The sequence below is a fragment of the Dendropsophus ebraccatus genome, chromosome 5 (genome assembly GCF_027789765.1).
Source record: "Dendropsophus ebraccatus isolate aDenEbr1 chromosome 5, aDenEbr1.pat, whole genome shotgun sequence".
Taxonomy (NCBI): domain Eukaryota; kingdom Metazoa; phylum Chordata; class Amphibia; order Anura; family Hylidae; genus Dendropsophus; species Dendropsophus ebraccatus.
The window spans coordinates 121,584,371-121,652,072 of NC_091458.1; the positions used below are offsets into that span (position 1 = coordinate 121,584,371).

Consider the following 67,702-nt stretch of genomic DNA (forward strand, 5'->3'; position numbering starts at 1 on the left):
TTAGATGCCAGTAGGACAAGAGGATACATGGGACCTTCCATATATCTGTCTGTGCTTCCAGAACATAGAAAATGCTTTTATTCTCTAGTTGAAAGTGTCAGATAGGTGTTCCTGATCTGGAAGGAGGGGAATGAGCATAACATCGAGGAGGAGGAGAAGGAAATGGAAGTGAAGGCGGATAACATCGAGGAGGAAAAGGAAAGTTGAAGTGAAGGAGGAAGTGAAGCCCCCCCCGTCATGTCCCTGGTAGCCTAGTTAACCCCCCCCCCCCCAGTCATGTCCTTTGTGGCCTAGCTAACACCCCCCCCCCCCCTCCAGTCATGTCCTTGGTAGCCTAGTTAACACCTGCCCCCCCCCCAGTCATGTCCCTGGTAGCCTAGTTAACCCCCCCCCCCCCAGTCATGTCCTTTGTGGCCTAGCTAACACCCCCCCCCCCTCCAGTCATGTCCTTGGTAGCCTAGTTAACCCCCCAGTCATGTCCCTTGTAGGCCTAGTTAACTATATGATAAAAGAGCCCTGATGTGGGTCAGGATGATGGAAGCCCAGTAAGTATATAGGATATAAGACTGAATTCACAATGCAGGAGCCCAGGGGGTCACATACTCTTGTGCATTAATCTCTGCCTTACTGAGTTTTCACATGACACAGGACAATTTCAATGTATAGAACCTTATGGACTAATCCTTAGATCATCGCATGAGGCTGTTCTTATATGTTTGTCTCATTTTTTTAGGAGACAACATCTTTGGTCCTGGTTACCAAGTTGTTGCAGGAGGCGCCGGGAGAGAAACATGTTAGTGATAATTTACCTGATCCTGTTACCACTAGAGGGAGCTCACTGCACAGGGATTATTGAGTTGTATAGTAGAGCAGTATGCGATGAGTCCCCTCTTCCCTCTAATGATAGCTATATCTATAACCCTATGGATAAAGTGTTGCCCTGACCACACATGGACTTTTGAAAATCGATAATTGTTATCTTTCCTCAACAGCAAAGAAGATGGACGACCATTGAGGTAAATACAAGATTCTGGTTGGCCCCATTTTCTCCTGCCCTATTAAACCAAATAAAAAGAGATTTAGGAACCATCTCTGTTATCACAGATAGAGATATTCTTATGTACACTTCTATAATGAACACTTGAAGAGTGTTCCCTGGAGAGTTCCCCACAATATTTTTATGCTAATGTTAATAAATTGTTGGTGGACCCCCATAATCCACGGGTGTCTCCAGGGCCTATAATGCCCCCCTGTCCTGCCCCAGTGAAGACCCTATTTCCCTGTCCTCATGGAAGCCTCACCCTGCTCATTTCACTTGTAGGTTCCTGAGACGGTTCCTATGCTGCATGCACAGCACACCACAAAGTAAAGGCCCTATTCCACGGAACGATTATCGTTCATAAACTCGCTCCAACAACCACTTTTTTTTTTTTTTTTAGCAAACAATAACACATAACACACAAGGTAACGTGAACGATAAATGTAGTGTAACGATTATTTTGCGGTCATTACATGGTCGCTTAAAACGTTCGCCGGGGTGATCATGACCATACGACACACCTACTTTTTTTAAACCTTTTTACGTACGACTGAAAGATTTTTACGAACCGATTAGCAAATTATCATTCAAAGACCAAGTTTTTTTTCGACATGCTGAAAAACAAATTTTGAACGACTCGCCAACGATTTTGCAGTTGTCGTTTGCTCGTTTACACCAATTCCACGGAACGATTATCGTTAACGAGCGGTCGTTGGAGCGAGTTTATGAACGATAATCGTTCCGTGGAATAGGGCCTTAAAGAAACTGCTAGGAGCAACATAACCCCCATACAGATCCAACCGGCCCCTTGGCCATCACTTACAAACCCTGAATAAAGCAGACATGAGGCACAAACTTTTTGTTGGGCAAAAGTCGGCCACAGCTTTATTAATATTTGTTATATAGCTTGACGTGACACTGTCAACCCCTTTTTGCATTCTGACTCCTCTACATAGATGCAAAGGGTGAATTTAGCAGTTTTCATATCTTATTTTACATCAGATGTCATGGTGCTTGTTGAAGTAAAAAGTCATCTTTTATCATCTGCAGATTGTGCTAAGTGGGCGGGGCTTCGTAGCAATTGCACCACTTAGCCCCGCCCACAGCACCACCGTAGGCCCCATCCCCTCTACATAGGCCCATTCCAATGGGCGTCGTGGGGGAGATGCCTATGTGTGATGACATCAAAAAGAAAACACTACAACAAAAGTGGGGGGGTGGGAGACAGCCTCGCTGTCTGGAGCAGAAAGAGGACTACTGGTATAAAGTCAGGGCATAAGGGGCAGCTCCTAAACCCAGATAGGCTGATGCCAAGGGGAATCCCTTTCCCGCTGAACCACCAATCCCAGCCGAGGGGGAGCGATACTGACAGCAAGGGGCGAGTTAACTCTTCACTACCCAGACCAAGCGCCCCAGCAGTCCCACCGCACTTAGTCATATTGGTTTACCCAAGGAAAAGCTGTGATGAAACACCTTTTACAGCGCAACAAAGCTTAAAAATGTAGTAAAAAAAAGTTTAATTAAATTAAAAAAAAACTATACCCCTCGCTGACAATTTTTTAAAGAGAATAAAATACACTCATCATTGACAAAATCCACATAGTCCACTATGTCCACATAATCCAACATAGTCCTCAAGATATCAGTATCATAACTGAACTCTTTTTTGAGACACTGGCAATGCTACATTGTATGCCTCCTGCTCAGCACAATACCCTACTGCTGCAAGGTTATTCTGGGGTCTGTATATTGCAGGGAGCCTGATACTGGGCTCTGTATACTGAAGGAGGCCTGATACTGGGCTTTGTATGTAGTGTGCCGGTACGGCTGGTCCACTAAGTCTTAATACCACCTGGGTAAAGTGCCTCTGTCAGGTATCATACTAAAGGGGATGAAGGAGATGTGATATGTGGTATTATGTAGGGGGCCTGATACTGGGGTCTCTATCATGTAGTGGGTCTGATACTAGGAGCTGTATTATGTAGGGGGCCTGATACTGGGGTCTGTATTATGTAGGGGGCCTGATACTGGGAGCTGTATTATGTAGTGGGTCTGATACTGGGAGCTGTATTATGTAGTGGGTCTGATACTGGAAGCTGTATTATGTAGTGGGCCTGATACTGGGAGCTGTATTATGTAGTGGGCCTGATACTGGGAGCTGTATTATGTAGGGGGCCTGATACTGGGAGCTGTATTATGTAGGGGGCCTGATACTGAGAGCTGTATTATGTAGGGAGCCTGATACTGGGAGCTGTATTATGTAGTGGACTGATACTGGGAACTGTATTATGTAGGGGGCCTGATAGTGGGGTCTGTATTATGTAGGGGGTCTGATACTAGGAGCTGTATTATGTAGGGGGCCTGATACTGGGAGCTGTATTATGTAGTGGGCCTGATACTGGGAGCTGTATTATGTAGTGGGCCTGATACTGGGAGCTGTATTATGTAGTGGGTCTGATACTGGGAGCTGTATTATGTAGTGGGCCTGATACTGGGAGCTGTATTATGTAGTGGGCCTGATACTGGGAGCTGTATTATGTAGGGGGCCTGATACTGGGAGCTGTATTATGTAGGGGGCCTGATACTGGGAGCTGTATTATGTAGGGGGCCTGATAGTGGGGTCTGTATTATGTAGGGGGCCTGATACTGGGAGCTGTATTATGTAGGGGGCCTGATACTGGGAGCTGTATTATGTAGGGGGCCTGATACTGGGAGCTGTATTATGTAGGGGGCCTGATACTGGGAGCTGTATTATGTAGGGGGCCTGATACTGGGAGCTGTATTATGTAGAGGGCCTGATACTGGGATCTGTATTATGTAGGGGGCCTGATACTGGGATCTGTATTATGTAGGGGGCCTGATACTGGGGTCTGTATCTTGTAGTGGGCCTGATACTGGGATCTGTATTATGTAGGGGGCCTGATACTGGGAGCTGTATTATGTAGGGGGCCTGTTACTGGTGTCTGTATTATGTAGGGGGCCTGATACTGGTATCTGTATTATGTTTGGAGCCTGATACTGGGAGCTGAATTATGGAGGGGGTCTGATACTGGGAGCTGAATTGTGGAGAGGGCCTGATACTGGGAGCTGTATTATGTAGTGGGCCTGATACTGGGAGCTGTATTATGTAGGGGGCCTGATACTGGGAGCTGTATTATGTAGTGGGCCTGATACTGGGAGCTGTATTATGTAGGGGGCCTGATACTGGGAGCTGAATTATGTAGGGGGTCTGATACTGGGAGCTGTATTATGTAGGGGGCCTGATACTGGGAGCTGTATTATGTAGGGGGCCTGATACTGGGAGCTGTATTATGTAGGGGGCCTGATACTGGGATCTGTATTATGTAGGGGGCCTGATACTGGGATCTGTATTATGTAGGGGGCCTGATACTGGGGTCTGTATCTTGTAGTGGGCCTGATACTGGGAGCTGTATTATGTAGGGGTCCTGATACTGGGGGCGGTGGGAATTTTACTTCCTATTTTCACATTTTTGTAAAAGTGCCGGGGAGGCTAAAAGAAATAATGTGCTCTCACTGCCAGCGCCGATGACGTGTACCTCTACTCTGGTCACCCAGGTCGTGATGTGTAAGCGCTGCTCGGCCAATCAGCGCTGACGTGGGTCCCCTCTTTAACCAGGAAGCGGCTCTGGGTGACCAGAGTCTGGGTATGTGGTCTCAGCGCTGGCCTGTTATTACTTTTAGCTTTCCCTTCCCAGCACCTTTTAAATAATCGCCCGAGTTGTCCTTTAAAGCAGTACTATCAGCAGGTTCGGGTCAGTGAACCTGCTGATATGTGTCAGCCGCTATTTAACTCCGGATTCCAGGACTGTAAGTCATATTTATTTTGGGTCCGGTATGGTGCTGTTTTCCGCTAATTGCTAATATGCTAAATAGCGGTCCCGGAGCATTTGTGGCGTTCCCCATGCTCCTGGAGCACCCACTCGGCCGCCCTAGCCTGCCTCCTCCGAGCCCTCCCACTATACATATTTATATATTCATAGCTAGGCCGCTTGTAATGGCGCATGTGCAGGAAGCAGCCCGTTACATACGGCCTAGCTATATGAATATATATGAATATGCATAGTGGGGCGGGCTGGGAGGAGGCAGGCTAGGGTGGCCGAGCGGGTGCTCCAGGAGCATGGGGAATGCCTCAAATGCTCCGGGATTGCTAATTGGCACATTAGCAATTAGCGGAAAACGGCACTATACCGGACCGCACAGAAATATGACTTACAGCCCTGAAATCCGGAGGTAAATAGCGGCTGGCTCATATCAGCAGGTTCACTGGCCCGGCTTTAAGGCTGGGTTCATACTATGTTTTTCCTATCTGGTCAACGTATCCGATTTTAATTGGTTACTTTTAACAGACAGAAAAACGTAGTCAACACTATTTTTGTGTACGTTAAGAAAACATATCCGTTTTGATCTGTTTCTTTTTATAATGGAAGTCACTGGAAAAAAAGCATCAAAACTGATGGCACACAATTGAATCATTTATTTTTTTTTTTAAAGTATACGTTAAATGGATAGAAAAACTTACCCAGCCTAAGACTAAGAAAAAAAAAGAGATTTTAATTCTTAGCATAAATATCCCCTTCTTGATGTTGACCTCAGAAACTATGTCAGGAAAGGAGGATATAGAAATAAACTTCAAATGAATTGAGAAATCAGGACAGCTCAGAAAGGCTCTTAGAAAACTATTTATTGGTTGGGGTGTAATACATTACATGCCATGGGTCTTGGTAAAATACAATTAAATTCAGTGATGAAAGTCAAAATTTTGGTGTAAAATGAAACTGGCTCAGTTGCCCCTAGCAACCAATCAGATTCCACCTTTCATTTTCCAAAGAGTCTTTGAGGAATGAAAGGTGGAATCTGATTGGTTGCTAGGGGCAACTGAGCCAGTTTCACTTTATACCATGTTTGATAAATCTCCCCCCTTAACCCAAAATATCCACAATGCTACTCCTTGCATTTAAAAGGATAATACCAGCTTGGATATTTTCAGCAGACATATTTATGGCATATAACAGCAGGTGCCATATTTCCAAATATCTGAGGATTTATATGCCCTAAATGTAGTAAAAAGATGGGAGATCAGAACATGATTTATCATATAGGCAAACCCCATGCAGTGTGTTTTACAAATAGAGCATTTTAGGACTTCTGTCAAAACAGTCTTTTCTAGTCCACATTCACTCGTATCTTGGCACTGAGTGTTCACTCCGGAGACCTCCCTAAAATATAAAATAGATTTGGGATCATATAATATGAATGCAGGGAGGTAATGAATCTACAATGGTGGATCTACTGAATCTCCTTTAAAACAGTTCATAGTTTCATAATCAACCCCCTCTATATTAATAAAAATAATATAATATATTTTATAATAATATAAAATAATACATCACAAAGTCACTTTCACACAGTAGTATTTTGGTCAGTATTTTGCATAGCTACTGGACATCATGTGCAGATGTGGTTTCGTACACACAGAATGACTGACTTAGGACCCTATTACACCAGCAGATTATCTGACAGAATTTTGAGCCAACAGGTAATAAAGGAAAGACTAAGATTTCTCCTCTTTTCGAATCCAATCCTGGCTCCGGCTTAAAAAAATTTGTCAGATAATCTGTTGGTGTAATAGGGCCCTTAAACCTGCCCCCTCACATCTTGTAAGATATACCTCTAAGATGTGGGAAGAGCAGATGTAGGTGCCATGGAGCAGAAGGCATCAGTCATTTCTGATTCAGGTACAACCCGAAATCCAAAAATTAAAACTTATTGTTTAGGAAACAGGCCAAGCAATCCAGGAGACTAAGTGTTTGTACAGTGGGTACACTGTGGTATACCTTTTTAAAGGCATTCCGACTTATATATATTTTACCAACACTAATACAACAAACTCCATTACCTAAGAATAATTTACCACGTTGGGTCTGACTCCTGTTTTATGTTACAGTCATCTTTTAGGTCTGTTAAAAAAAAACAAAAACAAACAACAACGTAAGCAAGTGAAATGCTCTGTAATGTATTGTAAGTCTTTTATAGTTTTCGTGGAAAATAAAATCTTTTATATTCTGCAAGTCACTACATTGTGTTGCCACATCCAGAATGACAGGAACACAGCTGCATGCGTCCCTCCCAAAAAATCACAGAACTGCAGGTGCACTCGGTAAGCCAGGCAAACTACTGGGGCTTCAACACTGCCCGAGGACCTAAAACAGTAGGTGACCAAAGACTCTGAACAGCATAGGGAACAAGTACAAGCGTGCACTGAACCTTGGTGCTGTATGTGCCTACATTGTCACTACAGGGATGTTACAATGCTGGTACAGAAAAGAGTGACGCCTGATCAGAACACCCAAGGATGTTTCTGTGGTTGTTTTTCAATGTCAAGCATGCTTTTTATGGGTTGCTGACATGCAGAACATTAGCGCCGTTCTGCCTTTAGGGTACTTGTTTTCTTCTGCTTCTGAAAACACCTGACTTAATTAGGCGGAACAAAAGCCATAGATAGATAATTCTGCAGGTACCCTCTAGGAGTCATCTGCTTTAAGGTGCCAGTGTATAGCTGGGAGGGTCCTCTGCTGTGAGGCTGCAGAGTGTGACTCTGGGGCTCCTATGATCTCGGATGCTTTAAAGGAGAAGTCCGGCAAAAATTTTTATTTAAGTATTGTATTGCCCCCCCCAAACTTATACAAATTACCAATATACACTTATTACGGGAAATGCACATAAAGTGTTTTTTTCCCTGCACTTACTACTGCATCAAGGCTTCACTTCCTGGATAAAATGGTAATGTCACTTCCTGGATAACATGGTGATGTCACTTCCTGGATAACATGATGATGTCACGACCCGACTCCCCGAGCTGTGCGGGCTGTGGCTGCTGGAGAGGATGATGGCAGAGGGATGCTCAGTGTCCCTCCAGTGCCCTGTGTCCCTCAGTGTCCCCCTGCCATCATCCTCTCCAGCAGCCACAGCCTGCACAGCTCTGGGAGTCAGGTCGTGACATCACCATTTTATCCAGGAAGTGAAGCCTTGATGCAATAGTAAATGCAGGGAAAATAGCACTTTGTGTGCATTTCCTGTAATAAGTGTATATTGGTGATTTGTATAACTTTGTAGGGACAATACAATACTTTAATAAAATTTTTCGCCGGACTTCTCCTTTAAATCGTCCTACAGCCTGGGGGCTCTAAGGCTCTGTATGTACCCTGGGGCTCTCATGGGCTGGTGGCGAGAGAGATTTTATATATATTATATATATAATGCCTCATAGCAGGTTTATTCAGAGAGAATAGTTAGAAACCGTGAATGCTTTTCCTATGATCTGGTAATGAAAAACTAAAGTAGATCTTTTACCGGATTCTGTATAAGGTCCAGACTCAGTTTCATCTGTTATTTCTGAAATGCAAACATGCCAATACAATAAATCAGACTAAATAATGTAAATTAATATAGAAATTAAAATTTACAAGTAGATGACTATTGATGATATGTATCAATATGTGAATAAGGTCATCTACTAGGGACTATTTCTACACTAAGTATAGGTACCTCCCTCCCCCGCCACTGTAGTGGAGCTCTGGCCCCCAATGCGCAGTATTTCCAAGATAGGACTTGGCTACTCAGCCAATCAGTGGCTGAGGCGGGTTGCTTTTGCGACCACTGGTTTGTGTCGTCCCTGTTTCTGCAAGTGCTGCACATCTGAGAACAGAGTTGGGATAAGTACATGTCTATTAATTTTTTCTTTCCACCTGCCTGAGCACAAATATAAAAAAATTTGCATGCCATATAACTCCTTTAAAATTCATAATTATGTTCGAAAATTTAAGTCTACACCAACTCCCAGTAAATCCGACCTGATGTTTGTGCAGATGTTTGTGCAAATATGTTGTGCACCATGATTTATGACTTGACTGGAGGTCTCAGGCTGTGACAGATGCTGTGTATGTTCAATTGCTTAGAATATTTGCATTTTCTTAATATATTAAAAATTGGTTTTATATGAACCTAAAGTGTTTACCACTACATCTTTAAATCCCCAAAACATACTTACGGCTGTTGAGCACCAGCCCAGGAAAAGGCCTATTAAAAAAATGTAATTTTAAATTAAACTCATTCAAATGTACACAAAGGACCAATAGAGAGATGAATCTGCTCTTGAACGCGATGGTTAGCGTAGGTATCAGTCTAAAAGTGGTCAACTTGTTGGGCAGATGGACTCAAACAATTTAATCAAACTGTGCGCTAAGATCCTCATATATATACACTATATATGGAAGTAATGTAATTTAAAATAATCCAAAGCAGGACACCAGTCATTGGCTGAACAGATGCTTCTTTTTGTCAAGATCAACACCAAAAAATACTGAACAGCGGGACTGAGCACTGGTGAAAATGTGGTGGCATGGCGAAGGTGAGTTTTAGTTTTCTTAGTTTTTTTAGCCACGTCTGAGCACATCTACATACAAAACATAGTCCCTGGACTGGACCATGCTTTTAATTTGTAAAAATACATTTTTACATTAGACATTAGTTTAATATCAGAATATTGTCAAGTAGCAGAAAATGGAAATAGTATTTAAGATTTGTGATAAGCTGATGGTCTAATGTTACAACTCACCTTATGACTGTAAATTTTATAAACTGTGCTGAATCCAGAATTCTACGCATTGAACTTAGTTCTAGATAACTGGGAGCTTTGAATAAAACCCCTGGTGGCATCCCATCTACTACAACACATCCCGGGTTGGCGGTTATTTTCCTGTAGGGGACTTTCACTGGAAAGTTCATACCAATTGCTTCTCCTATGAAACAGAATTGTTATGATAAGGCAAGAATAGCTGACTTTTATTATTATTATTATTATTCTTAGAAATATTAAAGTTAGTAAACTTGACACATGCATTCTCTAAAAGCCATCTCATGCAACCAATTATTATGGAATGATATCATATCATCCAGAAGTAGGAAAAAAAGGCAATGTAAGGTATGATTGATCCCTAAATCAATAATCCCCCTCCCCAAAAAAATTAAAATAGGTAAAGTGTACCTGTCGTCATAACTTTCAATATCTAAATCAACAGTATATCAATGTGATATAAACAAAGTTTGCAATTTACATTCACTATTTTCTTTTAGTTATCATGGAGAACACGGAACTTCCTGTTTTCAGACTTTTTTTTTTTCTCAAAGCGTCAGAAAACAGGAACTCCTGTGTATCCCAGATCATCTGAGCGCTCACAGAGAGAAGGCAGTCATGTAACTGATGGACACATTGAGCCATGACTCTCTGTACTGGTTGTAATTCCTGTATTTAGTCTGTTTTTTACAGAAAATCTGCCGTTTGGAGACTGGACCTGGATTTCTGGTAGGTTCAGCTTTGTTTTACAGCATGATAACAACAACATGTTTATTGCAAACTTGCATTTTTTCACATTTACTGTTGATTTAGATTTAGAAATTTATAACAACAGGTACACTTTAAAGTGTTAAATTGTAGTTAAAACTTTTAAAATCAAAATCAACAGTGGATGTGATATAAAACAAGTTTGCAATTTAAAATCAGTATTTTTTTTTATCATGCTGTAAATCAAAGCTATAACTTATTTTTATCCAGGTCTGGTCTCCTGAAGGCAACTTTTTAGTCTTGTGCTGATTGGAAAAAAAAGCAACTAAACACATGAAGTCCTGGCCAGTACATAGTGTCACAGCTTAATGTGTCTGTCAATCACATAATCACATGACTGCCTTCTTTGTGAGCACTCAGATGACCGGTACTTCCTGTATTTAGTCCCTTTTTTTTTCAATCAGCACAAGACTATAAAAAGCTGCCTTCAGGAGACTGGACCTGGATACAAGTAAGTATAACGGTGTTATCAAGCATGATAACTAACTAACTAACTAAATAAATAAATAAATAAATAAATAAATAAATGTAAATTGCAAACTTGCTTTATATCACATCCCCTGTTGATTTAAATTTTAAACATTTTAACAATGACAATTTAAATTTCCTTTTTTAACTCCATCTCTATTTTGTTATATATAAGCTAAAAGAAATAGATAAAAAAGTCTCTCTTTGTCCTAGAACAGCACTCCTCCTCACAATTCTGCATCTTGGTGTAAGGTAATAGGTTGCAGCAGGAGCCTTCCCCAATTGCAAAGCTAATAATATGTCTTTCAAAAAATAAACTAAAGTCATTTGAGAGACAGAAATTTTTAGCTTTAAAGTGGACCTTTCAAGTTAAGAGCAGCATAACATAGGGACACATTTTTCCAGCAGTCTATCCCTTACACCAGGATGTAGTGTATGGTCAGAGAACCAACAAGCAAAAGCAAGTAGTGAGCAACCGGAAAAGTATCATGTCTGTGGCGGCCTCTCCTGCCCTCCGATGACTGACAGATCTCTCACCGTCATTGCTTACCAAATTTCAGACTGAACAATTCATTAACCTGTTCCCTCAGCTGACGAGCTTTGTCAGTTCTTATCGTCTTCTCAGGGTCCGTATCTACAAAATAACATCAAATTAAGATCAACATGGGGAAGCGAGAGGCACAATGGTACAGATCTGGTGGGGACGCACAAAACTTTAGCCCTTCTGAAAGGAGGTGATGGCACTCATCCACTCTATTACAGGGGTCCTTCTGGATGGCGGTGCAAGGGGAGTTCAATATACACTTATTACAGGAAGTGCACAGAAAGCGCTTTTTTCCTTGCACTTACTACTGCATCAAGGCTTCCCTTCCTGGATAACATGGTGATGTCACGACCCGACTCCCAGAGCTGTGCGGGCTGTGGCTGCTGGAGAGGATGATGTCAGGGGGATGCTCAGTGTCCCTCAGTGTCCCCCTACCATCATCCTCTCCAGCAGCCATAGCCTGCACAGCTCTGGGAGTCGGGTTGTGACATCACTATTTTATCCAGGAAGTGAAGCCTTGATGCAGTAGTAAGTGCAGGGAAAAACCACTTTATAAGCATTTCCCGTGTATATTCGTGATTTGTATAACTTTTGGGGGGCAATACAATACTTTAATAAAAATGTTCGCCGGACTTCTCCCTTAAGCATTTTGCATATAAAATACTAAGAGTGTTTACATGCCACATACCTGGTACAGTTACTTGGATGATATTGAGATCCTCAACTCCAGATGCATTGATCAATTTATTATGTACCTGTATTCTTTCTTAAAATGAGAAAAATAACTTTTTTTAGGCAACTTGTGTAACTAACTTTCAGTATTTAGAAAAGGAAAATAACATTGTTTTAACCTGATCACATCCACCACTTTGCAAAGACCATCCAGGAGACATTTACCTCAAAGAGGATTGCCTATACTGACACATTGTAACAAACACAAGACAGGTATTCAGCCCCTGTATGTAAACAATCACAATAAAAGCTAAGGGCCCTATTATTAGGAGCGATATTCAGCCGAATCAGGCCAATTATCGCTCCCTGTAATACAGACAGCGATCAGCTGAAGAAACAATTATCTGCTTTTCGTGTCTTTAGATCTGGACCTAATCGTCCGAGGAGTGATAGGGATGCATGGCCAACAGCTAACAATTGAATACATTATCTGTCCACGCTCCCCATCTTCTCCTGCACTCTGCCACTTCCTGGTGGCTGGAGCTTCACAATGGCCTGTCTGCGCTGACAGCCCACTTATCCAAGCACTGGTCGCAGTGGTCCTGGCCAGTGATTGGCTGAGCAGCCTGTCAGCTCAGACAGGCTGCTCTAAAGCTCCAGGCACCAGGAAGCAAGCAGAGGGTAGGAGAAGACCTGGAGTGTAAAGAGGTAATGGATAACAGTTTACAGCAAGGCCTGCACGGACATTGCTAACGATGTCCGTGCAGCCCTTGCTAAACGATTGTCAAGCCGTTTAATAGGCTCTGTAAAAGAGCGCTGATCTAGCAGATTGGTGCTTGTTTACATTATTGATCAGGCCTTGATCAATTAGGGCCCTATTATACCAACAGACTATAAACCGAGAACTGGTCTTAAAGAAACCATTGAGATGTCTCCTCTTTTCAAATCTGTTCCTGGCTTTGGCTGCAGAAATCGGTCAGATAAATCTGTTGGTGCAATAGGGCCCTTAGACTGTGAAAGGCAAGTTGTTGTTTTTGACAGTGCCGTAACTTTTTATTATGCAATTTTTTGAAGCATTATTAACAATATAGGGCTATGTTCACATTCAGTAAGAGAACGATCGTTCCGTGACCCCGGCTGGGTCACGGAACGGCCGGTCTCTGCCCGGATCATTTTGGCCGGTACTTAAGTACCAGCCGGATGATCTTTCCAGCCGAAGGGTTCTGATGCGGGTGCATCAGCGCGCGCCCGCATCAGAACCTCCCAGAGCACACAGCCGGAGCCGCTCGCTTCATTGTGTGAACTGACATGTCAGTTATTTGCGGCCCCGTATGAGATCCCGGCCGGAGCGCATACGAAGTGTATATTCTCCGACCGGGATCCGACAGAAGATAAGCCTATGTCCACACCTCCCAAAGTACGGCCGTTGTTGCCGATGGCAACAATGACCGTACTTGTACGTAGTGTGAACATAGCCTGATAGTTATATAGTTCTGAAAACAATTCGATCAGCTAAAAAGAAAGCAAAGAAGAAGGTCCTGCTAGACACAACTGGTATTATACTGGTGGCGTACTTACTTTGTGGAAACTGAAAGGTTGTGCCTTTGGCGGCAGCCTCAAACAATTCAGGTCTGATAAAAGATGATTACAATTATAGCATAAACTCAGACATTCAGCTTTCTAAACAAGTGAATAAAGTAAAGACTGTCTCACTTTTTGACAATAAATTTAATCTTCGCCCGGTTTCTGAGAATTTTCTCCAGTCTTGGAATGCCAAAAGTGGAGGGTCTGCGAAAAGGAACTCCCTCGGGAAGGCCTTCCACATAGAAGTCTGCTGGGTAGGATTCAAACAGCACAAATGGTACCTTAATAGGCTCTTTCACACCCAGAGCCTCCCCTAAATGAAGAGAGATTGACACATGTAGAAGGGTTATTAGAGACGTTCTCGGGGCATTACACCTTCATAACTTATTGGCTCAGCTACATCTGCAATAATAATGGCACAAAGTGACAAACTTCAGACCAAAGCCTTGTATTTTGAGCCATTCTACTGAACGTAATAGTAAAATGGTTTGTTTGCGCACACGTTTTAGGTCTATGTTCACATACTGTCAAAATGACGGCCATTTTTATTAGGTGGCCATCTTTAATGGGAAAAGATGGCTGTTATTTTAAAACAACAGGCGTTATTCGCATAGTAACACCCAAAGTTATAAAATAATGGACGTTATTTGCCGTTAAATCATTTTGACAGTGTGTGAACACAGCCTTAGGTTGTAAAAAAAGTGTCTGGCACATTTTTGGGTCAGTTTATGGCCTGAAACATTCTACATAGTTTTAAAGCTTGATAAAAGTATCAAACACCATGATCTGCTGTGATAAAACCTGGCACACCTTAGAACCTTCAGTCTAAGTTTACAATAAGAGTTAAAAAGAAATTTGTCATCAGTAAATGACCCATTGTTTAAATTTATTTTTTATTTTAAATAAAAAATTTTAAGAATATTTGGTGTATTTTAATTTTCTATTTTTCTACATCTATTATAATACAATCAAAGATATCACACGTGAGATGTCATTAACATGTCCAGAATGTGGGAAATATTTTATTAAGAAATCATATCTTATAAACCAGGGGTCCCCAAACTTTTCACACAGGGGGCCAGTTCACTGTCCCTAAGACCGTCGGAGGGCCGGACTATAAAAAAAAAAAACTATAATCAAATCTCAGTGCAAAATGCCACAACACCCCCCCCCCACACACACACACAAAAAAAGTAAAAGCATCCCTCTCTTTCCACCCCTCACCCAGCCCACACTCAACCCCTCACTCCCCCCTCAACCAGCCTCCCCTAACTCCCCCTTCACACCCTCAACCAGCCCCCTCACCCCATTTACTAATAATGTATCCCTGCATTGTCCCCCATATAGTTATATTGTCCCCCTGCAATGACCCCCATATAGTTATAATGACCCCCATATAGTTATAATGACCCCCTGCAATGTCCCCCATATAGTAATAATGTCCCCCATATAGTTATAATGACCCCCTGCAATGTCCCCCATATAGTTATATTGTCCCCTGCAATGTCCCCTATATAGTTATAATGCCCCCCTGCAATGTCCCCCATATAGTTATATTGTCCCCTGCAATGTCCCCCATATAGTTATAATGCCCCCCTGCAATGTTCCCCATATAGTTATAATGACCCCCATATAGTTATAATGACCCCCTGCAATGTCCTCCATATAGTAATAATGTCCCCCATATAGTTATAATGACCCCCTGCAATGTCCCCCATATAGTAATATTGTCCCCCTGCAATGTCCCCCATATAGTTATATTGTCCCCCTGCAATGTCCCCCATATAGTTATTATGCCCCCCTGCATTGCTACAAAAAAAAATAATACTGCGTTAATCTCTTCTAGCCTCTTCAGCCGGTCAGTCGCCGGAGGGATCCCCCAGCAGGAGCAGCGACGTCATCACTGCCCCTGCCGGAGGATCCCTGAGAGATCATGTCCAGGTTACATCCCAGGCGGGGGGGTTGGTGGTCCGTGCGGCGCGGAGGAGGCTGGCGGCAGGAATAACATCTGACACTGCTCCAGGATCTGCGGTCCATTGCACCAGACCGCAGATCCTGGAGCAGGACCGCAGATCTCGGAGCAGTGTGAATTGTCAGCCCTGCCGCCAGCCTCCTCCGTGCCGCACGGACCACCAACCCCCCCGCCTTGGATGTAACCTGGACATGATCTCTGAGGGATCCTCCGGCAGGGGCAGTGATGACGTTGCTGTACCTGCTGGGGGATCCCTTCGACGGGGATGTCGGCAACAGTGTGGATGCGGGGCAGGGGCTGGCGTGATCCGGAAGGGGGAACTCTTTTATTGGTGCTCAGTGAGAGCAGTCTTCTCACTGACCACCAGTGAAAAAGTTGTCCCTGCCAGAAGTGCGGCGGGGGCCGGATAAAAGGCCTTGGGGGGCCGCATGTGGCCTGCGGGCCGTAGTTTGGGGACCCCTGTTATAAACACATCAAAGATCTCACACAGGAAACACTGACAACTAAGCCTAAAACTGAGCTATTTCTGTTTAGATTGCTTTCCAGCAGTGTCCTCCTTATCATCACAGACAGAATTACAGTGAGAGGTGACACCAGTAATACATCAGACATGATCTTCAGGATGGTTTAAGCTCAACCCCTTCCCCCACACACAGGTCACAAATGATGTCTATAAAATGCTCTATAAAATGCTCATTATATTGTGAACAGGGTCTGAACCTGATCACTGTGTCTGTGTCCATGAGGCTTGCTGTAAAGTATATCTCTAAATGCTGTTAAAAACAGCTCGAACAAGATGACCACAATGTACTGTACAAAAAAACAAGATTAGAAAAAATGAGGTAATACATTCACTTTAGAGAGAAACTATCAGCAGGTTAAAATCATCTAACCTGCCATTTCTGCGATATTAAGAGTTTAAAGGGGTTATCCAGTGAAATTATTTTTTTTTTTTCAAATCAACTGGTTTCAGAAAGTTTTATAGATTTGTAATTTACTTCTATTTAAAAATCACTGTACTAATACATTGAGCTAACGCTACTTACCACATTTTTCTTCAAATAGTGCTTCAACTTTTTGTTTTAGATCAGTAATTTTGGCGTTCCAGGCCTCTGTTGTGGAAGGAAATTAGGTAATTAGGCTTATAAAATATTCATAAAGAATACATTGCTGCATAAGTGGTGCAATAATCCATCCTACAAAGTAATAGCACATCGCTAGAATATCACATCTATCACTATGATTAGTGATACAGTACAACAGTCTACACCCCCTATCCTGACAATTCCTGACATTTCTTTTTTTTCCCCAAAACACTGTTCACTGTACAGGATCAATAATGTTATATTTTATAATAATGTTTATGTTTTTTATATTATATTTTAATAATTCGGACAATTCTACATGTAGCAATCCCAAATTTGTTTTTGTTTAGACTTTTTTAATTTGAAAAACTGGAAAGTAGGGGTGATGTGAATTTTTATTAGGGAAAAAATGTTGTTCTTATTGCAATTTTTAGTCCCCTTAGGGTAATTCTTCAAGCAACTGCTTGATTGCTCATAGGGATCAATGTAATACAAAATATAGCGGTCTCAGCAGGCACAGAGCCCTAGTACAGACCCCGGGATGTCATGACAATGGATCCGCCCACTATACAATCAATAACATGCAGTTACTGTGTTTCTTTTTTTTCCCTCCTAAGAAACATTCCGCCAAATGGAATGGCCTAAAAAACATTCCACCAAATGGAATGGCCTAAGAAACATTCAGCCAAATGGAATGGCCTAAGAAACATTCCTGCCAAATGGAATGGCCTAGGAAACATTCCGCCACATGGAATGGCCTAAGAAACATTCCGCCAGATGGAATGGCCTAAGAAACATTTAATTAAATGGAATGGCCTAAGAAACATTCCGCGGCATGGAATGGTCTAAGAAACATTCCGCCGCATGGAATGGCCTAAAAAACATTCCGCAACATAGAATAACCTTAGAAACATTCCGCCAAATGGAATGGCCTAAGAAACATTCTGCCAAATGGAATGGCCTAAAAAATATTCTGCCAAATGGAATGGCCTAAGAAACATTCCGCCAAATGGAATGTCCTAAGAAACATTCCGCCAGATGGAATGGCCTAAGAAACATTCTGTCACATAGAATATCCTAAGAAACATTCCGCCAAATGGAATGGCCTAAGAAACATTCCGCCAGATGGAATGGCCTAAGAAACATTTCATTAAATGGAACGGCCTAAGAAACATTCCGCCGCATGGAATGGCCTAAGAAACATTCCAACGCATGGAATGGCCTAAGAAACATTCCAACGCATGGAATGGCCTAAGAAACATTCCAACGCATGGAATGGCCTAAAAAACATTCCGCAACATAGAATAACCTTAGAAACATTCCGCCAAATGGAATGGCCTAAGAAACATTCCGCCAAATGGAATGGCCTAAGAAATATTCTGCGAAATGGAATGGCCTAAGAAACATTCCAACGCATGGAATGGCCTAAGAAACATTCCAACGCATGGAATGGCCTAAAAAACATTCCGCAACATAGAATAACCTTAGAAACATTCCGCCAAATGGAATGGCCTAAGAAACATTCTGCCAAATGGAATGGCCTAAAAAATATTCTGCCAAATGGAATGGCCTAAGAAACATTCCGCCAAATGGAATGGCCTAAGAAACATTCCGCCAGATGGAATGGCCTAAGAAACATTCCGCCAGATGGAATGGCCTAAGAAACATTCTGTCACATAGAATATCCTAAGAAACATTCCGCCAAATGGAACGATCTAAGAAACATTCCGCCGCATGGAATGGCCTAAGAAACATTCCAACGCATAGAATGGCCTAAAAAACATGCCGCAACATAGAATAACCTTAGAAACATCGCGCCAAATGGAATGGTCTAAGAAACATTTCGCCAAATGGAATGGCCTAAAAAAATATTCTGCGAAATGGAATGACCTAAGAAACATTCCAACGCATGGAATGGCCTAAAAAACATTCCGCAACATAGAATAACCTTAGAAATATTCCGCCAAATGGAATGGGCTAAGAAACATTCCGCCAAATGGAATGGCCTAAGAAATATTCTGCGAAATGGAATGGCCTAAGAAACATTCTGTCACATAGAATATCCTAAGAAACATTCCGCCACATGGAATGGCCTAAGAAACATTTCATTAAATGGAATGGCCTAAGAAACATTCCAACGCATGGAATGGCCTAAGAAACATTCTGTCACATTGATTGGCCTAAAAAACATTCCGCAACATAGAATAACCTTAGAAACATTCCGCCAAATGGAATGGCCTAGGAAATATTCTGCCAAATGGAATGACCTAAGAAACGCTCCGCCAAATAGAATGACCTAAGAAACGCTCCGCCAAATGGAATGGCCTAAGAAACATTCCGCCAAATAGAATGGCCTAAGAAACATTCCGCCAAATGGAATGGCCCAAGAAACTTTCTACCAAATGGAATGGCCTAAAAAACATTCCGCCACATGGAAAGGCCTAAGAAGCATTCCGCCAAATGGAATGGCCTAAAAAACATTCCATCAAATTGAATGGCCAAAGAAACATTTCACTAAATGGAATGGCCTAAGAATCATTCCACCACATGGAATGGCCTAAGAAACATTCCGCCAAATGGAATGGCCTAAGAAACATTCCGCCAAATGGAATGGCCTAAGAAACATTCCGCCAAATGGAATGGCCTAAGAAACATTCCGCCAAATGGAATGGCCTAAGAAACATTCCGCCAAATGGAATGGCCTAAGAAATGTTCCGCCAAATAGAACCATTTAAAAACATTCTGCCGAATGGAATGGCCTAAGAAACATTCCGCCAAATGGAATGGCCTAGGAAACATTCATAGTTACTGTGTTTCAATTCCAATGTCAGCTTTAAAAGTGCCATTAAAAAAGTTAATAGCGATCGCTTTTTGTGGGCTATTAGCTGCAGGACCCCCAAACCCACTCCATACTCCCCTGACTGGTGCACAGTATTTACTGTGTTTGGGGTTGATGTATGCACTGCCTCCTCAGTCAATGAGCAGATGAGATGGGATGCCCCTGTGGCGCTGACTGTCATTCAGCAGTGTCCCCCTACACTTTATGCACTTTTTTATCTAAATACACAGACTGGCTGGTGTCTGGCACATCCGCCTGTTATATGTAAAACCCCTATTTATATACAATGGCTGGACCACTATCTGCCTTATGTCTCATCCCTACTCCTCATAGATTCCTCATAGTGTTCTGCAGAATTTGGTGGCATCATATAAATACATTTCTATTATTATGATGATTATGATTATCATCCTTATTAAACTTTTATCACAAAAATCAATACCATGTAGGTAAGGAAAACACTGAAATGACAAAAATATTTATATATTTTACCAAAGGAGAACTCTCTTCCTCGTGGTTTACAGAGCACTGTGGAACCATTGGTTTGAGGAGCACAGGGCACTACTTTTTTTGTTTTATCTGGAAGAAAGAAAAAAAAATGATATATATATATATAATCTTGATAGAAGTACAACTTTTCTTTACTTAATACTAATCATATAATATGTTTGGTGACACGTAACTTGCGGCCATTACTTTAAAAAGGGCACTCCAGAAAAAAAAATTCAAATAAACTGAGATTTGTAATTTACTTCTATTAAAAAATCTTGTCTTCCAGTACTTAGCAGCTGCTGTATTTCCTGCAGGAAGTGGTGTATTCTCTCCAGTCTGGCAAACAGGAGAGGTTTTCTAAGGGGATTTGCTACTGCTCCAGACAGTTCACAGGAGAATTCCGGCACTCACCGCTTGATGTACTCAGATTTATTAACACATAAATGGAGGATAAAACATTACACTGGAACAGTCAGGACACACTGCGGCTGAATAGCCTTCCTCATCTGTCAAAGGAAGGCTATTCAGCCGCAACGTGTCCTATCTGTTCCAGTGTGATGTTTTATCCTCCATTTGTGTGTTAATAAACCTAACTGCATCAAGCGGTGAGTGCCGGGAATCTCCTTTTGTCTATGCTAAACACTATCCACGTGCACCACCATCACAGAGTGCTGACATGCTGGCTGAGCTGAACAGTTCCTGTCACGGACAGAGGTGGCGGCAGAGAGCACTGTGTCAGACTGGAAAGAATACACCATTTCCTGCAGGACATACAGCAGCTGATAAGTATGGGAAGTCTGGCGTTTTTTTTAATAGAAGTAAATTACAAATCTCTGTCGCTTTCTGACACAAGTTTATTTGAAAGAAACATTTTTTTTCACTAGACAACCCCTTTATACCTCCACTCCCTCTCACTGCATGTATCTGCTATTAGGTAAGAGGCCAGTATATTTCTATGTGATGCAGCTTTACTCTTTTCTGACTGCAGAAAAAGCCAGAGATTTGTAATTTACTTTTATAAAAAAACAAAAAAACAAAACACAAGTCTTCCAGTACTTATCAGCTGCTGTATGTCCTGCAAGAAGTGGTGCATTCTTTCCAGTCTTGAGAGCAGAATAAGTTTTCTATGGGAATTTGCTGCTGGTCTGGACAGTTTGTGTCACGGAAAGAGGTGGCTGCAGAGAGCACTGTGTCAGACTAAAAAGAATACATCACATACAGCCGCTGAGTACAGTTGATTTTTTTTTTTTATTGCTGAACTACCCCTTTAACTCTATCATATTGATATACTCTTTGCACTCATTTTAACCATTTACTTTATACCACTGCCCCCATTGGAGAGACTGCTCTACATCTTACCATCCTCTGCAGCAGGATTTCCTGGACTCTGTTCTTTGTCTAGGCTCCGACATGCTACAAATAAAGAAACAATACTTATATTGCCTGCTGGCTGACAAATACACAGAGCACCATAAGAAACTCAGCTTGATAACCTACATTAGTACCGTTCCGTAACAGAACTAAGACTAAATTGTGTTGTTTTTTTTTATTCTTATTACTTTGATTGACAAAAAATGCAACTTCTTGTATAAAAAATAAGAAATAACAAGAAATCAGTAGTATAAGCGATTTTAAGAAACTCTATAACAGGTTTTATTAGGCAAAGAAGCCTCTTTCTGTACTCAAAAAGCAATTTCCCAGCCTCCCCCCCCCCTCACTTCTTATCTGTGCATTATCAGGCAAAGCCGTCTTCATTGCAGAGAAGCCAGTAAAGACGGGTTCTGCTGTGTCCATTATATCCCTATGAAGGGGGGAGGGGCCGAGGGAGATGAGTGAGCAGGAAGAGGAGACATGAAGATCAGCTGTTTGGTGACTGTCTGGGCACTGATCAGTCTGGGCAATGATTTAGGGGTCAGAAAGGTCAGTGCTTATCTAGGAATTTGCTGAGAGAAGATTGCAGGGTATTGTGCTGTGCAGGACTGCTCCATGCTCACTCACTCCTCTCAGCCCCTCCCCTCTCCATAGAGCATAATGGACACAGAAATCCTGCTTCTTCTGAAGTGAGGGGGGAGATAGGAAAACTGTGTTTTCAGCACAGAAGGAAACTCTTTTGCTAAATAAATTCTATTAATGAGTTTCTTAAAATCGCTTGTACTATAGATATTTATTGTTTTCAGAAAAATGACCCTGAAATGACATTTACGCTTTAACCCTTAGAGAACCGGGCCAATTTTAATTTGTGCGTGTTCGTTTTTCCCTCCTTGTGCTTAAAAGGCCATAGCACTTGCATTTTTCCACCTAGAAACACACATAAGCCCTTATTTTTTGCGCCACTAATTGTACTTTGCAATGACAGGCTGAATTTTTTCTTAAAAGTACACTGCAAGGGGGCGTGGCCGGAAGCCGAGCTGAACAGACGCGCCTGATGTGAGCTCCGCTCCGTGACTCCGGTGTACCGCTATTATCCTGCCGATATCTACTTACCACCCGATTTCTATTGCCTTGGACCGCTCCAAGAACGTACCGGCCCTAATATGAGCCGTTCCAGACAGACCCGGGCAGAAGAAAAGCTCGCTAATTACATGCGGCCTACCGGCCAACATGGCGCCGACATGCGGCGTGCAGCACAAGATCACAGTGACAAGGTGGAGTCCCTTACCTCTGATGTTGAGGACCCGGCACCCGAACCGACCTTATCTCAGGTTACAGCACAATTACTTACAGCTATCCGGGCCTCCACTGCCTCCCTGACGGGTAAAATTGATGAGGTAAAGGTGGACGTGGGTCTCCTGAGACAAGACTTGCAAAACCTGCGTACCCGAGTCGGGGAGACCGAATCCCGGATCCCGGAGGACACGGTTAACCCTATACCTGCTAAGCTTGTCTCTCTGGATAAAGCGGCTGCGGCCTGGATGTCCCGTGCAGACGACCTCGAGAACCGCTTGCGGCGTAACAATCTGCGCATCCTGGGTCTCCCCGAGAGGGCAGAGGGCAGAGACCCGTGCTCATTTGCGGAGCGCTGGCTCCGAGATCTGCTCCCGAACGCCTCCTTCTCTCCCGCATTCGCAGTTGAGCGAGCCCATAGGGTCCCCTCGAGGCCATTACCACCGGGCACGCCACCACGACCATTCCTCATCAGGCTATTAAGCAGCCGCGACCGGGACGCAGCGTTGACAGCAGCCCGTAAAGCGGGTAAGCTCACCTATCAAAATGCATCCATACTGCTGTTCCCGGACTTCTCAGCCGTGCTACAGAAGGCCAGAGCGTCCTTTACTACCGTGAAGGCGAAACTGCGTGATCGCCACATTGCCTATTCCATGTCATTCCCGGCACGGTTGAGAGTCATCTATGACGAAAAAGCAATATTCTTTACTTCGCCATCTGAAACGGAAGATTGGCTGCTGTCGCTAGGGCGCGAAGCCCGGGACCAACCCTCGAGATCTCCGCGGCATTGAAGATTTGGGTGAGGCGTGGAGACTAGCGGAGTATTGGCTGACTGGTTTCCTCTTCTGTTACAGTTAAGTTATGATTACTGTTGCGACCTTTGCCGCACATTCTGCTCCTACAACTGAACATGACATGCTATGTGGAACTCCATAGTACCTACAATTGCATCTCTGCCTCCAGGCACTTTCTAAGCCCTGTGATATGGGAAGCTTAGCTTGGGAGTGCTCCAGACTGGCTCCACCCCTATATACCTTCGTCCCCGATATATGGAGTGCTTTGGTACTGTATCCACAATATACTCTAAGGTGGCGCAACCCTAGGTACACCGGTTCACAACCTCACTTGAGTTCTGAGTTCCTACCACCCTCTCAGACTCCCCCCGTAAACTTGCCACGTACGGCTGACCGTAGTAGTCGGCACTGCATATACTACTGTGTTAACTGTTGGTTGTTTATTGAGTTATCTTTACTGTTTAGTTACTGCGGATTGCTGTGTCAGGTCAGATCAATCCTATATCTCTTAGACGTTAGCACCATAGATGTCTACACGTATACTGTCATTAAATGTCAGGGGGCTGGGTACACCTCGTAAAAGAGCGATAGTTTTTGATCACATCCGCAGACAGAACCCACATGTGGTGTGTCTGCAGGAAACCCACCTCACACCCTCCACTGTCCACTATGTTAATAAACCCTGGGTACAATGGTCTTTGCATACCACACACACGACTGCCTCTCGTGGGGTCTCCCTCTTGGTACATAGGTCTCTTCGATGGGAGCCTGGCAGGACGCATGTAGATCCTGAAGGAAGAGCTTTGTTTATATCTGCTAAATTGGACCAAGTTCCTATTGTTATTATATGTCTATACTTACCCCCCCCTGCTCCGATTTCTGTACTACACGAAGCCATACGCTTTGCATCGGAGTTCCCCTCGGCGCTCCATCTATGTATGGGAGACCTCAATATGATATATGACCCGATCCTGGATAGGTTTCGCGGCCCGGGGGGACATCCGGTACCTCCATCAGCATCGGTGTCCCCTTTGGCACGTTTGACTACTGAGGTAGGCTGGATAGATTTGTGGCGTACAGCTCATCCTCACGTACGGGAATACACTTGCCATACTCCTGGTAGGGACGCCCTGTCCAGAATAGACTACCTGTTTGGTAACCCAAAAGCTAATGCTTGCTTAACATCCATATTGCACATTCAGAGGGCAATATCTGATCACTCCCCGATACTAGCCGAATTTAATTTCACCCGACTAGTTATCCCGACAGGTCCACGCAAAATACACCCTTTTTGGCTGTCTCTGTTCTCTGAACAGGACAGAATCCCAGATCAGTTGACAATCTTCTTACAGGCTAATTTACCCGCCGACAATCACTCTCATCTTTGGGAGTCCCTAAAAGCATATTTACGGGGTTGTGTCCAGTCATCAATCTCTTACCATAAACGTGAGGCCACCCGGGTGGAGGATGAGCTGGCCGCTGAATGTGCTGCTAGGGAGGCCAGGTTTATAGCCCAACCCACTGAGACTAACCGAGTTACTTGGTTACAAGCTGGACGACGATATATGACAACACTGTATGAGAAAGCAAAGCGAAAGGTGTTTTTCACCAACCAATATTACTTCGAACATGGTAATCATTCTAGCAGCTTATTAGCCTACCTGATCCACAGGAATTCTGCCTCACCTGCAGTGTTACAGATTAGGGACGCTACGGGTAATTTGGTTACTAACAGTTCTGATATGCTCTCTGTGTTTGTAGATTTTTATACTGACTTATACTGCACGAGGCTCACCCACTCCCCGGCGGAAATGGCACACTATTTATCTGCGGTAGAATTGCCCACCCTCTCACAGGACTTCTGCACTTTATTAGAGGCCCCTATCACTCTAGAGGAGCTTAAGGAAGCCATGTTATCACTGGCTAGGGGCAAGGCCTCAGGCCCTGATGGGTTCCCCATTGAACTTTACACTCAATACCAGGACTTTCTTCTCCCTTCTCTCTTATCTATTCTTCAGTCTTCCTTCGAACTGGGTATACTTCCCACATCCTTTTATGACGCTAATGTTATCCTACTTTTAAAGCCGGACAAAGACCCCCTAGACTGTGGTTCCTATAGGCCCATATCCTTACTAAATTCGGACTATAAAATCCTTACAAAATTACTAGCCAATAGACTAAACCAGATTATTCCCTCCATAATTCACCGGGACCAGTCGGGATTTGTCCCTGGACGCAGCACCTCTGATAACCTTCGTAGGGTGCAACTGGTCGTCCAGCGGGGAATTCTGATAGATGAGGATTGGGCCTTGGCCTCATTAGATGCGGCCAAGGCTTTCGATTCAGTAGAGGTCCCGTTCCTTATTGGGGTGTTGGAACGGATGGGGTTTGGTCCTAATTTTATAAAATGGATCCAAATACTGTATACTGCGCCCAGGGCATCTATTGCCCTTAATGGATTGGTCTCCTCTTCTTTCTCCCTGTCCCGTGGAACCCGACAGGGCTGCCCATTGTCCCCCTTGTTATTTATCCTATCTATAGAGCCCTTGGCCTCACTTCTGAGACGGAATCCAGATGTAGCTGGCATACCCCACTCTGCCGGGGATGACAGGGTGGGCCTCTATGCAGATGATCTTATACTGTTTTTGGCTGACCCAGAGAAGTCCCTACGAGAGCTATAGAGATCATAGATAACTTTGGCGATTATTCTGGTCTTTCCATTAACTGGGGCAAGTCCTCCCTACAATACCTCAGTTCTGCCCGGAACAACATGACGGGTCAGGAGGTGTGTGGCTTAAAAGTGGTGGATCACTTTAAATACCTTGGGGTCATTATCACTAAAACTAGTTACCTATCCTTGTCTTTGAATATAGACCCATTGCTCCATCACTTTAAAAATAAGTTCAGGTTGTGGTCCACTTTGCCACTTTCTGTGGCGGGTAGGATTAACCTGATAAAAATGGTACTGCTACCTAAGTGCCTCTATGTTCTTCAACACATATTTTATCCAGTTCCCAGAGCTTTCTTCCGGGAATTAGATTCTGCCATGATTCCTTTTATTTGGGGCTCATCCAGATCCAAGCTCCAGTTCGCCAAGCTACAGCGCCCTAAGCAGGAAGCTGGCATGTCCTTACCTAATATGTACCTGTACTATTTGGCTGGGCAACTCAAATACTTACATCCTTGGACATCTGCGTCCCCGGTTGAGCAACCTGAGATACATGCAGCTGATTATATCTCCCCAGTAGCGCTGTGGTCAATATTGGAGGCCCCAGTCTGCCCACGCATTCCATTATTGCCAGCACACAGGGTGGCCCGCAGGATATGGGAAGCCGCTAAACATATATCAAACTTTCAGAAAATTCCCTTAGAATCCCCGCTGTGGTCTAATCTGGCCCTGCCTCAGTTGGTTACCTTTGAGGGTGCCCAATACTGGTCGCAGAGGGAGGTGTGTTATTTGACGGACTTATATGTAGAAGGTTCCTTGTTACCCTTTGATGCAATAAGAGATACATTCTGTGTTCCTCGTACCCACTTTTATCGTTATTTACAGTTGCGCCATGCATTGTCGGCACAATTCCCCTCGCCCTCTGAGGCTATCTCCTCCTACCCACTAATTGGTATAATCCGCTCACAGGGCCCGGGCGGTGTAATCTCCTCCTTGTATACTTACCTAATTCAAGCGGTGGTTGCGTCCACTCCTCTTCCAGCCCTTGAAAAATGGAAAGCATTAATGCCCACTGTAGATGATGAAGATTGTGAAGCCATTTTGGAATCACATAAATTTGTGTCGCCCGCAGCGAATAATAAGCTTATACAATTATACTTCATACACCAGGCATACCTCACTCCCTTGAGGCTACACCGTATGGGCCGGATAGTGGCCCCAGCATGTCCTAGATGTCGCCATGAACCGGCCGATTTTTGGCACATGGTCTGGGCCTGCCCACATATAGCTTTATTCTGGTCTGAGGTGACACAGCTCCTAACTACCTTGGTACACATCCCTGTCCCCCTCACCCCGTCTGTGTGCTTGTTTGGGCTCCTAGACGAGGAGGAGTGGGCGCACCATACCCGCATAATGCTTAGAGAATCCTTATTTATAGCGAGGAAATCCATTGCCATCCGTTGGATGGACCCCCGCCCCCCCACCGTTCAGATGTGGAAGCTACAAATTAATACAATTGCCGCATACGAGAAAGTGATTTATAAGCACAGAAAGTGCCCTAAGAAGTATAATAAAATATGGGATCCATGGTGTCAGTCCCCACTGACAATAGCCTCGGAGGGTGCGGGTCCGACTTAATTTATGCACGCTGTATGTGCACAGTTTTAGACCTACTGCTAATGTGACATTTGTATTCTGATTTTTGGATAATATGTTGCTCTGTTACCTGACTGTTTTTGTATGTTGTTGGGCGCTGGTTGCGTCCTTCATAGCTGTATAGAACTCCTGACGCTACTGTTGATCTGCTCTTAATACTAGCAGTTATGTAATATATGTAACAATGTTCTTATTGTTTGGATCCTTAATAAAACTGAGTTTAAAAAAAAAAGTACACTGCAAAAGCAGAAATTTTTTTATGTGTGGTGAAATTGAAAAAAAAAACGCATTCTGTTTATTTGGGGGGTATTTGTTTTTATGCCGTTCTCCATGGGGTAAAACTGACTTGTTATATATGTTCCTCAAGTCGTTACGATTACAACGATATGTAACATGTATAACTTTTCTTTTATCTGATGGCTTGTAAAAATTGTTAACAAATATATGGTCCTTAAAATCGCTCCATTCCCAGGCTTATAGCGCTTTTATCCTTTGGTCTATGGGGCTGTCTTAGGTGTAATTTTTTGCGCCATGATGTTTACTTTCTATCGGTACCTTGATTGCGCATATGCGACTTTTTGATTGATTTTTATTACAATTTTTCTGGATTTGATGCGACCAAAAATGGACAATTTTGCACTTTGGAACTGTTTTGCGCTTACGCTGTTTACCGTGCGAGATCAGAAATTAAATAAATTAATATTTTGGGCGATTATGCATGCTGCGATACCAAACATGTTTATTTATTTATTTTTATTTATAATATGGGAAAAGGGGGGTGATTCAAACTTTAATTAGGGGAGGGCTTTTTATTAATAAAATATTTTTCTTTTTTTACACTTATACTAGAAGCCCCCCTGGGGGACTTCTAGTATAAGAACACTGATCTTTCATTGAGATCTATGCAGTAAAGTTATACTGCATAAATCAATGAGATCGGCTTCCAGAGACAGCCCCACTCGTCTCCAGCTTGGGCGGGATTTTGCTGCTCAGTTCCATTAAACAAAATGGAGCTTAATTGCAAACCGTACCTGAACTGGAGACAAGAGTCGTGGATAACCACTTTAAGTTAGAATAGGACTTGTGCATGGAACCTGCTGACGCCTGGGATGTTTCCACAGCAAAACAAACTTCTGTCAGCAGATGTGCCTGCATGCAGAACCTTCAAAAAGCTGAACTGTGACAGGTACACTTTCACTATATACATTTTATACATGTATATGTCTGCAATAAGCCACTGTATTATAATGCAGTACTGCTGTACTTGCAGGACATGCAGAACTCCCTGATCAGCTAGCTGCGTGTTTTGCTGTTAGAGATACCCTTCTGGCAGGAGACAAGAATGCCAGTATAACAATGGATCTACCTTTTAAATGTGTATTTTCATCTGGGCTTCTTATCCCCTATCCATTGGATAGAGAATAACAATGGGTGATGTGTTTGCTTTTTATTATGCATATAGATATTGCTATGTTTAAATGCTGCATTTGCTGTATCTACTAAAGTTTAAAGGGGTTGTCCAGCGATAAAAAAATTATTCACAGAATAACACACATTACAAAGTTATACAACTTTGTAATGTATGTTATGTCTGTGAATGGCCCCCTTCCCCGTGTCCCACCACCCCCACCCGTGTACCCGGAAGTGTGGTGCGCTATACATTACCTGTCACGTGCCGACCACGGTCTCCGATCCTCAGCAGTGACGTCTTCTTCGGGAGGCCAGCGGATCTTCCCGAGTGCCGGCCGCCCTCTGCAGCGTCATCCGAAGCTCAGCCGCGATTGGCTGAGCATAACTGTGCTCAGCCAATCGCGGCTGAGCAGCTGATGACGTGGCCGCGTCATCAGCCGCTCAGCCGCGATTGGCTGAGCACAGTTATGCTCAGCCAATCGCGGCTGAGCTTCGGATGACGCTGCAGAGGGTTGCCGGCACTCGGGAAAATCCGCCGGCCTCCCGAAGAAGACATCACTGCTGACGATCGGAGACCGTGGACGACACGATATGCGGTGAGTATAATGCACCACACTTCCGGGTCTAGCGTGGGTGGGGGGAAACACGGGGAAGGGGGCCATTCACAGACATAACATACATTACAAAGTTGTATAACTTTGTAATGTGTGTTATTCTGTGAATAATTTTTTATCGCCGGACAACCCCTTTAAGCTTTAAAAAAAAAATGTGTGTGTCTCTTTGTGCTATTATATTGAGTCATATACCAGGTGTGGCATCGCTGGTGACTAATGAGCAGTCATGACCCAGGCTTTGTCTGAAGGTCCAGATTGCTAATTAAAAGTTGGAAGTATAAATAAAAGCTTGTCACCTAAAGCTCCTGTGAGCGTCTACTGGATGTACCAAAACGTTCTTTTACAGTAATAACAATAGGGACATAGTGGTACACCAGGGGCTAACAAATTTTCTTACACATATTTTACTGGAATTTAATTACATAGTCAAATGAAATCCACTATGGCATTTAAAGATTTCCTTACCTTCCACATTTATCTTACTCGCAAGCTCAGGAGGCAGGTGTGGTGCTACAAGCTCTGGTCTGTTATAGAAGATATGAACAGTAACACCGTTAAAGGCAAGCTATAAATTCCCTCTTTTTTATTCTTATATTCTCTACATGCACCACATCTGTTCTTAAAATGGCAGTGGGTCTGCATCTACTCCTAGAAGGGATGATTGCTCCTCATTCCCTGCGCTCTGTCAGTGCTATTACACGCACCAACAGCAAGCGGGGAGCTGTGGAAGGGGCTGCCTGGACGATAGCCCATAGAAAATAGCAGCGGTCTGCTGCCGCTGCTCCTATTACATGGAGTGACTGCCAGCAGACCAGAATTTTTGTTCCTGCATGTCGGCTGATCATTGCCTTTCAGCATGAGCAATTACACAAGACGATTATCATTTGGAATGGACGGTCAACAGCCAAGTACTGACAATAATCGCTTTGTGTAATAGTCCCCTTACAGATAGGGGTCACTCGGGCTATTGTCTGCATAGGTGAAAAAGCTAAGTCTGCTTCCAGGTCCTGAGTACTACATGACAGTCAGAACTTTCGATCTTCATCTGCCTAGAAGTCATTTAATCTTTTTGATACAATTTACTAAACAAGAAACTACTTACTTCTTAACAACAAACTTGATTTTGGCATTTCCTCTGACGATCCTTTCTAGCCGAGGGATTCCAAACCATGTGGGGCTCCGGAATGGAATTCCTTCGGGTAATCCCTCCACATAGAGAAACTCTGGATTAGATTCAAATACCGGATAGGGGACTTTTACTACTTCTGAGAGTCCTAATGCCTGTGCTGAGATTAGAGGAGGAGGGAATAAAACAATCTTAGATACAGTTGCCAAACAACTCCCCCCCCCAACACTACATGTTTATTAAAGGAGAAGTCCGGTCATAAACTTTTGTCAGGCGGCAGGGGCGAAAATGACTAATATTGATTTCTTACCTCTTCCCGAGCCTGACAGATCCAAGGACCCCAGTCAGAAAGCATCCCCCCCCCAAATTGTGATGACTAGGGAAAATGCCCAACCTGACTGATGGACAGCCTACTCAGCTGACAGCGGCTGATCTTTGTCTTTATTAGGGTATATTCCCACTGAGCAAAACAGGCGGAATTCCGCAGCGGAACCCCTGCCGTGGAATTCCCGCCTGCCTTAGTGAGGTTAATGGGATTCCATGCATGCTTCAGTTCTCTGCGGCTCTCTGCTCAAAGAATTGACATACGGGAAGAGGAGCCATCCCATTAACCACACTGAGGCAGGCGGGATTCTGCGGTAGGGGTTCCGCCATGGAATTCTGTCTGTTTTACTTAGTGTGAACATACCCTTACATCGAAGGATAATCTGTAAAATCAGCCTGATTCAGAAGATTATTCTAAGTTAATGTCAAAGTTTAGGATAATATTCTGTAAACTGATTGTTACAGATGTTGGACAGATGTTACTGGTAAGGGTGGCACAACCAGTTGTTAGGGTTAAGTAGGCCTCTTCCTGCACCTAATTTATCAAGGTTTATGCCTGGAAACAGGTGTAAACCAGGCAAAAATCTCCAAAGCAGTGTAGACTGTTGTGCAATGCCTGTGCCAGACGCAGGGCTGGCCGTCTGTACAATGAGCTATGCATCTATTAGTAAATCTAGCCAGGAAAAGTGGGGCCGGTCTTCATCTAAACTAAAATTAGTTGGATTGTCAAAAAATGTAAATGTGACAAACAAGCAAAAATTGGGTAAAAAGACAAATAATTTTCCACAGCACTGTACATGGTATAACTATAGAGGAACACTCCAAAGTGTGAATAGTCAGGATATGTTAAATCATCATCTCAAAAACATTACATAGCGATGGTATATAAAACACTAGAAGAATATTTTTTTAATTTAATAAAACTAAAGTCTAAAGAGAGAGAAAAGACCAGGAGTATCGGATGTGATGCATATTGTCAACAGAAATATAGAGTGTTATTTGTTGTAACACTATGAATGTTACTTACTATTCTTATGTTCAATAATCTTTTCTCTCTTCCCATATTCTGCCACCATGTCATTGACCGAGTACTAATAATAGCAATAATGACAAAAAAACATTAATGTCTAATTGCTTACCAAATTTTGTGTTAAAGATTTCTTCAACTTGTTTCCTTAACTTAGTAATTCTAACATTCCAGTCTTCTTTTGCTAGAAAAGAGACACACAAAGTGCCCGGTGTATTCCCAAAGTCGCAAGTTATGAGAATTAAACAAAGAAAACAAAGATAAGAAAGATGAGGAGGACCGTCTCTGCTTATAGAAGCACTCACACATTTTACAGGGTAAGTATCAGCTCTTGTAATATATACCTCCTGCATTTGTTCTGCTTTGAATGGATTCGGAGGTTGTCTGTGTAAGAAGCTCCGGCCTGTAAAAGGTAACATTTTAAATAAAGAAATACAAGAATTAATATATAGTTTATAGAACCTCACTTGTAAAGCTCAATTTGTTAAGAAACACTTAACCGTAAATTAGAACCATGTAAAATGCTGACAAGTGACTATTGCACATGGGTCGCTCAGGATGAAGGTGATTTTTCTACCTTAATCCTCAGCGCAGTTTTTGGGGATATTTGTAGGCTATTTTATATGCTATTTAGTGCCCTGGGGGTGGGGCTACCGTCATCAGTGCACCAATACACCCTGGTCCACCCCCTCTAACAAATATGAGAACAGTACCAATATTCATTAGGTGGGGTAGCCATTGCACTGGAACACCTCATTAGCGTTCACATGAAGTTCAACTGTACATCCGTAACTAATAGCGCTAGGGACTTTTGGGTGATTTTTTTTGTAAACAACAATTTTTTTTTACATTTCTCTTTTGTGGAATTTCTTCCCCCCGCAAAAATGCAGATTTGCTAATAACATTTGCTGTAGGCCAAAACTGGATAAAAACTTTGTTTGAAGAACAGATCAGAAAATGCAAAAAAACTGCTCAAAAAACATTCAAAATACAAATAAAAGTTCTGAAAGTTTGAGGCTTGTTATGAGGGTAAAGACAGACTTTTTAAGGTTCCAAATGAGTCTCTGTTTGCGGTGCGCAAACAGAGACTCATTTGGAACCTTAAAAAGTCTGTCTTTACCCTCATAACAAGCCTCAAACTTTCAGAACTTTTATTTGTATTTTGAATGTTTTTTGAGCAGTTTTTTTGCATTTTCTGATCTGTTCTTCAAACAAAGTTTTTATCCAGTTTTGGCCTACAGCAAATGTTATTAGCAAATCTGCATTTTTGCGGGGGGAAGAAATTCCACAAAAGAGAAATGTAAAAAAAAATTGTTGTTTACAAAAAAAATCACCCAAAAGTCCCAAAAGTAGCAGCTGTGTTTGTCTGGACTATTGTGTCTGTGCAGATAGTTCCAATGATGAAAGTAGGCCACACAGATACGAATGTGCACATATCTTTCTCAGCTATGTTCCCCAAAAACTGCTTTGGGAAAATACTCAGTGCAGTGCTAGGCCCCACAAACGCGGACACAATAAGGACCCATTCATTTCTATGGCCCCATATACACCCATACTTGTTACAGCCAGCCATTATACAATCCCGACAGATTGTAGACAGTTGCGGGTGCACGTCTGTAGTCCTGTTCATAGCTGTGGGTTTGTGGCTACGGGCTGGACTATGGATTTATGAATTGAGCTTTATGATCATAGGTGTTAAAAATGGACGTCAACTTTTACCAATACCGTATATAAACCACTTACTTTTTTATTACAAATTTGATCCGGTTGACACTTTGAAGAATCTTTTCCAGTCTAGGGATCCCATACCAAGATGGACTTCTGAAGGGAATATTATCTGGCAGCCCCTCCACGTACATGTCAAGGGGATTGGCCTCAAACCTTTGGTAAGGTACAGCCATGGGCTCTGTCTTTCCCAAAGCTTCAGCTATAGCAGAAAACATATAGTTAACTTTTATTTAATCTGTTGAATACTGTGTTTACACCGCACTTCCTTTACAGCAGCGGTGTCAAGCCTTATAAAGTTTGATGCAGAAATCCAGAGAACTGTAGAAACATGTACATGATAGTATATGTATATGTAACCCTCATTCTACAACCCAACCAGGTACCTCCAATCAGCAGCAAATCCCACCCCCAGTTCCTGTCTGACACAGAGAAACACAATATCAGAGGTAGTATACCTCATGCAACAAATTTCCATTTGCAAACCATAGTACATACTGTATACTATATATGTATAAAAGGGTGAAAAACAGTAACACCTACCAAACTTTTTACTGAACAGCTGATCAACAATTTTTCTTAAATTGGTTATCCGACTATACCACTCTTCTATCACTACATAAGCAAAAAAATCAAATGTCAATAACGATAGATAAATAGACAGATATCGATAGCTACAGGTAGTTCTGTAACTTAATGTAAAAGGAACATGACAGTAATACTACCTCCTGTAGTTGTCCTTTCAATGGTTATGGATTCTCTTGGAATATTCAGAAGTTCTGGTCTAAGGAGATTTTTAAAATAAATGTTATTGTCAGATGTTTTTATAATTGAAAGCACGCTAAAGTTTTGTGATGTTACATACATTCACTTGACAAGTAAATTTAGAGGATGTTAATTTTTGGGGGATAAAATACAATGTCATTCTGTCTACAATAATGTGTGCTGTTATAAGTCACTGACTATAAGTTTAGACTGTACAGACAGACCTCCAAGAAAATGGCAACATTATAAAATGTGATGGATAAACTCTAATGATAACACAATGATAACGGAAACTGTGGAACAGCATATGTACAGTAAATCAATTATGGCCAAAAATAAAAAAAAAACATATCACCTATGTGTACTTGTGAATGAGTGAGTTCAGATGTACTTTAGATATTGTTGTGCACTCGGTAACAATTTTATTTTTACTGAATAGTAAGATGGGAAGGAACTAGAGATGAGCGAACCTGGTGCATGCTCAAATCCATCTGAACCTGATCGTTCAGCATTTGATTAGCGGTGGCTGCTGAAGTTGAATAAAGCCCTAAGGCTATGTGGAAAACATGGATATAGTCATTGGCTGTATCCATGTTTTCCAGACAACCTTAGAGCTTTATCCAACTTCAGCAGCCACCGCTAATCAAATGCCAAACGATAGGGTTTGGATGGATTTGGGCATGCTCGAGGTTCACTCATCTCTAGAAGGAACTTTTTGCAAAATGGGGTGTGAACGCTGGGCTTAGAGGGGTGTCGTTTTGCAATAAAATTTACATCCACAAGACTATTCAGTGAAAAGTACAGATACCAAATAATAGAACCTCTATATATCATCAATGGAGCCATGTCCCAGGGGGGGAGGGATGTAATGGTCCCACTGGGGGGGCCTACCTCTAGTGCATAGCGTTGGGCCGCTGCAGAACGGCGGCGGGCATAGGAATCAGGCAGCATTTGAAAAAAAAGATTGCACCAACAGAATCCCTGCGCTGGCATCAATCTGCTACCCAACCGGCCACCCCGTCTAGATGCTTATGCACATGCACATGTAACTCTCTGGTGACTCATTCATTTTAAACTGGTGCCATATAATACTATAATACTAAGATTTCAATAGGGACGAAGTAAGAATATTCCCCATTAACTATAGGCTGGTTTACTTTAAAAAAATAAGACATAAAGGCACAACAGAAATTAAGGATGCTGATGCACAAAGGGAAGGGTAATTCAATGCAAGTAGGAAAATAGTGGTTAACATGATCAGTGCTAAGAAAACAAATAAGGGGCTTTGTGAGTAGTCCAAAAAGTGAATAAAATAAAGGCATTCTTGTTTTGAAAATATGAAAAATGCCTAAAAGTAAGGCTACGTTCACACAGAGCAAAAGGGGCGGATTACACGAGGAAATATTTCCACCTGAAATCAACTGACGCTGAATTCCGAGCAGAATATAAGCACAATGTAAGCAGAATCCCTGCGTATTCCGCTAGGAAAGTGTTCAGCTCGTAATCAGCTCTTGCCAAATTCAGCGCGGAATACTCGAGGAATCCGCGCTGAATCCGCATGCATTCAGCGAGTATTTGGCGAGTAAACTAGACTATACCAGAATATATACTAGAATCCTCCTCCCCCCCTTTTTTCCCCATTTCCGCGCTGATTCAGCGAGTAATTTCCGCTTGTATTACGCTTGTATTCCGCGCTGAAACAGAAAATCAGAGCCCCATTGATTTGTATAGGCTTCCGCTAGCGGAAGAATGAACATGTTCATTCTTCTGGCGGAAAGCGGATTAGTTCAGTGCGGAAATTCCACCGTGTGAACTGCAGAGCAAAATTTCCATTCAACACAATGGAAATTAGCTCTGTACCTATTTTAACGGCTGAAATTTCAGCGCTGATTCAGTGCAGAAATTCAGCTGCTTTTGCTCTGTGTGAACGAGCCCTAAATGAAAGGGCTGACAAAGTGCAGACAAATATGTGATAAACAAACATGATAAAAGCATTGGCCTCCTCTTATCTGCAGCTGCAGGAACACTAACAACCATACTTTTTGATGACATATCGGAGCCTCTCTCTTGCCAGCAGTATTCTTTCTAGGCGTGGAATTCCATATGTTGAAGGTCTCCTAAATGGGATTCCTTCTGGCAACCCTTCCACATAAAGATCTTCTGCATTAGACTGGAAAAGGTGATATGGAATGGATACTGGGCCAATCACGTTTATTGCGTCAGCTTTTAAGGGAATACATAAACACAATTTTCACTTTCACAAGAAGATACAATGTTCAATGTTCATGCAGGGTACTATTTTTTTTTTTTACATATTTTTGTATCCACAATACTTTGAGCTAAGCTTTCCAACAAATATGCTATTTTTTTCACGACTGTGCTAGTTCCATATTGTATGTTCTACTGTGATCACGGAGACTGAGGGAAGATGGCATTACATTACAAATTACAGTGCTGTGTTCAGTTATGTCATGTGTATGGAGGACAACATAAAGTTACATACAATATGTAACATACCATACTTTCTTTCAAACAATTCTTCCACTTGTTTTCTTAGTCCAGTAATTCTCGCGTTCCATTTTTCTAAAAGAAGATTAAAACAAGGACTGAAATTAGACAAGTGTAAACTGAATGGGGTTTTCATACTACGGACAATTTTATTCAAAATGAAGACCCATGCTTGCACAGTTATTTCCCATTAAAGGGAATTGGGAATACAAAAACAGCTGAGTGGCCGTTTCCATGCATGGCTATATCTGCAACAGTTAATGAAGACCGACCAGTCTGATTCTCAGGATCAGTAAAGTTCCCAGAGGTCAGACCCCGACCCCAGCCAATACATTCTGCAAAGATGACTCATGGCTGGAAGTAGTGATCCAGACCGAATGGGGGAAAAAGGAAAGTGAACAAATATGATCAGAGTCACTGGATGCAACTGCACTTTAATCACAATATTGGTACTATATAGGGGTAATGTGCTAGGCTACTTCCTAGGCATTGAAGATGACCGGATTACAGAAAATAATCTGTATTGGTACTGGCATGGGGTTAGCATCGGTCATCAGCCTATTCACAAAGAACAGCAAAGGCTAACATAAACTACTGGTGGAACAGGCAAACATGCTTAAAGTGATACTGTCACCCCTTCACTCTATGTGCGGTTCTCTAAACCATCCACCATCCAGCTTAGGTGCTGCATACTCGATTATTATCTGTATTTCTGCTTTCTGCTTTAAAATCGACTGGGGAACAACTGCAGTGAAGCCCCGCCTAGGTGACACGGTCCACTGATAAAATAAAACAAGAGTAAGGGGGGGGGGGTGACAGTATCACTTGAATATAATCATGTACTTAAGATTAGTTATGTGCACCATGAACCTCCAGTCATAATGAATAATTATTTAATGTATTTCCCTCCCGATACCGTGCATTTTCCACAGTAAGGAGTATATTTATGACTCAGACACTTTACCAAAATTAAACTCTCTTGTTTTCTTCTTGCACTGTACAGGTTGGTCAATGACTGGTTTAATTTCTGTATTCTTCTGTTTCTTGGGAGGTGGCACATACTCCTCTATTAAAAAAAGGATATAGATTATGAAAATATATGTGATATATATTATATACAGAGGGTGAACAGAAATGTATAATGCATTAAGTACATAGTTGCCCAAGGCTCCATTCCAACAGGACTCCACTAAAGTGCCTGAAAATTCAACAGCAACAATGGCGTTGCATATTTCGGTTTTATTATAAAGCTATAATAGCAATACAGAGTACCACCCAGCTACTAAATAGTGTATAACCTCTATAGCACAGGTGGAGCTAAATGATCCAAATGAGGGGAAGGGCCTAAGCACACTATATAAGCAAACCTATACAAAGGAAAGCGAGACCATCAAAATATAATATAGAGTAAAGAATCTTTATTACATATACCTACATAACCAACTGAATGATAAAGCTACCAGGGGACCAATAACAGATATATTAGGATGACCATACACAAGAGTATATAGACTAGAACAACTAGAACAAGCCTACAGATGAAATGTAAAACTGAACACCCACTTTTTAATAAGAAATCGTTAGATTTTGCTTATAGTTTCCAATGCTTTACCATTGTATTGCATTGATCAGCGATATCAATGATCTGCTACTAGAGTCTGTCGATTAGACCTCCCGGATATAAGTATTAGACCTTTGGCCATCAGGAAAGCCAATCAGGACCCCCACAGTTACACTGCAGGGTATGTCACTGATTGAGTATCCAGCAGCTGATAGCAGCCAGTCCCTACCCTCTATGGAGCAAGTTCAGCTCCTTACAGTATAATAGCAAAGGCATGCATACAGTTACAGCATGTGTTGCCCTGGCTGTCATGCTGTAACTGTACAACATGGGTCATAACAGGGTTAATCTGGGTTCACACACAGGGGACAAATCCACAGTATAAACCAGTAAACTATGCGTGTGTTAATAAGGGGATTTACATACAGGTTTTGTTGGGAATTTTGCTGATGAATTTTTGTTTTACTTATTTATTAACAATACAGAGGGTGGGATTAACAGGAATGTATATATCTTTGCAGATGACACCAAGCGTCGTAGTACAGTACAGTGTATGGAAGATGTGCATAAGTAACAAGCCATCTTTTACACTGACCAAGCATGTGTGTAATAATAACCTACAGGTATCTTATGTCCAGTTAAACTGGGAGAGTCACTGGTAGAGAAGCATTAGGGTGTGCTCATAGAGATGTCAATCAGCTGCTTCCATAGCCATGTAGTATAAAAAAAACAACTTCAAGGACAGGGACATAATATTATCACTTTACAAAGCATGAGTGCGGTTTTATGTGTAGCTTTTATAGTTTACGCAATGTAATTATTTTCTAACCTCCAGAGTGTTCCACTTCTGCTGCTTTATCAGGTTCTTCTCCATAACAATGTCCTAGTAGAAAACAGAATGTTTAGCATGATATCACTGCATATATGTTTGTAATTAGTTATTTTTATTCACTAAGGCAAGATTTCATTATGACATGAATTATTAACATTAAACAATAAAAAAACTTTTTGACTTTGCTATTTAGTTTACTGTAATGGTTGCCAGAAACTAATATCTACACAACAAGCTTCCTGTGCTATGGGGCCTCTGTCTGTATGCCACTGGCCAGTGAATCTGTCTCCTTCTCCCAGTTCTGAGCTGCTGCCTTCTACTGAAGGCACAGAAAACTGTGTGTGAGCTGTTCTCTCAGTTTCCCTCCCACCTCCCTTTCGAGGCAGTTCAAGTAAACAGTCTCCCTGGCCTACTGTCTCTGATGTTGGGAGTGTTAGAGTGCGTTCACACGTCCAAGATCTGCAGCAGATTTGATGGCGCAGATTTGAAGTTGCAGATTCAAAGCAAATCAAATCTAGGCCATCAAATCTGGTGCGGATCTGCTGCAGATCATGTACGTGTGAATGCACCCTTAATCTGAGGTTACTGATGACCTTATTATGATTAATCCTTCCTGGATTACAGAGTGCTGATACAGTCAGCCAGAGAGCTGTTTACATGTGTTTACATGAGCCGTCTCAGTAGGGAGGGGGGGGGGAAAGCTCACAAACAGTTTTATGTGTCTTCAACAGAAAGCAGCAACTCAGAACTGGGGGAAGGAGACTGAAAAGGTAATAACAAGTATGGAACAAATGGTTAGTCTCCAGGAGGAGGATGATTCGGCATGTATACTACCTGAGGTCAAATACCCCTTTAAAGCATTTACCTACTCATATATGACAAAATATATTAAAAAATAAATAAAAGGATCACCATACCTTGGAATCTGAATTGATAGTATTCCTTATCATCAGCCTCATGCTTTATGGTCACTGATGTAGGCCCAAATGAATTTTCTATTATTAAAAACACACATGAGTGTTAGCATGTTTCTGTTAATAATCAAAGCAAAGAGTTTATTGAAAAAAAAGTGCACAGTAAAAAAAAACTAAATATTTTTCATAAAATTAATGTAATTAAAATCATATCATGTTTACACATTATTACTTAAAAAAACCATTGCAAAGAAACCATTGCAGAATTACTAACTCCACAAAAAAACAACAAATAAATGCTAATCAATAAATTTTAAATACCAAAAAATAGTGCCAATAAAAATCCTACAACTCCCACAAAAAGAAGGCTGTCAAGATGCAGCAACGTAAAACTATCTTTTTTTTCATTAAACACATTAAAAATGTAAAAAAAAGGAACCATACATACTGGGTATTGCTGCACTTGTGGCAACACACAAAATAAAAAGACCATGTTATCATTGCTGCATGGTAAAAATAATAGTGAAATTGATGTTTTTTTTGTGGGGGCATTTAGTGTCACAAAAAAACTTGCAGAGTCCTTAACATATTACTGTCAGTTGCAGCTACAGATAAGCAGCCATGGGGCAAGCTTTTGGGATTTGTATCTTTTCCTGATATGTGATCTGAGCCAATTGATAAAATGTAATTGTTTGATAATGTAAGGATGAGAGTTTATATAAAGTAACATACCAGAGTCATCACTTGGTTCTGTTTTCACTTGGACTGGATAATAGCTTTATTATGACAGGATAAAAAAAAAGAAAATCAGAAAACAATTTCTGTCAATGTCTTAACATGACTTAGGAATATTTATCATTAAAGAAATTCTACACACTGCCAGGTATATTCCATATTATATACCTGAAGATGAAAATAATATTCCATTATTTTACATTCAATGCTATTCTCCAAACATAATTGCAATAGAGGATTAGGTAAGTGTGAGTTCAACTGCTAGTGACTTGGCGAGGTTAACCTATGGAGTGTCTGTACCCTACAGACTGGAATATAAATAAGAAGTAAAAGAAAAGTATAGGTCCTCAAGACAAGTCAGAGAATATTTGAAAATAATGTCGTGTGATGATTGAAATAGTAAATGATAAACAATAGACGGTCCGAGAGAAGAATAAACTAAATAACACTTTACTTAATAAGTAAAAATAATGAGTTAAAAATTATGGTACCATAACCAATCTGTATAGAAAGTGAAACAATCAAATATAAAATCATATATAAAAACATGTATAAAAAACCATTTGACCCTAATATAGCAAATATATGCAAATCCAAGCAAGAAATAAGCACTGATGTGCAATAATAAACAATAATAAAAACAATAATTAAATGATTATTGAATCATGATGAGCACTAATGGGCAAACGGGCAATATGCAAAGTTTGAGTGAGTCCTGGATATGTGGCTCATCCGTAAAGTTCATCAATATGTAAAGATGGGGTGAATTATCGGACTGTATACACTGCAGTTGCTTATATGGATGGTGGTATAAAAGCAGCCGCGGTGTATATGTTCAATCAGCAGAGTTCATCCATAGAAATCTATTAGGGATCGATGGTCCGTGCTGATGTGCCTTAGCTGGCAATATGTATAGTTCTTTGCGGTGAGTGTGCAAGATCGGGTTTTAGCGATTTAGCTATCACGCTTGTAGAGTTAGCGTACCTGCACGTGGTGATGTGGTAAAAGATTGTATTCTCCAAACATAATAATCATAATAAATGTAACACACATCTTGTCGAGTCTCAATCATTAATGAAATATTCTGGCATCAGGTAATAAAAAATAAACATGCCACAGAAGCAGATAGCATTGCGTAACTGAATGCATATCTTGTTTGAGCAATTGCTCAGTAATACAATCCCCAGAGTTCTCCGTCCTCCCACTGTGCCTACTACCCTCCCACAGCACTCCTGCTAGTTCGCTGCATTCACTCCTTGTCTGCACTTTTTAAATCATCATTCAGCACAGGGCAGCATGCTCTATGCACAACCCTCACATCCCCAAACCTAGACGCGTAACACAGCAAGGGCCGGAGCTCTGTAATACCAGCAGTGGTGCAGGAGCAAGGGAAATAAATGTATATTCTTATTTTTTCATTACCCCCTTCCTGAGCATATCTATCTTTCTATCTATAATACATGCTGCCTGGACAACCCCTTAAATAACTTTAAAATCCTGAGCCTTGCTAAACACATTGCCGGACCTCAAGGCCCCCTCCTCAAACACTACATTGTTATGATAAGATATATTACAAAGTGAACTGTTGATTTATGCAAAGTGTGTTGAAACAACAGTGAGCATGTAAAGCGACTCTGTACCCACAATCTGTCCCCCCCAAACCACTTGTACCTTCGGATAGCTGCTTTTAATCCAAGATCTGTCCAGGGGTCCGTTCGGCAGGGGATGCAGTTATTGTCATAAAAACAACTTTTAATCTGGCAGCGCTGTGTCTAACGGCCGGGGCTTACATCTGTATATGCATTAGGCTGGCACACCCTCTCTGTCCTTCCTCCCCACCCTCCTCATCATTAGGAATGCTCCAGGCAGATTGCTTCCTATTCCCCACCTGTGTGTATAATGAACATGGGCTGGATCGTTAATACACCTGTGCAAAGCTCAAACAGCAGTAAATGTTCCTGGATCATTCCTAATGATGAGGAGAGTGGGGAGGAAGGACGGAGAGGGTGTGCCAGCCTAATGCATATACAAATGTAAGCCCCGGCCGTTGTTTTTATGACAATAGCTGCATCCCCTGCCGAATGGACCACAGGACAGATCTTGGATTAAAGCAGCTATCCAAAGGTACAAGTGGTTTGGGGGGGACAGATTGTGGGTACAGAGTCACTTTAAAATAAAATTACTACACCTCTTCCACTATTATAACATGTGAGGTGTACATTTTTCTCACTGGATCAAGAGCTTCCTGTGTCTTTGCGTATCGCTAGAGCAAATTCAGCAACAAGCAGGGTTAAAACAGATCCCCTACCATTGTGTCCCACCTGTTTTGATGCAGATGTGATGCAATGTTTAGCATCAATCTTAATGTCCCTACAAATTCTTATAATGTAGTCCCTTAGCTTAAAGATGGTTGTGTGTAGCAGCCCATATCTCCCCTATAGTCTAGGGACTGAAAGGTTACACTTCTTAACATGGCAACTTAAAGGGGAACTATCAGCAGGTTAGGCGAATCTAACCTGCTGATAGACCCCTATTGTACAGGAGACACCGAGGATGAAGGTATGTGTCTTACCTTCCTCCTCTGTGTTGTTTTGGTGCAGTTGCTTCACAGTCCGGTAAGACTGTTAGGAGCACTGGGGCACTGTTACAAGCACTGCCCGCCTTCATAGCACTGATCTGCCCCCAGCCGGCCACCGGAACAGTGCAGAGGATGAAGGTAAGAGACATACCTTCATCCTCAGCGTCTCCTGCACAATAGTGGGCTGTCAGCAGGCTAGATTAGTCTAACCTGTTGATAGTTTCCCTTTAAATAAAGAAGGTGCATCATGCGGCTCAGGGATCATCATCTAAACACTGCAGGCTCTGTCAATGTAGTTGTAGTGACCATCGCAGATCACTCCATTCGGCACAGAAATACTGTAGGCAGATGTTTGCTGAAAGTCAGTAAGTAAATATAAAATGTACTACAGAATATTTTTTGTTTAGGTTATCGTATCACATGATTTGTTATGGGAAAAACATTAACAAAAACACTAGAACTAGAACACATGATTTTAAAAAGAAATGCCACAAACAAGAAAAGGAAAAAATTTGGAGGTGTCTTTTTTAAAGCCCAAGGAAAAGTCATAAAAAAAAAATCTGTGACGAAGTAACAAGTGATCAAGTAAGAATTACCTTTCAGATAGAGAGCCTTGTGCGTCAGCAGTATCGCCGTCATCTACAACAGAAAGAAATGATGCAAAATCATACTGCTAAACTGGTAAAAAATAAATCTGAAGATAAAAGAGAATAAAATAGTAAGTTAATATCAGTTTGTAGTTAAGCACTTACCTCTTGAGCCTTTCCAATCAGAAAAGGGCCTATGGAAAGAAAAACAACACCACCACATAAGATAGCATGATTCATTACAGATATGAAATGTATTTATCTGGGCTGAACAGCTAAGAACATTATTTATGAGTTGGTATGAGCTGTAAGGCTATGTTCCCACAACATCTTTTTTGGCTGCCAAAATGCAGATGCGGCCATAATTTGCATAAAATGGCTGTGTTTTTCTGCCTAAAAGACAGCCATCCAAAAGAACGTCCGCGAAATGGGAAAAAAACAAACAAACCGCTGTTAAGGGAACATAGCATAAACCTGTTAGATACTGCGGTTGCAATGACTGCAGCATCTAAAGGGTTAATTGTCAGGATCAAAGCACAGCGCCAGTCCTAACAGTTGCAGCGGGTGCCTAGAAATGTGTGACAGTCGAGACCCACCACAGATGACACCAGCACAACAGCCGGTGTCAATTATGCAGAATGGTGGGGTATGCATTAAAACACTGCACACTGCATTGCACTTGCATGGCATTTTTTGGTAGGATTTGTACATTTTTTAAATAATTTTGTTTAATGATAGCAGTAAATAGACAGGTACTCACCTTTTTATAGTAAAAGATATGCTGGACCTATTTTCTAAGATCTGACGCATAGTGTGGATATCATAGTCTGATGGATTTTTTATTGCTATATCATTCGGGAGGCCACAGACCATGATAGCAGTGGGGTCTCTAGCCATCTTCTCATAGGGAACAGGTACTGGAGTTAATTTTCCTAAAGCTTTACCTGATAAAAAAAAAGAGAAAGAGAGAAGTATGACTAGAATGCACATATATACAACTGCAGGGGTGACAAATACTGCACTTACAATTTTCCATTATTGTATTGTATGAATTGGTATGCAGTGATCTCCCACAGTGGTAGCTGTAGGCAGGCACAGTTTAATATTTAAAAGGAGTATTCTATTTGCTTCCCTAGAAAAGAACATAACAAACAGTGTATTCTTACCTCTCTGCACTCCTCCCAGTGTAGTCCCAGCAAAAGATATAACATACCCTTGTTTGCCAGCACTCGGCAGTAGGGTCAGCCCTGGCAACACAGCCCACCCCTGCTATTGGGGTAAAGTGCTGTGTTCACATGCTCCCTGGATGTTAAGTGTTAGTCATTAAACTTATGTTCTATCTTCTAGTGTTGTGGAAAATGTATTTAACTACATCACTCTCCTAGACCACCACAGTTAACACCACTAAACTCTGCGGGTAGTATTGTACAAGAGTACATGTATTTTGCATGGCTTGTCAGGGCACTCAGCTCTCCATGACAGTATTTTATACCCGCATGTACACAGCTCTGCTGCATGCACAATACACACCCAGCTCTGCTGCCTTATACACACTCAGCTCTGCTACATCATACACACTCAGCTCTGCTATATTAAAAAACACAACCAGCCAAGCTGCATCATACACACTCAACACTGCTTCACAACACACAACCAGCTCTGCTGCATCACAACATACAATCAGCTCTGCTGCATCACAACACACAGCTGTGATACATAAACATATCCACAGAGACACACAGTGCTACTACACCGATATACATACACATTTCTGCTACATCACATACACAAACAGATCTGCTACATACATACAGACAGATATGTAATACAGATTACCCCTACTTATAGTATTTATAAGGTTCCCTTTTTTACAGTCATGTGACTAATGACATGACTATGACATCACTGAAGGTCCTGCAAGGCCTTCAACTCCGTTCGAGTTTCCTCTGGGGGCTTTACATGGAGGAATTCCTCTCCTGCCTGATACTGATCTCACTGATCGGTGCCCGGCAGGAGAAAGGGAGAGGACGGTCACCTGTCAGTGGCTGATGAGTCTGCAAAATATAAGCTGCAGGCCCTTTTTACCTGGATATTTTCTTGCTAAAAAGGCGTCTTATAAAACAAATTATGATAAAAAAAGGTATAAATAATGAGAGGAAACATTTTATAGTTGTGCCTGTCTATAGAAGGGTAAGAGATTGCATAGATGAGAATTTTTATCTGCTCACATATAAATGCAGAGTATGTAAAAAAATAACAACAAAGGGGGAGATTTATCAAACATGGTGTAAAGTAAGACTGGCTCAGTTGCCCCTAGCAACCAATCAGATTCCACCTTTCATTTTCCAAACTGTCTGTGAGCAATTAAAGGTGGAATCTGATTGGTTGCTAGGGGCAATTGAGCCAGTTTCATTTTACACCATGTTTGATAAATCTCCCCCAATGACTTTATACATGTCACATTTTATAGTGACTAAAGAATAAAGGATAAAACGGAATGGACCCCTTTAAAAAAAAACAAAAAAAAAACACATAACATATATACATTATATTACAACCAAGAACAATAAAAAAGCATTTTACCATAGCAAAGACAAAACAGCTCTTCAACACATTTGCGGAGGGATTCAGTCTCTGAACAGTTTGTTAATCGAAATGTCTTCACCAGTGGTTGTGTAATGCAGTCTTCATCTAAACTACCTGCAAGAAACCAAAGCACAAGCCATACTGAGCTTATACAATACACATGACTTTATTAGCATTATTCAGAACAGCATGTCAATGCAATGTCCATCTAACAACATTTAAAGTGTAACTGTCGTTTAAATTTTTTTTTGTTTTCAGAAATAAATAGTACAGGTGATTTTAAGAAACTTTGTAATTGGGTTTATTAGCCGAAAAATGCATTTTTTATCATGAAAAAAACTGTTTGAAGCTCTCCCCCCTGTCTTCATGGCTTGCTTATGGAGAGGGGAGGGGTTGAGGGAGATGAGGCACCAAAACAGGACAACAAAGAGTCTTTCTACAGTTAATCACCTGGCTATCTCCTCTGACAGTCAGCACTGACCTCTCAGACCTCTGAATACCTCTGTCACCCAGCTCCGTGTTTGTGTAATCCTTTGTTCTCTAGTCTCTGCTGCTGCTGCTGCTGCTGACTAACTCCCTCCTCCCCCACACTTCTCTATAGAACAGACAGGGTTGTGTCTGATGCAACAAATCACAATTTCCTGATATTTTGCAATGAATGGAAAAGAGGAGGGAGGGGGGGCCTGTGAAAAGGCTTTTTGAATGCAGATAATGGCATATTTGCCTCATAAACCCAATTACAAAGTTTCTTAAAATCACCTGGACTATTGATTTCTGCAAAAAAAAAAAAATACAACAGTGACTCTTTAAGGTTCCAGAATACTCACAATACTGTATGAAGTTTTGCTGGACATCCTTCCTGGAGTCAAAGAAGGCTTTTCCTTTCCTGCTGCCAACTATCCAAGCTTCTGAATCATATACTGCAATGCACGCTACTTCTGCCTTCACCCTGGCAAACTGCTTGCACTTGGATGATACGTGAAGGTATAGGTTAGCAAAATGTTACCAATATAAAACCTACAACACTGAGAAGTGATTGTTTGTACATACTAGGGGGAGATTTATCAAACTTGGTGTAAAGTGAAACTGGCTCAGTTGCCCCTAGCAACCAATCAGATCCCACCTTTCATTTTCCAAAGAGTCTGTGAGGAATGAAAGGTGGAATCTGATTGGTTGCTAGGGGCAACTGAGCCAGTTTCACTTTACACCATGTTTGATAAATCTCCCCCACTGTATATATATATATACATATACACATATATATCACTATAAAGTATAGCTGCTTAGCTTTTCTACTCCTTTCACAGATTGTGATTTGTCTCAACAGTGAACAAAGCTCCAGAAAAAGCTCACAAGGCGTGTAATTTAATAAAGAGATATCAGACACGCAGCCCACCAGCTGCTGCAAAACTACAATTCTCTAAGCTAAAGATTTGGCATGTCCAGGAATGATAGGAATTGTAGTTTTGTAACAGCTGGAGGGCCGTGAGTTTGAAACATGTAATTTAAAGGGGAACTATAATTAGGTTAGAAGAATCTAATCTGCAGATAGCCCTATAGTGTAAGGTATGTCTGTTACCTTTATCCTCTGTGCCGTTTCCATACTGTTAGCTGTGAAATCCTCTGCTCTGTAAGAAGTTAAGCGCACTGGGGGCGGCGGTTGGTCAGCTGGGGGCGGGGCTATAACTTTCCAATGCCCCACCCCTTCTAATGATGATCAATGAAGGGGGTAGTCCAGATGGGAGCTCAGGGGGAGGTAGCCTCACCCCCACTGCTCCTAACGGCTTACCGGGCAGAGGATTTCGCAGCTAATAGTACAGGAACGCCGCTGAGGATGAAGGTAAGAGACATACCTTCATCCTCAGCACCCCGTACCCACTAGGGAGCTATCTGCAAGTTACAATCGTCTAACCTGCTGATTGTTCCCCTTTAATACAATGACGTACAGAGACATGATCCATTGGATGGCATATCTAAATCTGTTCTATCAAAGTAATCCAGCAATACAGTGCCGCAAGAAAAGCCATACAATGGCACATGGTGGGCCTATGGTTTTGAAGTTCAGCTACAGAGACTCCATGTGCCGCAGTAAAGTCTTTTTCACATGGCTTACTGCAACTGACTACATATCCTTAACATGACGGCACACAAATTGTTGGATTCTTGACTTTTATTGTTTTGGTGGAGTAAGGACTGACCTCTTCCACTCTGATAAGTTTGGGGGGTGGAGAGGTACGTCCATCTGTGCACCCAACAGTTCTGCATTACTAGGATACAGTGTATCTAGTAAATGACTCCACTTTGTAAGCCTAGAACAGGCTAATACATGTTTCTATAGGATATCATACGAATACAGCCTACCATGGACTCCAGGGATGAGATGAAATGTCTAACCGCCTCCTTGCTTTCCACCGTTTCATTGTACATTGAGAATACAGGGGATTTAAAGGCAGCCATTTCCTGTTTAGAAGGAAAAATAAGGCAACTTTCAGATTACAATTTATACAATAACCAGCCATAGGGCATGGGATAGTCTTTAACAGCTTGCCAATGTTGTTAATTCTCCAGCAACATTTTTTTTCTTTCAAATCAGCTGGTGTCAGAAAGTTATTTAGATTTGTAATTTACTACCATTTAAAAATCTCAAGTCTTCTGGTACCTATCAGCTGCTGTATGTCCTGCAGGATGTTGTTTTTCCAGTCTGACACAGTGCTCTCTGCTGTCATCTCTGCAGAACAGGAGAGGTTTTCTATGGGGATTTGCTGCTGCTCTGGGCAGTTCCTGACACCGACAGAGATGGCAGCAGAGAGCACTGTGTCGGACTGGAAAGAAAACACCACTTCCTGCAGGGTGTACAGCAGCTGATAAGTACTGGAAGATTTTTAAATAGAAGTAAATTACAATTTTATACAACTTTCTGAAACCAGTTAATTTGAAAGAAAAAGATTTCCCCCCGAAATACCCCTCTAACCTCTTAAGGACATTTGGCGTACCCGTACGGCATATGCCCTTAAGAGGATTCAGAGGGGGGCCGCGTCGCGACCCCGCTCTGAACTGCTGTAATCCCGATTGCTATCTGCAGCACGGGACCGCGGCTATTAGCAGGAGCAGCCTGATTGCCGCTCTCACTAATTAACCCCGTTAGATGCAGCTGTTAAACATGACAGCTGCATCTAACAGTGTTAAATGCAGCCCATCCCTGGTGTCTAGCGGTGGGATTCCCCCCCCCCCCCCGCGATGCGATCACAGAGCCGGGCCTCAGCGACGTAATGACGCTGATCCCGGCTCGGTATTCTATTGCAATGGTCTGCAGCAGACCAAAGCAATAGAGCACCGATCTAAAAAAGAAAAAAAGTGTTTTTATAAATACAAAGCCCCCTCCCCTAAAAAAAAGTCTGAATCACCCCCCTTTTGCCATTTTATAAATAAAAATAAATAAATAAACATGTTTGGTATCGCCGCGTGCGTAATTGCGCAAACTATTAATCTATCACATTCCTGATCTTGCGCGGTAAATGTCGTAAGCGCAAATACCCGCCAAAGTGCAATAATTCTGCATTTTAGGTCGCATCAAATCCAGAAACATTGTAATGAAAAGCGATCAAAAAGTCGCATATACACAATGAAGGTACCGTTAGAAAAAACACATCAAGGCGCAAAAAATGACACCTCAATCAGCCCCATAGACCAAAGGATAAAAGCGTTATAAGCCTGGGAATAGAGCAATTTTAGGGAACGTTTTGTTTGCTGTAGACGGTTTTATTTTTTTAAAAACATTAAATAATATAAAAGTTATGCAAGTCGCATATCGTTTTAATCGTACTGACTTGAGGAACATGTGTAACATGTCAGTTTTTCCATAGAACAAACGGCGTCAAAACGAAAAAACCCCAAAGAAAAAGAATTGCGGGTTTTTTTTTCAATTTCACCGAGCATATAATTTTTTTCTGGTTTCGCAGCATATTTTATGCAAAAATTAAGTCTGCCATTGCAAAGTACAACTAGTGGCGCAAAAAATAAGGGCTCATGTGGGTTTCTAGGTGAAAAAATGCAACTGCTATGGCCTTTTAAACACAATGGGTAAAAACGAAAACGCAAAAACTGCTCCGTCCTTAAAGGGGTTATCCAGCACTACAAAAACATGGCCACTTTCCCCCTACTGTTGTCTCCAGTTTGGGTGGGGTTTTGCAAATTGCACCTGAACTGGAGACAACAGTAGGGGGAAAAGTGGCCATGTTTTTGTAGCGCTGGATAACCCCTTTAAGAGGGTAATAGGACATGCGCTGTCCTAAGGTGACAGGCACAAGAAAGTTTCCTACCTGCTATTAACGAATACCGAACTAGAGGTGCCTGGGTCACTTTCAATTACTTTCTGTGGTCCAGATTACATATTATATCATTTAAGAAGGTGAACTCATCTGTGTTTAAATATGTTGTATGTATGGTGCAATATTTGTAATGAATATTGATACTTATCTTTAGTAAATAATGTAAAGAAAAGAAAAAAAAAAGATAAATTAAAGGGAACCTGGCACATTTAACATACTCTCTATCTATGACATGTCAAAAGTTTTTTTACAAACGACAATAACACTTTAACTTTACGAGTAGAGATGAGCGAACCAGGTTTGGGTTTGAGTCGATCCGAACCCGAACGTTCGGTATTTGATTAGCTGGGGCTGCTGAACTTGGATGAAGCTCTAAGGTTGTCTGGAAAACATGGATACAGCCAATGACTATATCCATGATTTCCACATAGCCTTAGGGCTTCATGGGTTATCCAGCGCTACAAAAACATGGCCACTTTCTTCCCTACTGTTGTCTCCAGTTCAGGTGCAGTTTGCAATTAAGCTCCATTTACTTCAATGGAACTGAGTTTCAAAACCCCACCCAAACTGGAGACAACAGTAGGGGGAAAGTGGCCATGTTTTTGTAGCGCTGGATAACCCCTTTAATCCAACTTCAGCAGCCACTGCTAATCAAATGCCGAACAATCGGGATCAGATGGACTCAAGCATGCTCGAGGTTCGCTCATCTCTATTTACGAGTCCTGCAACCTTGTCATCATTTGCATTTTACATTTTCTAAAAGAAAAGGGACCAATTTATTTTTTTTTGTAATAATATAAGGCTCTATTGGGGAAGGGGGCAGTTTTTTAATACTTTTTGTCACTTATTTTTTTGTCTCCTTAGGGTACTTGATGCTGTGATCGCCTATCCGCTAGTATAGTACACAGCAGTACTAGTACTCTATACTACCAAGTACTATCCACTGTCACTTACATACATACTGTGGCAGGAGGAATTCACAAGCTTCCGTAGCTGGTAGACCTGAAGGCCATGATTTGGCCTCCTGTTGCCATGGCACCCATCAGAGGTGGAATCAGGGGTGTTAGAGGGCTACAAGGGGATTCCCCTTTCCCTGTTAACCCTATAGATGCATCAGTCAGTGCTGAGCGTGGCATCTATAGGGTTAAACTGCAGAGCCAGATGCCAGCATTGACTTTGCAGTTTTGGAGCCCAGGGAATCGCAATGAATGGCATGGTGTGCTAAGACACCGCTCACCATGACATACAGGTACAATTAATCAGAAATTAGAAAATTATGCTGGTAATTGAAGAAAGCTCTATGTATTCAGGTTTAGTGCCTAGAGCAGCATGAGATGTAACTATGGCCCTGGCGCCTAACATAAAACAAGAAAGGAAGAGATGATTCTGCCCATGAGGGCTTACAATCTATTATGGTGGTAGGGATAAGGGCCAGTTCTCATGGGAGGGCTTACGAGCGCGAGCCTCCCATAGACAGACTGTATGACACTGAGGCAGGCAGGATTCTGTGGTAGAGTTCCGCCGTGGAATTCCGCTACTTTTACTCTGGTTGGTAATGTAGTAAAACCTCTCCAAAGGACCACCCCTTTAAAGGGTTTGTCCAGCGAAAATCTTTTTCTTTCAAATCAACTGTTGTCAAAAAGTTATAAAGATTTGTAATTTACTTCTATTAAAAAATCGGAAGTCTTCCCATACTTATCAGCTGCTGTATGTTAAGCAGGAAATGTTTTATTTTCAGTCTGACACAGTGCTCTCTGCTGACATCTTGGGCCCAGACAGGAACTTTCCAAAGCAGGAGAGGTTTTCTATGGGGATTCATTAAAGGACAACTCCGGCGGGACCCCCCCCCCCCCAAAAAAAAACACAGACACACACAGACACCATACTCACCATCCCTCCGGTGACGATTGCCACTCCATTCGCCCGCCGTCCGCCTCACCGTCACCTGCCTCCGCCGTCCATCGATGTCTCTTGCTTCCGGGTCCATGAGAGAGAAAAGGCTGCCAGTGCGCTTGCGCACCGGCAGCCTTTTCATTGACTGGAGCGCATCACATGGCTTCCAGCAAGCTCAGCCAATCAGGGCTGAGCAAGCTGGAAGCCATGTGATGCACTCCAGCCAATGAAAAGGCTGCTGGTGCGCATGTGCACCAGCAGCCTTTTCTCTCCCATTCACTCTCAATGAAGACGCCGAAGAGGAAGAAGACCCGGACCACCCCCAGCTCTGACATCACCCGACACCAGAGAAGAGGACCGTGACGACCGTAATAGGTAATGTATACATTCTTTAACTTCCGGGGTGGGGGGTCGGGGGTCGGAAAGTGGGGGAAGGGGGCCAGACCGGGTATTTAACCACATTACAAAGTTATATAACTTTGTAATGTGTGTTAAATAAGCCAAAAAAAAATTTCGCCGGAGTTGTCCTTTAAGAACAGAGACAGAGTTCCTGTCTTGGCCAGAGATGTCAGCAGAGAGCACTGTGTCAGACTGAAAATAAAACATTTCCTGCTTAACATACAGCAGCTGATCAGTATGGGAAGACTTGAGATTTTTTAATAGAAGTAAATTACAAATCTATATAACTTTCTGATGTCAGTTGATTTGAAAGAAAAAGATTTTCGCTGGACAACCCCTTTAAGAATACCACCCCTTATCCAGACCAGACCTCACTATAGTTACACATATTGGTCATCTCTCTTTCAGTGCAGTTTTGGGTGGTCTTCTCAAAGAGGATTCACTGTAGTATATTGAAAGCAATGTTATATGCAGCACAATGTTTGTAGATAAGTGGCGAAGACCTAAAACATTAGTTAAAATTTCTTATGATTAATAGACAGATCTATCAAAGTACATTTCATTTTAAAGACAGTAAACACAAAGGGGTACTACGGAAAATCTTTTTCTCATAAATCAACTGGTTTCAGGAAGTTAGGCTAGGTTCACACTGCGTTTTCAGCATCCGTTTAACGGATCCGTTTTTTTTAACGGTCAAAAAAGTAGTGTCAACAGTACTTTATTGTGCGTAAAAAAAAACGCATCCGTTTTAATCCGTTTTTTTTATAATAAAAGTCAATAGAAAAACGGATGCACACAAATACATCCGTTTTTTGCAAAAAACGGATCCGTTAAACAGATGCTGAAAACGCAGTGTGAACCTAGCCTTATATAGATTTGTAATTTACTTCTACTCTCTGCTGCCACCTCTGTCCATGTCGGGAACTGTCCAGATAGGGAAATGGGGATTTGCTGCTGATCTGGATAGTTCCTGACATGGACAGAGGTGGCAGCAGAGAGCACTGTGTCAGACTGGAAAGAATACACCACTTCCTGCAGGACATACAGCAGCGGATAAGTACTGGATGACTGGACATTTTTAAATAGAAGGAAATTACAAATCTATATAACATTCTGATATCAGCTGGTTGGAAAGAAAAAGATTTTGCTGGAGTAGCCCTTTAAAGCTGTTGGGTAACCACACCTCTGTGAAGACTAAGCCCCGCCCCTGCGGATCGTTATGTCCCCATAGGAATGCCATAGAATGCAATGTACCTCCTATCCCCGAGCCCCGGCTATTCCTTACCTACACCGCCAACTTTGCAGCAGATGCGGTGGGTGAGAGGCTGCTGTGGAGCTGCTCGCCGTGCCCCGTACCCAGCACGGAGCCCTGCACCATGTATACACGGCTGACTAGGAGTTGCCCTGTATTCCTGTTACGATCCGACCCGTTCTCGGCACATTGACCTCCTAAATTGTTTCATTCTTTTTTTCCTCTCTTTCCCTAGCTTACTGTCCAGCCAGAATGTACCACGCATGCGCACTTCCCGCGCTGCACCTTGGGAGTTGTGGTTCCTAACCAGAGTAACTGATGAGCGTAATGATGATTGAGAGACTACGTATCCCAGCATCCTCTTGTAGCGACGCGACGTGCAGTACTGAAGAACAAAGCTATTGGAGCCGTAGCTGTCTCGTACTTAGCTGGAACATGGCTGTCCAGCCTGTGCACCCCTCTCTGGGTAGTAGTCCTGGCGTGTACAATGGGAGGAGTAGTACCTCAGTATTTGCTGCAGCTGCTGGTACTGCAACGACCTTGTGACCGAGCATGGTGTATTGTGAATAATGCTGAATATAGAAGGCTCCTGCTCTCTCCAATAAATAGTTAATAAGAGTAAGAAATGTTATATAATGGGAAGTCTGTGTACATGGAAGGGTTTGGTCACGTGGTATATGTTACAGAAAATCTGCAGCTGAACAACTGCTGAAGGGGGAACCAGGAATGCAAACAATGCATCATATAAGAACAATAGAAATATACAAAAAGAATGCCTAATATAATAATAGGAATATATAACAATGTACTATAATAACAATAGAAATGTTACAAGAATGCCTAATATAATAATAGGAATATATAACAATGTACTATAATAACAATAGAAATATATAACAAGAATGCCTAATATAATAATAGGAATATATAACAATGTACTATAATAACAATAGAAATATATAACAAGAATGCCTAATATAATAATAGGAATATATAACAATGTACTATAATAACAATAGAAATATATAACAAGAATGCCTATTATAATAATAGAAATATATAACAATGTACTATAATAACAATAGAAATATGTAACAAGAATGCCTAATATAATAATAGAAATATATAACAAGAATGCCTAATATAATATTAGAAATATATAACAAGAATGCCTAATATAATATTAGAAATATATAACAAGAATGCCCAATATAATAATAGAAATATAGAACAATGCACAATAATAACAATAGAAATGTTACAAGAATGCCTAATATAATAATAGAAATATAGAACAATGTACTATAATAATAGAAATATAGAACAAGAATGCCTAATATAATAATAGAAATATAGAACAATGTACTATAATAATAGAAATATAGAACAAGAATGCCTAATATAATAATAGAAATATATAACAAGAATGCATACTATAATAACAATACAAATACTGAGGACTAGATAACAGAATGCATAAATATAATAACAATAGAAATACTTAGGAATAGGTAACGTGTAATATATAAGATAATACAATTACGTGGCAACACATTACACTTATGTATAACAAAAGGAATAGGTAAAGGTGAAGTAGATGAGCAGTATAAGAGATTTTATAATGTTCCCTACATAGTGTTACTACCGTATATACAGTATACAGGACCCAAGGTGATGCTCGGATGCTTAGACTGGTATTACAGGTTCAGATTGCCCCCAATGAGAATGTCCAGCAAATAGATCAGCTCTTATTAAGGGTAGCTTCACACGTACCAGATTCGTAGCGGATTTCATGCTGCAAGTTTGCAGCGAAATCCTCTGGGAATCTATGTAGTGTGAAGTTTTATAGGGTTACGTACCCCCAGTGGAATTTTCATTCTGCTGCGGATATGTAACCCGGCCCCTTTAACCCCCCGCATCCCGCTGCCCACAACATACGTTACCTGCTCGGCACTGTGGCTGTTCGTGAGGCTTCTGTCCGTCCCCATCAGCCAATCAGTGCATGGCAGCACTGATTGGCTGATGAGGACCGAGGGGAGCTGGGAGCCTGTAACACAGCCATGGCGACGAGCAGGTAATGTATGTGGCGGGATGCAGGGGTTTAAAGGGGCCGGGTTACATATCCGTAGCAGAATTAAAATTCTGCTGCAGGTATGTAACCCCATAAAACATCACACTACATGGATTTGCAGCGTAAAATCCGCTGCAAATCCGGTACGTGTGAAGCTACCCTTAGGGTACAAACACACACGGCATATTCACTGCTTATTTACTGCTGCGATACGCAGCAGATACGCAGCAGATTAGATCTAAATAACTGAACACAGCATCAAATCTGCTGCGTATCTGCTGCGTATCTGCTGTGTGTGTTTGTACCCTTAAAGAGACTCTGTCAGTAGGTTAATATATCTGAGTGGCATAAACTAGTGACAGAGAAGCTGAACAGAATGATGTATCACTTACATTGTTCTGTGCAGCTGATTCACAGATATCCTGCTGAATAACACGGACAATAAGTAGTCCTCTCCATTATGTGCATGAGCCCAGTAGTCCTGGATATTCATGAGGAGCGGAAAACTCCGCCCACTGATTTGCAGTTATCTATCCATGCTGTTTATAGGCAGACAACTGTCAATCAGCAGCTGGAGGGCGGGGGGAGGGGTGTGGTAAGAATCCTATTCTCCTGCATATGAAGAGAACAGCTGTACCAAATGATGTAAGTAGTACACAGATCTGCTCAGCATTTCTGCCACTAGTTTACGCTGCCCTCCTTTAAGGCGGCATAAACCTAGTGACAGATTCTATTTAATGAGCCTATTGCACAGCTCAGTAATGGATGTGCCCATACCTAATGGATATACACATACCTACTACAAGAGATATGTGGACAAAGAACAATATTCTTTAACCAGTTTAAATGATGCGATCAGCCAAGTAACAAGTGTTTGCTCATTATGGGGCGTTTACACAGGCAGATATATCTGACAGATTTTTTAAGCCAAAGCCAGGAACAGACCATAAACAGGGAATGGATCATAAAGGAAAGACTGAGATATCTCCTCTTTTCAAATCCATTCCTGGTTTTGGCTTGCAAAATCTGTCAGATAAATCTGCCTGTGTAAACGCGCCATTAGATGGTCAATCGTTTGGCCTGTTACACAGGGAAATATTGACCCTTTTGGGCGATAGTCGCCCCATGTGATAGGGCCCTTAGGCCACGCTTCCCCATGCAGAGGAATGCATGCATCTGAAACCACACCCAAACAAATGTTTCTGGGATTATTCTTGGTGGTCTTATAGTGGGATTCATCCATTGGCGTCCATTGTCCCTTCACTTACACACACATTCCCTTGTTATAAGCGAACTAAACTGTAAGGCAATGGTAACATGATGGATTAATATATTTCTGCTGTGAATTTACTACTGGTATATAAAATGTGAGCACAAGGAGTAGCCCCCATTTTTGTGATTCCTTTTCTACCTGAAATTATCTTAGCATCGGGACAGGACATGCATGGTACGGACATGCCATATCCTTGCATGGGATGAAGATTTTCATTGGACATCATGTGGATTTCAGTGCAGAATACATGTTAAAATCGCTTTAAAAAAGTAGCAAAAACATGACCTTCAATACCTGATTTTTAAGTATCACCAATCTGTTACTTCTGCAGCCAGAGGTCTATACTTACCATCCATGCTTGCTGAAGGGTCTCTGCTAGCAGAGCTCTGATCCATCTTGTATGGAACAGTATTAGCAATCTAATGATTGCTTATGAAAGTTTACCTAGGGGGACTTAAAAAGTGTACAAATAAAATAAAAAATGGCTTTTAAAAATATAAAACAAAACCTCCCATGATAAAAGTTTATATCACTGCCCCCCCCCTTTCTATTTTCCATATTAAAAAAGAAACATATTTGGCATCGGCGCATGCGGAATTGTCTGAACTATTAAAATATGTTACTGACACCGTAGGATGAATGTGAAAAAAATACTTATGACCAGAATTTTTTTTTCTTGTCATATCACATCTTTTTTATTAAAAAGTGATGAACAAAAGTTTAGTGTATACAAATATATGACACATTATAGAGCAAAAAATGAGCCCCTGTAGACGTAATTTTTTTTAAAAATGTCATAATATGAATCACTGGAGGCTGATGTGATGAAACCCCCTCCCCTCTGTGACGCGGCTCCATTAGAATCAATGCCCTTCAGGGCTGGCCAATACTTGGGAATAGACCAGTGCCATGTGCGGGAACCAGGCGACGGTTCAAAATGGGGGACCAGGCGTCGGTCTGTTAATGTAAAAAACCCTAACTGATCTATCTGGTGCTACATTTGCTTTAAAGCTTTTTTTTTTTTTTTTTAAATCGGGTACCATTGTAATCATCCCGACCTGAGAAATACCAATAACATGTCCATTCTAATGCGTGGTGCACCGCATACCCCCCTGAATTTACTCTTTTTTTTTTTGCAGTATACTCTATGATAAACTTTTGGATGTCATTACAAAGTACAGTTGGTACTGAAAAAGCTAAATATAGCTAAACTGAAGGACTGCACAGCAGCTGATAAGTCCTGAAACACTTTAGTTTTAGGTAATTTGCAAATCTGTTAATCTTTCTAAGAACAGTATTTAAAAACAATTTTTTTCTCCGGGGTTCCCCTTTTAAGGGAACCTGTCAGTACTTTCCTGTTGCCCCAATTTTTCCTTGTACACAAAAAAGAAATATCTAGGTTATGGGGATGAGGAGAAACTGCTGGATTCCTTGTTTAGGCACATGGGGTATGTCACTCCCTGAGCAGCCCCACTTCTGTGGGTAGTGACTCATGTGGGAGTCCCTGCCCATTCAAACCTACATTAATACAGTATCTTCTTTTTTTTAAGGGGAACCCTTCACCCTGTTTTGCAGAGAACTGCTTTAAATAGTATCTAAAAGGTAGCTCTTCAATATACAGTTAGCCAGATTGTAACAGTTATACAATAGCCAGATAGTAACTCCCAATACACTGAGCCATATAGAGACAGATACCAATGTACACAGGCTCTGCACACCATATACGTTTTTACAGTGCAGTTACATCCAGTGACTCACAAGGGCTGTCTTCTCTTATTAAAGTCCCCGACTTTTCCTTTCTTCTCCATCTAGCTCAGCCATTATTAAAGACATCTCCTGGCCACAACTGGTCTCTACAGAATCTGCCTGACAAACATTTTAGGTTCTTTGTTCCAGCACCATTCTCATTTCTATACAAACTCTCCATCTGTATATCTCCGCACTGTAACAGTGCCCACTGTGTGCCCCTTTGTAGTATTTAGGCTCAATTTAGACCTTCAAACAGTACTTAGGCCCCTTCTATAATAGGAAAGTCCAATCTGTGCCCTCATATCATAGATAGACCCCCTCTGTGCCTCATATAGTAGTTTGTGTAGAATCTTGTATCTGCTACCTATTCTACCCAGCCCCATTTCTATTACCAAAAAATCAAGGACTTGACGAAATTGTAAGTTTATTTAAAAATAAAGGTTAACAAAAGAGAACACTAACAGAAAGAAGGCAAAACCTTCCGTCTTCAAATAACATATAAACATACATATACGCAATAACTATACCAAATACTGCATAAAAACTCACTACTGTACTACATACTCTACTAATCTATTGCCCTCCACACCTCACTTATGGAAACTTCTGGCCGTCTTTAAAACAGCCCATCCAATCCCTAGCAGTAGCAGTAGCAGTGGTCCTTACCCTCTTGCGGGTGGTGTCTTTGTATTCTGGATAACCTACTGGGCCTAAAGCAAACAAGCTGGACGCGCAAACACTTAGGTGATCTAAAGTCCCTATTACTCGGCTTGATCTTTACAGCAAGCGAGTTGCAGGGGGGCTGCCCGTCCGGGCCGCCCGAAGAAAATAGCGTTGCTATCGTGATCGTTTGTCTTTCAACATGTTAAAAGACAATGATCAGCCGGCATCGATTAATGCTACGTTTACACGAAACGATTAGCGGGCGAATTTTCGCGACAATGATCGAATTTAAATGATAATCGTACGTGTAAACGCGGCGAACGATCGAAAAATCGTTCATTTTGATTGCAAAAAATGGCTGATCTTTCTGTGTAAACAGTCGTCGCGCGACAGTCCGGGCCGCTCGCAGCCCGGCTCCCCCGCTCATCCGCAGCCCCCTGCGACGACTCGATCGCCGCCGCCGCTCCGATCGCCCCGCCGCCGCTCCGATCGCCCCCCCCGCTCCGATCGCCCCCTCGCCGATCGCCCCTCGCCGCCACTACTCCGATCGCACCCCGCTGCTCCGATTGCCCCCCTGCTCCGATGGCCCCCCCCCCGCCGCTCCGACCGCCCCCGCCGCGACCATACGTTACCTGCTCCGCGTCGCAGGTCTTCGACATCCCCGGCTACGCTCTTCAGTGCACTGATTAGCTGAAGAGGGGAGCCGGGAATTTCAAATGGCTCCTCTTCAGCACTGATTGGCTGAAGAGGAGCCGTTTGAAATTCCCGGCTCCCTTCTTCAGCCAATCATAGCAAGGCAGCACTGATTGGCTGAAGAGGAGCCGTTTGAAATTCCCGGCTCCCCTCTTCAGCCAATCCGTGCACTGAAGAGCGGTGCCGGGGATGTCGAAGACCTGCGACGCGGAGCAGGTAACGTATGGTCGTGGCCAGGGCGATCGGAGCGGGGGGGGGGGTGATCGGAGCGGCGGCGAGGGGGGCGATTAGCGCGGCGGCGGGGGGGGGGGGGCGATCGGAGTGGGGGTGGCGATCGGGGCGGCGCAGGGGGCTGCGGTTGACCGTGGGGCCGGGCTGCGGATGAGCGGGGGGCAGGCTGCGGGTGGGCTGGGCTGCGGGCGCGCGATCGCGAGACGATCGCAAAACGATTTTTCCGTACGATATATCGTACCGTCTAAACGCTGATCGTTATAAAAAAAATCGTTACTTCGAAATCGTTAATTGTGCGATCGGGCCAATTATCGCTCCGTGTAAACTTAGCGTAAGGGTCCATTTACACAGAAAGATTATCTGACAGATTATCTGCCAAAGATTTGAAGCCAAAGCCAGGAATAGATTTGAATAGAGGAGAAATCTCAGGCTTTCCTTTATGACCCGATCTCTGTTTATAGTCTGTTTCTGGTTTTGTTTTCAAATCTTTGGGAGATAATCTGTCATATTTTTCTGTGTAAATGGACCCTTAGGCGATCTCCCATACGCTTGCTGAATGCCCATTGTCCATTGTAACGGTGCTCAAACTGACAATGCCAGCCAGGCGTTGTCCATCATTTGACCTTCTTGATATTAGATTTTTTTCAATATTAACCAGATCTTATATAAAAATTCCTAACATTGTTCATGTTGATCTCCAACAGTTAGGCCTCCCCGAAGGTGAGAGTATCCTATATCTTACACAGTAGAATAGCCTGTGATCTGTAGTACCGATGGGATTTCTATTGTGAAGTACACTTACAGTTAATAGTCAACCTGCAGCACCCATGGTCACAGTACTAAAGTTGGCGCAAGCGGTGCGGGACACATGAGGGCTGTCCCAGGACAGTAGGACATCAGTCCAAAATCTGGAATCTTGATGGTTCGGAGTTATGCAGTCCCTATGCAAGGTTTACTGCTTCAGAACCCATGAGGTCTTGGGCAGGGGCAGCTTTGGGAAAGTAAGTTTTATATGTCATTTTTATTTTAAGCTTTTAGAAGTGCACTTTTTCTTTTTTACATTTCTTGTTTCCCATCATTGGATTTATCAAGAAGCACACGACTCTTGATAAATCCAGCATAGCAGAGGCCTATATTTGACCTATTCATATGGCGCACAAGGCGAAAACCTGAAAAAAGCACACAGCTTTTGCACATAGGAGTCCTGTTTTAAAAACTTGTGTTTTTTTTTTTTTTCACTCTTGTGCAGACCTTGATAAATGTGCCCCCTAAATGTCCAATTTATATCCATCTGCTGTTCCTTGCGATTTTAGGCTGGATAGATGTTAATTGTAGCCTTTCTCTATAGGATAACAGATAATACACCCAGAAATATCCATCCTGCCATGACCATGATTTTATGTTCCGTAACTCCTTTTCCCCTCTTATCCCCATCACAGCTTACTTTAGGTCTCGGACTGCAATGAAGGGGTATTCTGATTTTTTGAAGAGCTGATCTCAGGTATCACAACTGCAGGTTGGAGTCTTCGTTTATTCCAATATCCAGGTCCATATAAGCTTCTATAGGCACACAATAGATACATTGACACAGGGCTGGCATTAGTGGGGGCAAACAGGGAAATTGCCCAGGGTGCCCCACCTCCAAAATGGGCCCCCCTGCACAGGCTATGGCATATGTGGGTTGTGGGTAGGACTGCACCAGCAACACTCTGTAAGAGGATACAGCTAAGTGCTGCTGGCTGAGGTTTCCTGCACACAGTAGCTACAGTGTGCTCCTGGTGCCTCCTTAAAGGGGTTATCCAGCTAAGAGTGAGAAAATGAAATGCTAGCTGGTCTTACTCACCAAGCTCCCCTGAGTATTTTGAGCCATACCCTGTCTTTCTAGCTGCTGCCATTCCTGAGTTACAAGTTTTTCTAAAAGCCGATCTATAACCAAGATAGGATTTCCCATCATGCATTTTTCTAATTGGTTCATTTGTGTACACGCCCCCTTAGCTTTCTTTCCTGCCCACTGCTGTCATTACTATTGCAAAGTAAACACAGGACTGTTTTTTTTCCAACTTATTGCATTACATTACACTAATATGTATTCCATACTAGCTGATGAGGTAGCAGAGCTGACGTGCGCATGGTGCAGCTATTTGCTCCATAACGGGTATCTGTTTACCAGAGGGTAGGAGTGTAGTGTAGGTTTAAGTCTCTGCTTGCTGACTGTGAATGAAAACATTCTAGTTCCATCCAGACTCTAAGAACATCTATAACACTTATACAATATGCAGAGCTGAGGTAAAAAGAAAAGGTAAATATGCCGGCATTCACTGACAGCAAGCAGAGATAGAACTATAACTTTTTATATTACAGAGACCTAGGCTCAGGGACACATGTAAGTCTATGGAAGCAGCACAGGTGCATGGAGATGATGCAGATTATGTCTCCTTGGGGTCGGGTTACCAAGTCAATAGACAAGCTAACCCGGCCACCAGAGAGGAGATCACATGTCCTCAAACCACAAAGGGAGGGAGAAGAGGGAGCTGGGCATGTCTGAGTGGACCGAGAGTAGAGGATTTTAGACAAGAGTCAAAATGAATGAGAAAAAAAACAGGGAAAGGGTGCAAGATAGGTTATACATGTATATTAGACATAGGAAGGTATTGTGAAGAGGGATTGTTTAGAATATTGTTGTTACCCAGATAAGCCCTCTAAAGGGGTTCTCTGGCACTTTAAAACTTTTAATATTGTGCCACCCTAAAAAAAATAAAATAAACATCTTATTCTTTGGACAGCGCTGCAGCCAGTGATTGACTGATCTGGCACTGCCAAGACACGTTCATCTGCAGAAGTGGTAGCGGCAATGGTCAGTGGGGGAACCAGGACGCTAGGGACAGTAATAGGAAATAATAGGATGTTTTATATGTTTTAAATAAGGGCAGCAATTTACCAAGATTTTGTCTCTGGCATTTAAAACACCTTCCCCATTTCTCCTTAGCTCACCTTAAGGTTGCTATACACTTTATAGTAAAGTTGTCTTATCTCGCCGCTGGTGGTGAGTTTAAGGCCCTATTCCACGGAACGGTTATGGTTCATAAACTCGCTCCAACGACCGCTCGTTAACGATAATCGCTTTGTGGAATTGGTGTAAATGAGCGAACGGCAAAGCCGAAATCGTTATATTGTCGTTCAAAATAGTTTTTCATCATGTCGAAAAAATAAATAAATCACTAATCGGTTCGTAAAATTAGAAATCTTTCAGTCGTTCGTAAAAAGGTTTAAAAAATTAGGTGTGTCGTATGATCATGATCACCCCGGCGAACGTTTTAAATGACCATGTAACGTCCGCAAAATAATCGTTACACTACATATATCGTTCACATTATGTGTTATCGTTCGCTAAAAAAAATTTTGATCGTTAACGAGCGGTCGTTGTAGCGGGTTTATGAACAATAATCATTCCGTTGAATAGGGCCTTTAGCCGTCAGTGTGTTTGGGGGTGTCCACCAACAGAAAATGTCAGTGGAGATTGGGATAAGTGTGAAGGATTTTCACAACCTGACACCTTTGTTCTTGGAGAGGTAATCTGCCACCAGGGCTGGCCGTACCGAATGTGAATGTGGAGGATGGGAAAGATAGCTTTCTCCCTGTAGCTATCTGCTGAAGTTATCACCTCGGCAATCAGGACGAAGAAGGTGGAGGGATGTTTGAAACCATCATATGGCTTCTTGTGTGACTTCTGCGTACTTCAACCTGCTGATTTACCACCAAGTGTATGTGCAATGAGTTTTGTGTTTAAAATGTGTTCATGTGTTATACTGTGTATGGTCTTTATGTATAATGTGTTTATGGATGTGTGAGTATGTATAGGTTATGTTTGTCATATATATTTATATGTATACACTTTATGTTAAGGTGTTAAAGGGGATATATAGCTGATCTGTTGTGCTGATCTGACATTGGGCATGGCGAGATGCTGATCCACACTTGGCTACTGAACTTCTTTGACTTTAGGCCGTACCAGGAAACAAAGTCTAAGGGTCCTATTCCATGGAGCCTATTCTGATTCAGACGATTATCGCTTTGTAAAATAGAGACAACGATCAGACGATGATCGTATCATCGGCTAATTGTTTATTTAGGTTCAAAACTAAAATCATCGGGTTGCCCGCGATGCGCGGCAGGCAACCAACGATTTCACAAGCACCATGCTTACGTAAGCATGTTGCAGGTCTTTTCTAGAGAAAATCAAACATCAGAAAAAAGCTAGGTTCGATCGAACTCGTACCTAGCCGGACCTTCCGCCTTTGATTGCTGAAGCCTTCATGGTCCGCACGGAAGGAGGAGACATCCCGGGGACCGCCTGGAATTCTGGGATACAGCCTATATTACCTAGGGTTAAAACCCGGAATTCCAGGTGGTCCCTGGTCCGGCAGCGGAAGCTGCTGCTGTGCGGGGGATCGGGAGGCAGAAGGAGCGCAGGAGAAGACCGGCAACATGTTTAGGTAATGTATGGTGTTTAAACAAGGGCTGCAACTGCAGCCCTCGCTAAACGATTATCGTATACTGTATAATAGGCCAGTAAACGAGCGCCTATCTAGCAGATTGGCGCTCGTTTACATTATTGATCGGGCCCCCATCGGCCAGTGTAATAGGACCCTTAGTGCCCTCCATATCTTTACCCTCTATTCCACTCCGTTATGCAGAATCTGGGCATCAGGTTACTCCACAAGTGTAGTCCCGGTGTGCGTGGCATCTGGTTCTGGGAACCAGGCTGTGAAATCATATTTAGCAAGCAGAGTCGCCAACAGCAGAATGGCTGTGGCATTGTCTAAACAAGCGGAGGGTCAGGGCAAGCTGTCAAAATGTCCAAATAAGCAACAGGAAAGGCATATTTTGGAGATTTGTAGCTCAGCAGACTTCAGATGCTCCTTTCTCTCCATGACCTGATTTTACTTTTCTCTCCTTTCTGAGTTGCTAGCACTCCTCCTGATAAGACCCATGTGATCCCCAATTAGCAGGAAGCACCTGTGCACATATGGTAAGTACCTCCTAGTTCTCCCATTCTACCTTCGGTGCAGTGGTGAGTGGTAAGACCTTGTTCACACTTGTGTTGCTTGGTGGCCGCTTTCTCCCCTGGCGGCGCCTGCTGGGTTTGGGGGGCCCTTGAGGTTGGGTCCTGTGACAGTGGGGCTGCAGGGCCATTTCATGGCCTCCCTTTCCTGCTTGCGCTCGCTTTTGCGGGTTGACGGTCGCTGACCAACACAGTGTTGATTTAGTGTAGGGACCCATGTGATCCAGGGGACCTGCACGTGGTACATGAGGCAATATGGTATGATCAAATTATATACTAACATCCTGGTTTTTAAATGTAGCCGAGAGGCATTAGTGTCAGCCATAGGTGAGGTGCAGCAGCTCCTTTCTCTCCATGACCGTATAGATATGTATATATTGTTGTCTTTTAGCCTCTTTTCCTACATACAGCCTCGGCATCTCTTCATGGTGAGCATGTTTCGGAAACTTGTAGCTCAGCAGACTTCAGATGAATTTTAAGATGTGCATTTTATGCAGAGTAATAAGCGTAATAGTAAGAGCAATAAGGATTTAAATCTGTAAAATATAAAGGAAAGGGGGGACATGATCGAAACCTTTAAGTATGTTAAAGGACTAAATAAGGTTCAGGAGGGAAAAGTTTTTAGAAAAAGTCTCAACCCAAGAACAAGAGGACACTGTGAGAGGTTAGTTGGGGGAAAGATCAGAAGCAACGTGAGAAATATTAATTTACTGAAAGAGTAGTAGATGCTTGGAATAAACTTCCAGCAGATGTGGTTGGTAAATCTACAACAACTGAATTAAAACATGCCTGGGATACGCATATATCTGTCCTAAGATAATAAGAAAGTAATTATTAAAAGGCCAGACTAGATGGGCCCAGTGGGTTTTTTTTGCCAACATTTCTAATATGTTTACTA

At 42.2% G+C, this 67,702-nt stretch overlaps 1 protein-coding gene and 1 long non-coding RNA gene across 2 annotated transcripts; one reads left to right on the top strand and one right to left on the bottom strand.

Annotated features, from left to right (window-relative positions):
* Positions 1-5,960: 5,960 nt before the first annotated feature.
* On the bottom strand, positions 5,961-55,316 carry GTF2I (general transcription factor IIi). The gene is made up of 32 exons (XM_069971162.1): positions 55,096-55,316; positions 49,552-49,650; positions 48,018-48,156; positions 47,188-47,304; positions 45,365-45,548; positions 44,770-44,798; positions 44,614-44,656; positions 41,437-41,480; positions 40,708-40,785; positions 39,788-39,841; positions 38,362-38,463; positions 37,407-37,472; positions 36,929-37,112; positions 34,850-34,908; positions 34,668-34,739; positions 34,143-34,326; positions 32,744-32,802; positions 32,512-32,583; positions 31,025-31,208; positions 30,388-30,446; positions 21,476-21,529; positions 20,117-20,203; positions 16,747-16,812; positions 13,858-14,041; positions 13,723-13,775; positions 12,161-12,238; positions 11,479-11,562; positions 9,675-9,858; positions 9,108-9,136; positions 8,411-8,452; positions 6,957-7,017; positions 5,961-6,276 (listed from the first exon to the last, which is right to left on the bottom strand). Exons 2-31 carry the CDS (start codon positions 49,645-49,647, stop codon positions 6,968-6,970), a joined length of 2,736 nt encoding a protein of 911 aa, XP_069827263.1. The 5' UTR covers positions 49,648-49,650; positions 55,096-55,316; the 3' UTR covers positions 5,961-6,276; positions 6,957-6,967.
* On the top strand, positions 9,364-55,659 carry LOC138792974 (uncharacterized). The gene is made up of 3 exons (XR_011363195.1): positions 9,364-9,467; positions 32,588-32,716; positions 55,298-55,659. It is a non-coding gene; the product is annotated as an uncharacterized lncRNA (long non-coding RNA).
* Positions 55,660-67,702: the final 12,043 nt, after the last annotated feature.

What these genes read in the sequence shown, in the direction of transcription:
- GTF2I (XM_069971162.1), bottom strand. Translation starts at nt 49,647, where the DNA reads ATGGCTGCCTTTAAATCCCCTGTATTCTCAATGTACAATGAAACGGTG. An exon ending in TGATTGGAAAGGCTCAAGAG is followed by an intron (nt 44,657 to 44,769) that starts GTAAGTGCTTAA and finishes TTTCTGTTGTAG; the next exon opens with ATGACGGCGATACTGCTGAC. An exon ending in AATCTTTAACACAAAATTTG is followed by an intron (nt 31,209 to 32,511) that starts GTAAGCAATTAG and finishes CTCTAATCTCAG; the next exon opens with CACAGGCATTAGGACTCTCA.